The 72,089-nt window shown below is 34.4% G+C and overlaps 1 protein-coding gene and 1 long non-coding RNA gene across 2 annotated transcripts in view; both read right to left on the bottom strand.

Moving 5' to 3' along the window:
- Window positions 1–23,039, bottom strand: part of FAM174A (family with sequence similarity 174 member A) — a 23,548-nt gene extending 509 nt beyond the window's left edge. Inside the window, exons 1-3 of the mRNA XM_006184074.3 lie at window positions 22,452–23,039; window positions 10,290–10,424; window positions 1–62 (exon numbers count right to left, since the gene is read on the bottom strand). The exon at window positions 1–62 is cut by the window's left edge and continues 509 nt beyond it. Coding sequence (XP_006184136.3) covers window positions 59–62; window positions 10,290–10,424; window positions 22,452–22,894 — 582 coding nt within the window. The 5' untranslated portion in view covers window positions 22,895–23,039 and the 3' untranslated portion in view covers window positions 1–58. The remainder of the gene's footprint in view (window positions 63–10,289; window positions 10,425–22,451) is intronic.
- Window positions 23,040–45,929: 22,890 nt separating this feature from the next.
- LOC116662629 lies at window positions 45,930–67,356 on the bottom strand. The gene is made up of 3 exons (XR_004318601.1): window positions 67,121–67,356; window positions 58,124–58,205; window positions 45,930–46,061 (listed from the first exon to the last, which is right to left on the bottom strand). It is a non-coding gene; the product is annotated as an uncharacterized LOC116662629 (long non-coding RNA).
- Window positions 67,357–72,089: the final 4,733 nt, after the last annotated feature.

The following is a 72,089-nucleotide window of genomic DNA, read 5'->3' as shown; positions in this document are numbered from 1 at the left end:
ATAAAAATTCTGCTCTTCATTGTAGAAAGATGAAGTCCTCTCATCAAAAGGCACATTCTTATCTGCAAGAAAAAAAAAATACTATAAATGCTCCTGGAACAAATTTAAACACATTTTGAAATAGTCCCAAAGATTTGGAATGTCAGGAAGATAAAGTATTTAATCTATGGGAATTATAATGAATGGCTCCAATAAAATACATGATTACTTTGTCTATATTAATTATATCAGATACTATCCTTTAAATCATAATTCTAACTTTTTCAAAGGGATTTTATGTACAGTGAGTGTGGGCTGTTTATATACAATGAGCTGCTATTTCAGGTCACACTAAAGTAATATCCTTAGGCAATATTCACAAGTAACCTCAGTTAACTTAAGCGTACAACGTAGTTATTTGTTTATAGTTTCTGTAAAAACAATTCTTAACTGATACCATTTCTAAACCTTCAAAACTGAGGATTAATTGAAGCTGCAGGCCTGGAAGTATAATCTATGAAACAGAAAAAAAAATGCTTTTAATATTTATAATACAGTCATAAAATTTATCCATACAGAAGATAAGGTTTTCTATAAACGTTTGATATGGTAAGTTTGCCCATTTTCTTACCTTACTGACTAGTTTATAGTAATATGAGGTGACATTTTTAACACAAATATTTTTATAGACCTTAATTCTAATCATACATCAGGCTTTACTGTTACTTAATCCAAATCATGGCTTCCAAGAAACTTCAGCTAATAAGAGCCATTACAACCAAAAGCATTTACTACATCCGGAGTCAAAGGTGTGCAGATTGTACTAACTTAATAAATCGTCCTTTGTAATCATCATTAACATACAGAACTTCATTGGAGTTATCTATGAGAATAAGTAATACTCTCTTCCAACTTACTGTTTTGTCCAAATCTTCAGTAAACAATCTATAATAGATCTCCAACAATTAGATTATTATAAGCTAATGAGATTCTAATATATTTTAATTTGAGGGTAAATTTAAGCCTTTTAAAAAAAAGACATTGAAGGTTTTTAAAAAAACTTGCTACTCAGGAACAATAATTCTTCAGAATTATTGCCTTCATTCAGTGACCACCTCCTGCCAAACCCAACATTTCTCTTTTGCAGTTGCCAAATTTAACTTTCAGAAAATACTCTGAACAGTCAGAGTGACATATTATAAGCTATCTGCTCAATATTTCTTATCTCCTTTTCATATGCTAATAAAATATTTATTTGTTTGTTTATTTATTTATTTATTTATTTATTTATTTATTTATGTGAGCAAAATAGGGTGATAGTCTGTTGGGAGGAAGGGGAGAATTCTGAGAAATTCTGATTTCCTGATAAAGAGACAGAGGTGGTGTGGGTTCTTGCCTCCCACCCTCTTGTTTTCTGGAATACAAATGTAATGGCTGAAACTGCAGCATCCATATAACCAGGATAAAACGAGCGTCAGGAAAGATTTGAGAAAATTGCATAAATATAGCCACTGAATTGATGCCAGGAGCCAACTACTGCGGGCTTCTTATGATGTGAGAAAAACTTTGGAGTCTTTGTAATTCTAGGTTCTCTATTACTTGTAGTAAAAAATAGTCAAACTTACAGAAGCAGAGGGTAGAATGGTGATTACCAGTGATTGAAGGGAGAGGGAATGGAGAATTGCTATTCAAAAGGTATAAAGTTTCAGTTATGAAAGGTGAATTCATTCTAGAGACCTGCTATAGAACATTGTACCTATGGTAAGCAATGCTATATTATGCACCTAAAAATTTAAAAGGGTAGATCTCATGTTAAATATTCTTACCAAATAATTTTCTATGAGGTAAAGAATGTGTGTAGTATTAATACATTTTATGGAAACCTCAGTTTGAGTATTTTTCAAGCTTCAAGAATGTTGTCTCTATTCATTATACAATGATACAATAAAAAAGGGCATTATTTTCAAGGACAACCTAAGAGCTAACTTGGAAAATCTGTCCCAGCATAGTCAAGAGTATTGTTATCCTTTGTTCATTTAAATACATTTGCAAATATTAGATCCCTGGAGTCTTTTTCTCCTAGGTCCTTTTTCAGGAGATATAATGTCTGTGGATTTTAAAAAATTAACAATCTGAGAAGGCTGGAAAGGTTAATGCCTTAATAATTGTGTTTAGTACTTTTCCAGTCCATAAATTTGAGGTCCTTGTCCCTGTGTTGTCCTGCAACCCCATTCATATAAATCAACCCTACGGGAGGCTATCTTCCACCTCCCGTGCCCATCTATCCCACTATATGCCTTAGAGAGGCTGCAATCCAAATTATCACAGCAGAATATAAATCCTGGACCAAAGCAGTAAGTAAGCATTTTATTAAATAGATCAACTGCTCTATGAACAGACACTTGTGATTCAACTGTTCTATAAGGGTCTTCATTTGATAGAATTAGTTTAGACTAGATCAAACACTTTTGCTCTAGGTCTGTACTACTGTCTAACACAATAGCCACGAGCCACAATTAGCAATTTACATTCAAATTTCAACGAGTTAAAATCCAATAAAATTAAAAATTCAATTCTTCAGTCACACTAGTCATATTTTAAATGTTGGAGAGTCACAAATGGTTATGGTTATCAAATTAAACAGGACAACTCTAGACCATGCACTGAGATGAGAAAATGGCATTACCAAATGGAATTTAATGTTATATAACATTTGTTATAATAAGATACAACTTAGTTATCTCCTTAACCAATAAAGACATTGTGATGATGAATGGAGCAAGGCAAATTTTCTTCTAAAGCTCAATGTCCACCGAACAGTAAAACATACAACCCCCCCAATCTTACATGAAGGTTCTCTTCTATTACCTGTTTGAGGAATGGCAAGGACAGCATAGTTCCCTTTAAGTGGATAAAGTACAGACTATCCTATTAGTAACACACCACTGGACACCCTTAAATATCGATTTCTACCTAAAGTAAGCATTAGTACTTTGACACATATCTATACACATTCTGTTAACTTAGAATAGCCTTAGTGTTTATTCTGATAGAATGTTATTGCTCCACATTAAAGGTAGTGATTTAGAAATTAGGACTATTTTCAAACTGATAACTGTTTGAATAAGATCTTCTTAAGGAGAATTTCTGGTTAAACATTTACATCACATCTGCTTTCTGATTCTGATATGCTGATGTTAATAACCAGAAAATATTTCATGGCCAAGTAACACTGAGCACAATTGTAATGAACACATACAATACAATATTGAATTTAATGAAGCATGATAAAAGTAGCTAAAAAGCAAATTGAGGTTTTTTTTTTTTTAATTATATACTTGGCAGAAAGTACTGGTATAGCCTTGAAGTGATAGAAGTACTAGCTTTCAGCAGCTGCTACCAAGAATATCAGAATGTCCTTTAGTGTACATCATTATAAAATAATAATAATAAATTTACTTTTTAGCAGAAATAAAAGAGAAAGCAATAAGTATTATTTCCACTTGTTTCATGTTATAAAGCACTTTTCTAAACCATGTTTTTGAGACTGGGTATCAGTATTTGTTTCCGACATTTTTCTTTGAGAGAAATGAAGGTAATTTTTGGTCAATATATAGCTGTCTCTGATTTCCATCAGTTATTTTTTCTGAGTGCTGAAACGTCCTAGACGAGTGTTAAAGAATTGATATTTAGTTTTCAGCTTTGTAATTCCTTGTGCAAAATGTTTCAGTAACCAAATAAAGTAAATTATGCTAGTGTACAAAATTAGAATATCAATAGCAAATTCAAGAGAAGTTATATTAACTAAGCTGCTTGAGCTATTTTTTTCCGTATACCTACAAATTTTCCCCTTTTTGACTAGATTAATCTCAATGCTTAAATTACTGGATATAGTGGTAATTGGTGGTTAACTCCTTCCTCAACATCCATTCAATCCCAAATGATAATTCTTAACCAATTGTGGTACTTCTATTTTTCTTGCCAGGGTTTTTTGTTTAGCAATGATCACATAACCAATGATACAGAAAAGAAAAACAAAAATAAAACTCTTAAGAATTTGTGGCGAAACCTTTCTCATTCCTAAGAAAGAAACAAAATAGCTGGTCTCTAACTTCCACTGAAAATTACCATTCTGGGCATGATTATAGGAACTGCTGGCATCATCCTATTATTGGCCTATAAATGAAGCCCACACATGAAAATGGCAAGAACCAAGGGGATCTCAAATAACAGAAGCCATAGCCCTGATGTACTGTGCCTGGAGTTGTATCTGTTGTATCTTATTTTATAAAATAATAAATTTCCTTTAGGAAATTTATATTAAACCATATACTAACAGTTTCATATGGTTCAATCTAATGCAAAGAAACAGTGAAAATAATTATTTCAAATCCTGACCCTGACCACCGCTAACAATCATTATTAAAATTTTAACATATTAAAAGCCACATTAAAAAATACCTCTCTCACAAAGAGTTGACTACAAAAGGATAGCTTTATGCTGTGTTCAACTGTAAGCAATGAAACTAATTTACATCTCTGGAAATGACTTGCTTCCTGTTACTTTGTGGATAGTATTTGGAAAATGAAGAGGAACTAATTCTGGAAAGCACTTAAACAGTGAAGGGAGCATCAATAAGAGATGATCCAACAAGAATCACCAGAGCTATACTGTAGACTAGTATGATTCTGCACTGCAGTTGGCAAGGCAGGCAAATAATAACGTTTATATTCCTCATTTTGGGCTCCTCAGTTGACAAAAAAAGAACAATAGCAAGTGCTGGTATAGAAGACAGAATGAACTGGATTTAGAGTTATTCTCTTTATAAGTAAAAATCAAACAAATATTTAAAAAATGGAATGAGATTGCAGCAAGAAGAGAAGCCTAAATTAAAACTCTCTGAGCATCAGTTTTCCTATCTTTAAAGTGAGAGCAATAGGAACTACTTTGCAAGACAGTCTTGATGATTTCATTGTACAGGTTAGGAACCTAGCACAGGGTCTGGCATTCCTACACTAAGGTAGGTGTTCACTAATACGTGATTTTTAATAATCACACCTGTTACATTTCTGTTAGCCCACTCTGTCCAGGTTTCCCCTGGCTCAGCAACAGGACCTCTGCCTGATCTCATCCCTCTAAAGACATTCTCTCTACCACTATCATCCATTTGCTTGGTTTCTTCTACCATTTACATGACTGCTCTGGCAAGCCTGTAGTGAAAATCCTCTTTCAGGGCCTAAGAAGACCTTGTGATAACTCTCCATATAAATACTGATTTTTCCCTTTTATTGGGAGCAAAAAATAGCATTAACCATGATTATCATCTGTTATTAAAGTGAATCACATTCTATACAAATGGTCCCCAACTTATGATGGTTTGACTTAACAATTTCTTGACTCTATGATGGTGTGAAAGCAATAAGCATTCAGTTGCAACTAAACTTCATATTTTGAATTTTGATATCTTCTCAGGCTAGTGATATGCAGTATGATACTTTCTCGTGATTTTGGGCAGTGGCAGCGAGCCGCAGTTCCCAGTCGGCCATGGGATCACAAGAGTATGTTTTCCCTTTCAGTACAGTATTCAGTAAATTATATGAAATATTCAACAGGCTTTGTGTTAGGTGATTTTGTTCAACTATAGGCTAATGTAAGTGCTCTGAGCATGTTTTAAGTAGGCCAGGCTAAGCGATGATGTTCAGTAGCTTAGGTGTTTTAAATGCATTTTCAACGTAACAGTGTTTTCAATGTATGATGGATTTATCGAGACATATCCCCATCATAGGTCAAGGAAGATCTGTATACATCTTTTCTACAAGATGAATGTGAAATGGTAAGTAAATTGATGGCATAATGCATGTTTAATAACTAATGCCAACTTTAGAAGATCAGAGAAAGTCCTGCCCATTGAATCTACTTCAAATGAAGTAATAGAGTTTGGACTTGTATATCTCATCAGAAAACAATCTCTAAGTTACAAAAGCTAATAGGAGCAGAAACACAACTCTACCCATACTTCTTTGAAACTGCTGTCCATTAGTAGAAAAGAAGTGAGTCTAGTTTCCTCAAAGTGAGAGGAAAAGAAGTTCATGTGTGTATAGGCTTAGAAAAAAATCACAGTAGAGACCTAAAATCAGTATAGGTATTATTTTAAAGATGTTTACTACTGTTAGAAGAAAATACAAGGAAAATAGAAAAACTCGTCTTCTTTGCGTTCTGAAATATCCATCTTATTGCTCATTTTAAAAGGGGCAAAAGTAGGTTGGGCCTAGAGAAGAATGTTACCTCTGGTTTTGGCAAGGTCAAAAAACAGTAATTAGGAATCCAGTCCAGGTATAACTTCTTTGTTCTGTATTTCTGGCCTATGTATGTGTATCTACTAGATTTTTAATGACATGAGGCTGGATGTTTTGTCAATTTTTGTTCACCAATATGTCCCCAGAGTTTAGTAGACTGCCTGGGAATATATGACAGATAGTTTATCATTGCTTTTAATGAAAAAGTGTGTGTTTGTGTGTGTGTGTGTGTGTGTGTGTGTGTGTGTACATTTCATAGGCTTGTCTGCTGAAAGGGCCAAGAAGCAAGGATACCCAGTAGCAAGGAGCTCATCTTCCACCCAAAGGCTCCTTGGAGAAATGGCCAATTCCATGGCTGCAGCAGAGTAGATACAAAATGAGCATGGAACATCTTTTTAGGCCAGAATGTAAGGAAGTGCTTTAAAAAATGGGAGCAAGTCACAGGGGCACAGGAACCAGCTTTAAGAGGCTCTCACTGGCAAGTACCTTAATGAGTTATAAACTTTTGAAAAAAGAGAAAATCATGATTCCATACTGTCAATAAGTAGATAGATAGACAGACAGACAGACAAAGAAGAAATGAGGGTAAGCTCTTGCTAACAGTACAACATCAATGCTGACTGATAAATATGGAGGAAATGTTGAAGATGGAAAATCATTATTCTGCAACTATCATAGTGAAGATTAGATCAGGCAAGAATCACGACAAATAGGTATTAAAACTAGGGGGAAATTTTGATGAGAAGCAGAATATTTTCATGATTTAAAAATGTCTCTTTATTATTTAAAAAGGGGGGGGGGAGACAGCACATACTGTAGAAATCAGACAAAACCTTGAAGAGGTACACCACAATTACCACTGCTAATGAAGGAAAGATAGACACCATGTGTCTCCAGATATGATACAATAAAAAGCATATAGAAAGATCTATGTGGTACTTCTGCTCAGAACGCATACCCAGAATCTAATTATGAGGAAACATCAGAACATCACTTAAATATAAAGTGAGAGGGATGAATCCTTCTGTATCTATATTGTGAGAGGGAAAGAGAGAACACAGGTGAACAAATGAAGTAAAATGTTAAGGACAGGTGATTCTAGATAAAAAGTTTAGAATATTCTTTGTACTATTTTATTCTTGTAGCTTTTCTGTAGATTTGAAATTATTCTCAAACAAAAAGTTTTTTTTAAAGTAATGCATGAATATATGCACTTTGAAGAAAAACAAAATCAAGTAACACAGAAGTATACAGAAGAAAAGTGAAAATGAAAATGAACTGCCAACCTCCCAACCTCACCTTTTCCCCACTAGAAGTTAGGTTTCACAAAATCAGGATTTAAAAAAATTTTGTTTTGTTGCTTTAATGTATCCTAAGAACCGAGGCCAGTACCTGGCATTAAACAGTTGTTATATAAACTAGCTGCTCTATCATTTGTTTATTGGATGAATGAATGAATGAATGAATGAATGAATAGGTAAGCACAGTTAACAATTTACTGTTCTCTATCTAGACATATGTATGTTAAAAGTTTTTCCTGTTTTTCAAGTAAATGGTGTCTAAAAAACTCCAGATGGTTTAATTATCAATTATCATTGATAATTATCCATTATCATTACCCCTGAAACCTCTTCTCCATTATTATTACCATTTCGCTCTCTTTCACCCTCCAAACACAATACCTAAATCTTGTTCAGAATATCTTTCAAAGCCTCTTCAATAATTTACTCCTCTCTACTTCCCTTGCTACCACCTAGCACAGGCCACCCCATGGATGTGTACCATCTAACTGGTTTTCTTCCTGGTTGCCTTACTCTTTTCCAATGTATGCACAGTAATCTTCAAAACACAGCTTTGATTATGTTTCCCCTGTCTTAAAATTTTCCAAGTGGCTTTCTGTAACCTGTAGAAGAATTTCTAACTGATTAACATGGATCACAATCTGCCTTCTGATTCTTTGTTCTGCCTTACCCATCATTCTTTCTTTTGCATTCAAAGCTCAAAAATCATTCATTCACCCATTCTTGTATTTCACACATATTAATACAGTATCTATTTAAATTCTTTTATTTTCTGGAATACACTATCTTCTCTTTTGCTTCTGGTACCTTGTGCCTGCAGTTCTCTCTCCAACCCCTGCCCCTGTGTCCACCTTTCATTCTGCTAATTTTTACTCATTTCTCAAGTCTCAATTTACGTATCTCTTCCAAAAGGCTTTTCTGGACCATTCATTTTTGGTTCTGTGTTCTGAGCCCCCACTATATGATCTGATTATATACACTCCAGTCAAACAGCATCAATAGTTCTCCAGTGACAGCAGGGTAATACCAAACTCCTTAAAAAGTTACAAAACTCTTCATATTTCCCTCAAATAACAAACTAACACACCAAACCCTTGCACATCCCTGTAACCTGCCACAGCTGATCCTCATGTGAAATATCCTGCATATATAAACACACAGGTACACACAACAGGCTGCGTTCTAGACATTTTCTGTTCGCATGCCCTGAACAAACGACCGTCCTCCACAACTACCAAACTTTGGGTAGTTGCTGCTGACTATAACAACCTTTGTCTTTAGTCCAGTACGCTTGAAATAGATGAAATAGTATTTTGAAATACTTCAAATCCAGTTCCTCTTTGGAAACAACCTGGACTTCCTAAGTCAACAACTTCCTTTTTTGTCTTCCCTTTCTCTGTACGTAAGGAAGAGATACCTCATATGCACTTAGCTTTTTAAAATACTATAAATCCTACACTTTTTGAATACTATAAAAACTTTGCAGAAAATTAAAAGAAAGAAGTAATATAAAAAGTGAGACTCTACCCCCATCCTACTCGATAAGCACCTTCTGTAGGGTGAGCTCAAGGTGAGAGAAATGATGAGCTGTTCCCTCAGTCTCGGTTCCCAGCTGTATTTCACAATTATTCTTACTATGATTCTAGTATATAAAGGTAAGTATCTGTTACACACAATGGCTCCTAAACGCTTCAACTGGTTCATACCTAAAGAAGGAGGCAACAACGGGCAATATTAGATTTAATGGGAATTGGACAATACTTCATAGGCAATTTAAAGGCTTTTCGGGGGTTATATTTGAATGTTCTAAATAAATACATTCTTGTGTATTTTATTCATGTTTATTTTCACTAAAAGACTGAGTTCCTAATGGACAAATTCAGTTGTTTTGTTCATGTTTGTATATCTAGTCTCTAATACAATTTTGCATGTACATCTAGCATTTTATGACTGAATTACCAGTAACTAAAAGCTCATATATATATTTGATTTTATAGCCCAATTTTTGTTGAGTCTTGTCTTTTGATCCCCAGATTTCTGTTTCTCTCTGTGTTTGTACCTGCTTCTGGACTCTGGTTTTTTCTAACCCAAATAATTCCTCCTCTATTTCAACATGCCTTTTTCTATTGAGGGGGATCTTTATTGCCTCCTTTCGTCATTCTGTTTGCATTGGAACAAGTCTATGTCTATGTAATTTTGTTTATCCAAATCTCTCAGGAAAAATCTTAACACTCAGTGAGAATAGATCTGAGAATAGACAGCCACACTTTTCAGACCATAGACCATTAGTCCTACAACTTTGCCAGAAACACTGTTAACTAATAGAATAACCTAGACTAAAACCAAAATATTTTCAAAATGCAAAAAGAAAATCAAGTTTATTATTATTTCTCTCTCTCTCCCCCACCGCCCATACATACACAAAATTAATACATATTTTACCAGTTAACTATGTAGCAGTTAAAAGGACAAAGCTCTGCAAGGAGATCTACAGTAAAGATTTCTTTGGGGGATGATATTCTCTTGTTTATGTCTACTTTAGCAAAGCAATGAGAATGTGAGCTATTGGTTGGGTAGCACAAAGAACTTCATTAAACAGAACTGAGTATAACTGTTTAGGATAAAAACTGTTAAATGAGATTCTACTTTAGTTTTTCAATTTACTTTTTCAGTTGCCTCCTAATTTATGGAATTAAACTGCTTAACACTAACCTTCGAGGATGATTGGCATCAAACAGTGTGTTATCATCATCCTCATCATCTTGTTCCAAAGGTGTCAACTCCATATTTTCAATGTTAGTGTCCAGAACTCCGTATCTCCTAGTCTTTCGGTTTCTTCTTCTCATCCTATTAAATAGGACATATTAAAGAATAAAAATTATTTGAATGTAGCATAGATGATCTTTATATTTATTTGTAAACTAAAAACTATCCTTGTTTCAGACATGGGAGGCATTCAATATCAGAATGGTTGCATTTCAGAAATGCAAACAATTTACTACCTAGGATTATTCACTAAACAAAGCCTACTCATGTGTGTTTGTGTGTCATCACCATTTCTTCTGACATACTTTCTTCTCTGTCAGCTTGTAATGTTGAAAGACTTTTAACAGTAAATCAGAGAAAAACTAAGAACAGAAATGATTAAACTATTGACACTGGAAGTAGGAATAGAAAAGTACAGGGGAGTTATAGTTCGCTACTGGTCCTTTTGAACCACATGACTTAATGACATCTGCATGTATTGCTTTGACCTAAAAAAGCAAATACCCAAGTGTGAAACCAACTGGCAGAATAAGGTAAGGATATTCAGTTATAATTTATTCTCTTCCCTTTTGCCAGTCTGTTGCTCAGTTTTCTAAATCACATGGCTTTCCAAACATTCTGGCATTTTCAATCAACAAAGAAGAAATGAGTATCATGTGAAATTATTTTTGGAAATAAATCAGATTCTTGCAGTCATATATAATATATCAAACTGCCAATATATTAATAGCCAGGTCATTGCCAGTCACAGGATACCTTGGCAAGTCTTTAAAATGGAAATGATATGAACATGTAGAGCTTAAGGACTTTTGAAATTTATCTCAGCTGACTTCTCTCTTCTCCACTTTCAAGGTCATCATCATACCCTAGATGAATTCTCAGTCTTTCAAAGAGTGACTATTCTAATCTGCCTAATAATGCTATCTTCTCTATCTGTGTATAATGTAAATATTTGACTGCATTGGTGTGAGCACTTTATTAATTATTCTAGCTTATACTGTCCTTTAATCGTGTATACAACTACTACCTTCCAAATAGGAATCCAAACTCCTTAATAAGAACTTATTTCATAAGCAGAGACAGTGCACTCTTAGGCACCAAATCAATGGGGGAATGCAGTTCAATTAAAATGAATTTAGTATTTTAGTAAATGTTACTAATTCATATAAGTCAAATAGAAACCTGTATACTGTTCAAAAGAATGTAAACTTGAAATGTAACTTCCCTCAAAATATCTTTCCTAAGTCCAAAGATAGAAGCAGTGATGGCTGCATGATCATGACAGCTTTATGGACATAAAAACATCAAATATAATAAAACACCTATTTATAACCATGTGCAGTGAGTTTTCTCAGGGAAAGCCAGAAACACCTGTAAAGCTATACATTTATTGGTCTGATTCAGTGAAATATCTATGTAAAATACTAACAAACATTAAATATAAAACACAACACACATAAAAATATACTGAAATTTTAGGTAAAAAGGCTACTTTCATTTTTTAATATGCAGTCTCCATTATTTTTAAACAATAGAGTAAAGGAGGATTTAAACTTCATGCAATTTTAACATGTGTGGTTCTTTTCCTACAAATGAATCTTTTCATTAAGCTCATGATGCCCAAACTTGCCTATATATTTATTGATAATGACATACATATAATTACAGATATGTGTACTTTCCTATTAGATAAATTAAATACATACTGGAATCTGAAAATAAATTTTGTTGACTCTTAGTTAACAAAAAAAATTGAGACTTTATAAATGTGTAGAGAGGAAAATATGGAAGCCTAAGAAACACAAGAAAATAGCAATATGGTTTATTACACTGAATTATATTCATTCATTACATGGCATGGCCTGGTAAATGATCTTGAACAGATCCCTTCTAAGTATTCAAGTTATTATTCAAATAGCTGTCTAAAATAGATGCAGATTCCTCAATGTTCCATTACACTCAGGTTGGTGAGAATTATTTCTGTTTAAATAACATGTAAAAGCTACAGCTGAAAAATAAAACTAAACTACTAAAGTAAGGTTGATAAAATTTTATGTAAAAATGTATGATGCCACATAAACTAAACACAACAGAATAAAACTCCACTTCATTTTACTGCTCTATGAAGGGGAGAAAACCACTCCATGTAACCTGCTGTAACGTGCTATACAGACCTGATTTTCCTGTGTTAACTGAATGCCTGTAGGGTATTATTAAGTAAGGAATTATATAAGTAATATTATTCCTTAATTTCTTCTATTGCACACTCAAAACTAGACTGAGGAATATATTATTTAGTGTATATTTTATATACATACACTCTTCTATGTGATCAGGCATAATGATAAAGCAGAGGAAATCTTAATAAATGTAAAACTAATGATATAGAATGTTTGCCTTGACTATTTTTGGCAAAAAAGGTAAATTAGTGACCAAGAATTGTTTTGAAACTCATTTTTTTTGCACTGAGACAAATTGCAAATAAAGTATTGGTGAGCCACAATTTTAGTTGTCTATGATTTTTATGAAGAAATCCAATCCAGTATAAAACATAAAGTAAAAATGATTTTATCTGAAATCTCTCTCATCCCATCCTGAAACCTAATCCATCACTTGAAATGTCAAATTCTTCAAGAAGGAGACACTAATAAGAGATAAGTATGTTATGAGTTGAATTGTGTCCCCCTCAAATTCTTATGTTGAAATCCTAACCCCTAGTTACTCAGAATGTGGTCTTGTTTAAAGACAGGGTCTTCACAGAGTCATTCAAGTTAAAATGAAGTCATTAGAATGAGCCCTAATCCAACATGACCAGTGCCTTATAAAAAGATGAAATTTAGAGACAGACATGCATACAGAGAGAATACCAAGTGAACATGAAGATGGCCCATCTAAAAGCCAAGGAGAGAGACATGGAACAGAACCTTCTCTGTATTAGTCTGCTCAGTTTGTCATAAAAATACCAGTCTTGATGGCTTAAACAATAGAAATGTATTTATCTCCATTCCTGAGGCTGGGAAGTCCAAGATAAAGGCGCCTGCAAGGTAGGTTTTATTCTGTGGCTTCTTCCCTTGACTTGTAAGGCATTTCATTGTGTGCTCACATGACCTCTTTGTGTGCACGGGGGAGAGAGAGAGATCTGGTGTCTCTTCCTTTTCTTGTAAGGGACCAGCCCTGTTGGATGAAGACCCTTGGATGAAGACCCTTCCCTTAGGACCTCATTTAACCTTTATCACCTCCTCACAGGCTTTATCTTCATATGCAGTCACATGAATTTTGGGGGACACATAAACATTCAGCCCAGAACATCCCCTCATAACTCTCAGAAGGAACCAACTCTGCCAATACCTTGATTTTGAATGTCTAGCCTCCAAAACTTTGAGGTGACAAAGTTTTATTGTTTAAAGTCACCCAGTTTGTGGTACTTTGTTATAGCAGCACTGGCAAACTAATACAGTATGGAGGAGATTTATTAGGGGACTTTTATCCTCTGAAGGATAAAGAGGGAGGCAGCAGGAGATGAGGAAATCCTACAGAGGGTGATACAGGTCTGACATCTGTGAGGTAGAAAGGAAGGATGACAAGCGTAGGAAAAGCAGTACAGGGCAATGCAATTCTGAGAAAGTTTTGACCTGATATTTTAGGATGGCCTTAAGCAAAAGACGCCCATCAGAGAAGGGAGTCCTCTGTCAATCAGGATGGCCAGGTTTGGCTACACTCAATTACTGGCTGAAAACGGGTCATGGCCCCAGCATGGAGGCTGTGGTAGATCCAAAGCTGTGGAAGTTAGGGGCCATCCCCAGAGCAGGGTCTTGTAAAGGGAGGTTTGATCAGGGTACCTCCATGGCGGCTACAATCACAGAGTCCTATTGATTGTACTTCTGGAGGGTCATTGAAATTCACTCATAGTGCTCACCACAGCCTTGATTATTAAAATAGCTTCATAACTGTCTACCTCTACTCTGGTCACTCACCAACCTCCCCTCCATCCTCTGAAATTTTCAGTGGTTTCCTACTGCTCGGCAGTGAGTAATGATATAGCCTGTCAAGTTCAATGCAAGATGGCTCATACTTTTTTCTCCAGCTTCACCTTGCTCTTCACTCTACATTCTACTGTACTTTCTACAGTCCAGTGATAAAGCCTTCCCTTATTCCCTCATAATAGCCATGTTTCTCCATCACTGGCCACCACAATATTGCTATGTTACTGCCTATTCATTTTACAGGGAAGGCTAACCTACCCTAATCTACTTAACTAGGTCACACACACACACACACACACACACTGCCTATTGGCTTCCATATCACCCACATACATCTCTAAAGTACTTATCAAAGATGTACTTGCACATTTATTTGTGTAACTACTTGTCTTCCCTATTAGACCACTAATTTCCTGGGAGCAGGAAACAGATCTGTTCTTACTACTATGCCTACAACACACAAGGATTGGCATAAAGCAGATGGCTTATAAACATCTGCTAAATTATTCAACCGAAATATACAGATTCACATATATCTTGCATTTTCTCTGTATAACAAAGATACCTACAATTTTATATGCAAATCATCACCTCTAGTATAAGAGAAGCCTGAAAGAACATCATCTCCAGAACATACCACAGCAAAACCTAAGGGAGCTAGCCAATTTTAAAATTGTAATTTGGATAAAAGCCTTCTGGCTCAGGATACACACATGTACATAAAGTACTAGAATAATTAAGCATATTAAATATGCATTCACTCCAGGACCTTTAAGATACTCATTTAGGATGTTTTAGGATTAGCCTACCTGTTTTAGCCCAGGTGATTTTCATACACTGCCTTAATTAGAACCACCAATATTCATCTTGTATACTGTGCTGTGGAGTTTTATTTTTATCTTTTGGGTATGGACATTTACCATATTCTAACATGTAGTTATCCTTCATTTACACAGTAAATAATTGAAGTTTATCCTTTTAAAAGCCAAAATGCTGTTTTTCTTTTAAATCCTCAGCCTTCTCCATGGAGCCATATCCAATGCTACAGCTCTCCCTGCCTTAATATACAGGATAAAATGAGTTAACTTAACTCTTTTTGATCTCTTAGGATCATTATGATTATTCCACTTTAATGTAAAGCATGGTGCTGTCATGAGCTATTGATTCCAAGTTGACAGATTATACTATGCTTCTGAGTTCCTTTGGCTTCTTTTCACAGTTATGTGTGGGTCTTCTCTATCAGCCTATCAGTTACCAGCTCTGTCACTGTCACAACCTTGATCAAGTGTAGCACTAAATGGAACATTCCCCAACAGGGAATCTTTGTTTAGACTCCCCTCCTGCTCATCTCCAGTAAAATGTTCACTGCTAACACCTAAAAGTTAGGTTTTTTTAAATGCATAGTCATCTATGTTTAGGATATTGCAATTTTGTTTTCTCTGATAGACCCCTTTTCTCAACCAGCTCCTTGTAATTCAACATATATCATCAGCTCTTGTGTTTAGATTTTATCTCCCATTTGATGGTATTTTGGTGGGTACTCCCAAGTGAAGTAAACCCAAAGTAAATGTCATATATGACGTGTCCTGTATGAAAGTGCACAGCACATAGCTCCCTTGTCATCTCTCCTCTTTGTCTTTACATGCATGTCTTGGTACTTTCTTTTAGGCCCTAAAGCTAGGAATATGAAGTTTGATGATTCTCCTGACAGCCACTTCTAACCAGTTCAGCATGAGTTTATTTCCCAACAAACTTTAAAGTCTTATTTATAAACCAGTATTGCCAAGATTCATTCCACCTTCTCTTTGACCGGCTCTAACCAACACTCTAGCAGATTTCTCTTAGAATCTCCTTTTCCCCCCTTTCCCTTTGCTCCTCTCTAGCCTTGTCAGACCTAACCTCTTGCTGATTATACTTATAATTTCAGAGGTCAGACACCAGAATGTGGTATGGGAGAGGTATGAGAAAATACAGTAAAACTCCCAAAATATATTACAATGGTAATTCTAGATACAAACAAAACAAAACAAAACAAAACAAAACCCAAACACTCTAAGAATAGTAACTATTTACTGAGTGTGCACATATGTCAGGCATTGAGCTAAGCAGCTTACAAGCATTACCTGATGTAATCCTCACAACAATCCTGTAAGTATCCTCATTTTACCTACAGAAAGTCAGGGCTTAGAAAAAATTAAATTTGGGACGGTAAATGGTAGAGCTAGGATTCAAACACAAGCAATTTGATTCCCAGGTCTGGGTTCTTAAACGTTAAGTTATATTGTCTTCCTAATGATTCAAAGTAATTCTAACCAAGGTCACAAAATTAGCCACCAGTCTTATGATCCCTAACACAATGACCTTATATTATACCAGACTGGATATGTGTTTTAGTGAATTGCATTTTCTGGTTCATCCTTTCATGATTAAAAAGTAATAACTTGGTAGCTACTTGCAGTAACAAGTACAGTTATGTTCTTCTGGTTAGGGTATCTCAGTTTTGATCACTGTAACAGAATCTGCTTTTTGTTTATCCTAAAGGAAACTCTTTTTCTGCCTTAACAGAACCATGATTTTGTTGCAATTGAGCCCAGCCCTAAGAGATACATAGTGATCATAATTGGGGCAAATCAATCATGAAAATGTAATTTCTTTTTTTGTCAGTCATTGTTTAGGGCTAAGCAGATGAAGCTGTTCAAACAAATGAAATAGAGGGGATACCTCAAGTAGTGGGGTTTCTGGGAAAGATTTTCTCCCTGATAAAAAAAAGAACACAGGAAGAGAAGGCCTCTTTTCAGGCTCCCTTCTCTTCTTCCTGTTTGAGATTACTGTTGTGTGAAAACATAATGCTTAAAGCTGAGGTAGCCATCCCATGGTGACACAAGGATGGAAAAAGCCAGATTTCTTGATAATCTCACAAAGTCACTGACTCACGCCTGGGCCTGATCATATTCATGGTAAGAAATAACAAAGTCACATTTAATTGGATATTCTGTTACAGGTAAAAACCTCCTAACTGATAACGGCACTGAGCATCAGAGATTCTCTGAGTTAGGTTGTCAATCTACCATCACCCAAATGTGTGTGTGTTTCTGATTGTCTTTAAAGACTCTGGATTTAAAGGTGGCCCATATGATAACTTGTCCAACTACTTCTTTACATAGTCCACATTCTATAAACACTCCCCAACCATTGTGTCATACATGCAAATGGTTTACTGCCCTGCGAAACAAAGATCCCCTCAGTCCTTTGGAATAGCTAACAGGGTCCAAGGTAGATAGAGATAAGGACAAAGAGTCTCAAGCATTTACCCCACATGAATATCAATTTCTAGATATGGCATGACATGGAAAATGTTGGGAAGCATTGCCCTGGCCCCAATTCCTCAACAAATTAACCTCATTACTTTTATCTCTCAGAACTGTACACATGATAAATATTACTTAAAGACAGAAAATCCTGTTATCACACATAGAAGAACAGACTAAAGAGATAGTATTAGAAGCACAAAATCATCTGTGTGAAACTTTTGAAAATTGTTAAGTAGTACAGAATTTAAAGAATCTTTCATTCAATTAAATGAATAAATAGACAGCTAAATAAAAAGAAGCACTTTCAAAAGTCTAGATTATGTCCTTATAGAAGAAAAGGGGGGGATCAGTGGAAGAGATCAGAAATTCAGGGAGCAGTTATTATGTGCCAGAAACTGTGCTAAGTACGTTGTATAGATCCTTAAAACAATCCTTTCTAGTAATTACTACCATTTTCTGTATTTTACAAAACCTGAGCTGAACCTTAAAGCTGTCATGCAACTCATCCAGGAGTAACTACACAGCTCTTGGGATTAGTACTCAAGAGAGTCTGGCTTCCCGTAAGGCTATACTGAAACAGGATAAGGATAGTATAATGGAATAGAAGTCAATAGAGGAAAATTACTCAAGAATTAAATGACTGGTAACAAACTCAGTCCAACCATTCAGAATAAAGACACTTCCAGTAGAATAAAGAACATTTGATAATTTGGAGGTGATTAGGGACCTAGTCCAATTGCAGGACACTTTTGAGCCAGGCCTAGGGACTGGCATTTTAAACCACTGGGTTAAAAAATATCTAGCAAGGTGGGTATGAATAATTTATATTCCTCCTTGAAGCCTAGAGCAAAGATGGACTGGGGAGGTGTACATAAGTTGTTTTCAGTAACTGTATCCTTTTCCTTTTTGCACTCATATTCCTTTATTGGTAGTATCTCTACCACAAGACACAGTCTGGTGAGCTAATAGGTGGACCTAATATTTCTCCTTCCATGGAATTTGATTCCTGAGCTGAGGGACAAAGAGACTGAAAACTACTTCATACCCATTCAATGGAATGGTCCTACAAAGAAACCTCTATGGCATTTTGGTGTCTTGTCTCCTAAGCTGACTTAATTACTGCCTGCTCCCAGAACCTGATCCCCTAGTTTCTCTTTGACTTTCTGAGATCTCAGAATTCTTTCACTAAATGCCCATGCATTAGCCAGGGTTGTTTTATGTGTTTAACCAAAATAGTAACTGATATAAGCAGTAATCTCATCTTTCTTTAATATTAGACAGAAGTGTAAAAGGAAAAGTATACAGGAGGAAATAGAAGAGGGGTGTTATTTCTTTTGAAAAATCTGATAAAATAACTATTTTCACTACCTGAACATTTATTTTCTCAGTCTAATCAAACCTAGTTTATTCATTAAATGTCCGGGTGAAAAAACTTCTTAGTCCTAGATGAAAAATGATAATAGCCTCTGTTCTCAAGTTTTTGAGTCTTCCCCAGCAACTTAATTTCACACTGATCCCTTACGAGAATTAACTAAGAACGCTCATTTGTTAGGCAACTAGTTATTCAGAGCCTGTCAGTATTGAACATAGTGTTACCCACTGGTGATATAGTAGAGACTAAGACAGACAATGAGCTTTTTCTCATAAAGATTATATATTAATCTTAGGAAGCCTACGCTGTTCCTTCTATATATATTTCAATTTCTACAGAGAGAATCTAATTGTTCTTTGGAATATTTACAGACTCAGAGGGGAAGTTATTTCTAGTTACGTATTTATTATAACTAAATTAGATTAAAACAAAACAATATGGAAGTTCCATGGAGTTCAAGTATTTTACAAGTAAAATATTCTCAGTGTTTTTTCATACCAGTTAATGCCCCATTTTTCTCCCTTGGCACAAATAAATAATGCTGGTGTGCTGTCACATATATTCTGGAAGTGCGGGGTCAAAATGCGCACTTACCAAAATGAATGGTTTTCATCTCATAATCTGGAAGCAGAAAGTATGAGCTCTGAACATTGTCCAGACGTTAGCTTCAATCAAGCTTCAAATATCAGGTCGCCAATTAAATTTAGGACTTGGACTGAATGAATGTACTAGATGCTGGTTAACGAATGCAGTTTTTCTTAGCTATAGGTTCACAATTTGGCTGTTAGATCATCATATAATGGGCCCCCCATATAATGGGTCCATCCATAATGAGTCCATTATTTATATGTGTATGAAACATAATATTTAGGATGCTCTGGATCTTTATAGGAACTATACATTAAATAATAACTGTAGTGACAAAAATAATTACTGCTTCAATTTTTTTCTAATATTTCTTTATATCAGGAAAGTCTTAGTTTGTTGGTAATACGTCTATAACACCTTATGAACATTTTCTAATTTTCTCTTTGACAGAAAGTGGGCCTGCACTTGTGCGTTTTTGTGAACCAGCTGTATATACTTCAAATAATACTGTTTCCACCAGTGGTTTCCAAATATTTTGGTCTTAGGATTCCTTTATATTCTTAAAATTATTCAGGACCCCAAAGAGCTTATATTTATATGAATTACATATATATATATATATCTCAATACTTAATGTTAATTAAATGTAAGAAAACTTTTAAATATTATTTGCTTTTAAAAACTATAATAAATCATTACATGTTAACATAGTTTTAATGAAAAATACATTAAAAAGAAAAAAAAAGGTGAAAAATGGCATAGATTTAGATTTTTTCCAAATCCCTTTAATGTTTAAATTAAATTAAGCATTTAATTGGATGCTTAAATGGATAGAACTAGATAGAAAATGGAGAGAAAACAGAAAACAGCTAGATTTTCATATCTGCTTCTGCATTCAATCATTTGCAATGTGTTGTTTGGTTGAAGGATATGAAGAAAATCTAGGTTCACATAGATACGAGTTTGGAAAAGGGAGGTACATTTTAATATCCTTTCCAAATAGTGGTGTTTATTCTTTTTTGATACTACACCAAAATTCAACAAGAAGTAGTTTCTTAAAAGTTAGCTGCAATGTGGAATTTGAAACTGTATCAATGAACTTCTTATATCCTATAAACTTATAAGAGAATGTATTATTTTGAAAATAGTTTTGATCTTGCAGATCCTCTGAAGAGGTCTCAGAGAACCCTCCCACCCTCCAGGGTTCCCTGGACCACATGTCTAGAACCACTGGCTTACATCATACTTTTTTTCAATCAGTAGTTTAAGCCAAGGGATATTGGTTTTTCCATTCACAAATAATAGATTTATTTAAAAGGAAATTTTCAGTTTAAATAAATCCATTTAAATATATGAAATAGTAGAGGGCAGGCAGTTACAAGCAAAAATGTGAAACAGTTTGGAAAAGAATAAACCAGTGCATTCCTACAAACCTACCCTCTACTATATTTTATGCAGGAGGAAACTATGTAGACATTGTTACCTCAGCTCTTTTGGCTGGCTCCTTCTAACTGAGGTTTTGGCTCTGTATGTCAGCTATTCAGAGGTGGTCCCCAACTAACCCAGTTAAAGATATCAATCTTATTACATGGTTGGAATATTTTAATATCATGATTGATGCCATAAAATAACTTTACTTTAGTAACAAAGGAATGTATCAAATGGAGGTTATTTATAACAATAATATCACTGATTTGATTATATAATTACTTATACACTTGATAAGGCATTAAGTGGAGTAAAAAATAAGTGACAATCACCTACTTTTATTCATAACCTGGTAGTTATAAATAATGACCCAGTTTATTTATGCAAAAGGCTGATCATAGGTCAGGACACAGACATCACATTAATGGGAAAAAAATTCAAACAAAACAAATAATGGATTGTATAATCATAGATGATCATTAGACCCCATAGGACTCCAGATAAATCACTTTACTTGTCTGGGTTAGTTTCATCAGATGTAAAATGAAAGATGTCACTGAAGGGATCATACCTGTTACAAATCTGAAATTAAAATAATTCTATAATCTAACATTCTGTAATATGAGTAGGCTCAAGAAACTAAGTTTAAACTTTTAAATGACTTAGAATTACTACTTATAGATGAATTCACTTAAGGTTTTTTGTGGGTGAAATACCAAATTTATCCATTTACTAACTCAAATTTTTGTAAATTTAAAATCAGATATAGTTTTGTTAGGATATTAAACTTATGGTCCAATATTAAAACCGGATCACATTTACGACATTTTTTCCCCCTTTGCTGCATAGATACCAGTTTTCCATTTTATCATGCAACTGAAAACACTTTGCATTGAAATACTTTGTGCCATGCAAAATGAATGCTAGATGTTTCAGACTAATGGGAACTCTGACAAAGACTGAACCATACAAAACTGTCACGTTTCCAGGTCAAAAAAGGTGGACTGTGGGAAACTTAATATTACTTACGAAAATTACTTAGATAATTACTTAGGTGGCTGATTAAAAGCCAATACTAAGTACCTGCTGCTAAAAAATAACTTTTTCTCTTTTAAATTTTATAAAATAAAATACCCATAGTAAGGTCATTGTGTATTACTAACGATTTACTTAAATAAATACTGCTTTGGAGTTTGGGTACTAATTTATAATGTATAAATGAAAGGGAGCAACTACTTGGTGGCTTAACTTCTCTAAATGTTCCAGAGGCTTTTAAGACAGTTATCTTCACAACCTCACTCAGGCAGGTACCCCTGATACTGGGGGCGGGGAGAGGGCAACGCCAGGTCACAGAAATCTGCATTGCCAGGTCACCAGGCAGCCCATCTCAGGCCTGCGAGGGAGGCTCATCGAGGCTTCGCCTCACCTGACCGTCCTGACGACGAAGTACACCAGCACCGCGCCACTCACCACCATCAACACGGTCAGGGCCCGCTGGGTCATGGGCTTGTCGCCGGGGTTGGGGCTCACAGCGAGGCCGCCACCCACTGAGCCTTCTTCCCCTGCCTTCCCGCCTAGGTCGTCCGCTGCAAGCCCCGCCCCTGGAATGCTGCCATTGCCTCCCTCAGCGCCCCGCGGCCCCAAGGCTTCGGGCGGAGCGCGGGCCTGGGACTGGGCAGCTGTGGGCCTGGGTGGCAGGGGCGGCAGGGTCCGCGGCCCACGGTCGGGAGGCCCAGGATCCGGCGCAGCCGCGACCGCCTGCAGCAGCACTGGCAAGGGCCCTCTCAACTCTGGCAGCAGTAGCAACAGCAGGAGGGCGGAGGCCAGGAGGCGGCTGAGGCAGCAGCTACAGTGCTTCGCCTTCATCATCCCCCTACCGTCCTCTCACCACGTAGGAGCTGCAGGGCCCGCCGCCCGGGCTCCAGGTGGGACCATGGGCGCAGTGAAGAACGAAGAAAAGGTGGCCAGATCCCAGGCTAAGGCCCGGCCGCAGCAGGTGGCAGAGGCGGCAGCAGTCGGGAGAACCGGAAGTTCGTACATCTCAGCAGCCACTGCTACTACGGACGCTTTCGGTTGCTAACATGCAGAGGCTGGCGCGTTCAGTGACGTCAGACGCGCACGGCTGTCTGCCCAGGCGCCCGGCCACAGGCGAGGGGAAGAGCTCTGCGGTTGGCTCACGAATAAGAGCGTAAACGAAAGGACGTTGTGTACGGTGTGCAACAACTGTTTGCGTGAAGAAACCATGAAAGATTGGCAGCTCATAATTTGAGTTCATTGGTGCAAAACTGTAGAGACACAGCTAATCATTTATTGAGACCGCCTTGACGTTTCCCTCACCTCAGGTACTTCCTGCCTCTAGATCCGTGACCTCCCTTTCCTTGGAGCATTTACGTTAGAAAACTTGTAACCGTGCATTCATTCGCTGCATTTGTGAAATATAAGTCTTTTAAAAAGTTTTTGTCGGTTTTACAATACGGGACTGTCTTTCATAAGGACTTACGAACCCTCCTTTTGAAATGTCATCAACAAAAAAGCAGCGCTATCTCCCGGTCTCTGTGGAAGGGTAGGAGCCTAATCTAGGCAGGCATATTGTTCCAAGCTGTAAAACTACCTCCTGTCACGAAGTTAAGGGGGAAATTTACTTCCCTTTGGCTAAAACCAATTACTAAACAGAGTTGGCCTAAGAGGCTCCCTACTCTTAAAATCTCTTCAGCCTTTTGTTACTTCTGGGGAATTGAGCTCAGAGTTCTGGCTTCTTTCCTCTCTTGCGATAATGTTGAATAAAGTCTTTTTTGCCTGTTTAACTTTGACATCAGTAACATGGAACTTTGGTTTGAGCAAATACAAATAAACAAAACCCCTGACCAGAAGTCGAAGTTAGTTTTTGTTCTTTTAAAAACTTATTCACTTAGCAGTTTGTTTTAGACTTTCTGCTCCTTGCTTAGCACTGTGTCTAATTATGAGTATCCGATAATAGACATGTAAGATATGGTCATAGCACTTAGGTTCAAATGAAGATAACACAATAAACAGTTGCATTCATTCTGAATTCTGAAGTGTGTGTTGTAAATGATAAGTACACAATATACAGTAAGATTTTTGTAAAGGACTGTTTTTGGTAAGGTCTTCTAGCTTCTTGAGGGTAACAGAGTAATGCAGTTGCTCCTGCTGTGTAGAATTGCTAAGACTAGATATCTTAATGCTGGGTTCCAGTGTGAGGAAGACCATAGGTGACACCGTAATTTTAGCTTCCAACCTAGGCATCTATCAGTAATGAAGTGGCTCCTTAGGTGTCCTAACTCCCTTATTCACAACCTTATTCAGAGCTATACATGGAAGAGGGTTAGTATTTAATGCCACTCCCTTGCACTCCTCAAAAAAAGTCCAATATTCAGCATATAAAAAAACAAACAAACAAACAAAAAAACAAAACAAAGAAAGCCTGCATCATTTTTTCTTCCTTACAGTAGCTCATTTTACCACTGTGTTCCTCATCTAGATTAATGACATTATTCTTTACCCAGGTGTTCAGCATATAATCCTACAGTCATCCTTTACCCTTGGCTTCCCACCTGTACCAGTCCTTGCCAGTAACAGGCATGCAAAGTACTAAATAATTCTGAAAGAGCAGAATCAAACTAATGGTTCCAAAGGATTACAGCATATCATGTTCTAGTGTTTCTGCAAATGTTACTCTTAGCTACCTGAATCAGAATCAGAAATGGGATTTGTTAAAAATGGACACTATTCCAGAATTTCTAAGCCAGAATTTTTGGGAGTAGGGACATGAAGTGTGTGTACATTTTTATTACGCTCTCAAGATGATTTTTATTTATACTAAAGTTTAAGAATCTCCTTTCCCTCACCACCTGTGTCCAAATGTTGTCAAATTTTCTTCACTTCCCTAATGTCTCTGTCATTAACCAGCTCTTTTCTGTTCCCTGCTCCTGACAAGGAATTATTTTTATATTGGTAGGGATCTTAAAGAGGCAAAGCATCTGAAAATCACTCTGTTTTCTGCATATTCTTTGTAAAGTGTCATGAAACAATACTTTCAATGCCATCATGGGAACTAGGAGCAAGTTTCCTGGGAGAAAATATTGTATTTTGCTTGTGTAATATAAAATGAAAATTTGGGGCACACATATCTATTTAAAAGACAAGTTGTCAAACTAAGTATAATAGGTGTTTCTGAATTTTTTCTATTAATAGTAGTATTACTTGTTCATTTACTTGTTTTCAGTTGTCCTGCAAACAAGTTGTGCCAAGCACTAGAGATTTAAAAACATAGGGGGAAAATTAGAACAAGGAATTTATATCAATTTATTTAAATTAATCTGCAAACTGGAAAAAGACCACCATTAATCTAATTTATCAGGGAATACCTCAGCTAACAACAGAACATTAGTCTTCCATGGAAATATGTAAAATACGACTGGCCTGATAAGTAAAATCTAAGACCCCCCCAGTCTGGTATTGAATAATAGTTTTTAATATTAATTAAGCATCTGTTGTGTACCAGATATCATATTATATTATATCATATTATCATCAAATGTTAAACACTTACCTTTGTTTCATTCTTACAAAAAAAAACCCCAAACCCATTATTATTCTGTTTTACAAATAAAATTGCTGAAAATCAACATGAGTTAAAAACAGTAGAGCTGGGCAGTGAACTCAGGCAGTCTAGCATCAGAGGTGGGCTATTCCTGGCTACATTTTATCTTTTCCTAATTATAGGTTTCCCTAATTTGAGTCTAGCTTCTTGTATCAGTCAGCTGTTGCTAGGATAATGCTGTATAACCAATAACTAAAAAGGTATCAGTAGCATACTAAAAATAAGCATTTATTTCTCACATGTCTTTGGGCAAGATGGATTGACTCATTTAAGCTGATCTTGTATAGGCCTGGTTCCAGGCCGTAGGTTTAGTTCAGCTTTACTCTGGGTACCTCTCAGTCTTCTGGAGTCAGAAGGCCATATGACTCATATTATTCTCAACTCTAAGGTCAGAACTTCCTGAGACAAAGTGGGTAAGTGGAAGGGGCACGGGGAATAGGCGTAATGAGAAATAAGGAGTCATGCATGCTTTTTTTTTTTTTTTGAACAGTGAAACAACTGGTTACCCGGAAGCCCCACCTGATGCCCTTGACATCACTGGAGAGAGGTATGTCACATAGCCACTTCTAGCTTCTGAGAATCTGGGAATTTTAATTTAAATGGACATATTCTAGTCTTTAAAGAAATTTGTTTATGTTAGTAAGGAAAAAGAGAACACTTTATATTGATAAGCATTTCATTTTCAGTTCAATCTAGTAGAGAACAATCAGGTATAATAAGGCAGTAAAATATTTTTGAAAAATAATTGAAAAACTTTGACTTAACAGTTCTGAGAAGATCAGAGAGCAGTAAGCAAGATAAATACCAAGAAAACAGCATTTAGGCATATCAGAGTAACACGGAGAGTCACAAATATCAGAGTCCAAATTAGAACTTCTTGAAGGAGCCATAGAAAAAAGATGCATTACATACAGAAGAATAAAAACACATATGAAGGCATAGTTCTCATCAGACTATGGAGACCAGAAGCAGTAGCATCTTTAAGGTACTAAGAGAAATAAAAAAAAGCTATTAAACTTGAATTCTATATCCAGTAAAATTATCTTACAAAAATATGGCAAAATAAAGACTTTCAGGCAAGTGAAAGCTGAGGAAACTCATTTCAAGCAGACTGTACTACAGGGTGTTTTCAGGCTGAATGGAAGAGATACAAGATGGAAATTTTGATTTACAGGAAGGAGAGAATGGCAAGCAGAAATTGAAAATCAGTGTGTAAATACAAAAACCTATTTTGTAATTCTCCCAATTTTCTTAAAAAATAATTCAAGGCTTTGCAAAATAATATAGGGCCACATTTATGATGTGTGTACATATAAAAATCTGGCAGTAAAGCATAAAGGTAAAGGACAGGGGAGGTGAAGTAAATGCAAATATACTCTTTCCGATTTGTGAACTAAGACACGTGAAATGTGAAGTTTGAAATGTGAAGTGAGAAGTGGGATGTTTATGAATAGAAGCATGCTCTTGTAAGACCATTACCTTTGTGAAGTATGAGGTGGGAAATGTCAGGTGTGAAGTGGGATTTATGAAGTGGGAAGTTCATAAGATTCAGAGTGAAAATTGAAGTGGCACAATATTGATGCTAAAAAAGACATTTTAAAAAGAATAATGAGAATAATTAGGCTTACAGAAACCAGTAAAAAATAATGAATACAAGTATATTTATGGAATGATAATATAAGTAGCTACAAATAAAATTATATCTTTGTGAGGTATTTCTTAGAGTGGGTCATCCATATGGCTTTTTTCTAAAAATGAAAGTAATATGTTGATACTATTGAAGTTTAGAAATTTACAGTGTAAAGAAGCAATATTTCTACCATCCTGAGAATTTCCTTTCAATAGTCCTATATTATATATTTGCCTGCGTGTATTATATATACATATATCATTTTTAGTTATATATTTAGAACAATAGAGTATGTATAATTTACATTCTGTTTTTATATTTATATCGTAAATAATATTTTATTTGTCTAAAATCTCTTTGCAAACATGAATTTTAATGATTTATTATGTGTATTTAGTATGTTGGACAATTTCCCTTTAGCTGGAAAACTATTGTTAAAAATACTCCTATGGTATTATTTTATGTAAACATTTTCTGCATCTCTGCCAGTGAGTTATTTCTTACAGAAATATATGCCAGTGACCTCATTTTAGGGTGTTATGTATAAAGAGTCTCTCTGTTGTGAAGATTTGTAAAAAAAATCTGTTGTGTCAATTGTTTGAAAAGCAGAAGTGGGTAATGCCAAGGCAGTACTAAGTGGTGAGTGGTCTCGCTGGCTGTAGCTGAGCACCCAGCTCAGAGAATAATAACTGGGAAGTAAACCTGACTGTGGTCTAAGTGCAAGCAAGAACAAAGGAGAGCGGTGTTTGAGAGCAGAGCCAGTATAGTGTCTGGTGATAACACCTTAGCCTTCCATTCATCACCATCCTCACTTGGGAGGTTAGGCCACAAAGAGGAGGGTTATGTCAACATTTCAGCCCATGTAACAATTTAGTGTTCCTAAGGTGAGGGACAGCATATTGGCAGTGAACCTAAAAGGAGAAGTCAGTATCAGGTTTGAAGGGAAAATGGAAAGAGATTATTATTCTGCGAGACAGGGCAGTTATGACTGGCTCTATAAGTGCACTGCATAATCTTCCTTAGCATGAGTATCACCAAGTAGGTATAGAACTGTGTTTATTAGGCAATGGGAATTTACTGAGGCACTGAAGAGTCATTGGGATCAAAGGGCCATGAGGTTTATAACCTGTAACAGAGGTGTCTGCATCTGACTTCTATAGGACCTCTTTCAGTGCAGTTTGGGATCCAGTGATTGACACTGGCAGGGCAGGGGAGGGAGTGCAATATATATTTTAAAGCTGAGAAACAGGATGTGCACCTCAGAAAATAAAACCAAATTCACCAAGGCAATTAAATATGTTAACTTCTGTGAAAAGATCTTGCCATTCTTTAATAGAGCTGAGGCCAAATTTGGAATTTACTAGAGATGCTCTTCTTGTGTTTTTAATTCCAGAAACAGTGTATGATATTTGGATGGTAATTGTTATATTTTAAAATGGCTCATTAATTTGGAAGGATATACTTGATACCATATGAGAGAGAAAAGCTTCCTAATGATCAGTTGCTTCCATATGATGAAAACCTACTAGTTTTTAAATATTTTTAGTTAGTTTTTAAAAATTTTTTAATTTTTAAAAAATATTAATTTTTTTAATATTTAAAATAATATATTTAAAAATTATTTGTTAATATTAAAATTTTAAAATATTTTTATTTCAACAGATATTACATTTGTATGGCTCAAAATTCAAAATGTGTGAAAGGAAATTTACTGAAAAACTGTCTTCCATCCCTGTTTACCAGATAAATAGTCCCTCTCTCAAAGTCTAGTAATATTTTGTTTCTCATGCGTCTTCCAGAAAGAAACATAAATGTACAAGTTATATAAAAGTGTCTTTTTTAATACAAATGAAATGGTAGTATTCTTTATATACAAACTGGTACTTTGCTTTTTATTGTTATTTTTTTAAAATACCTTGGTGATCATTCCATATCAGTACATCATGATTTGTCGTATTGTTTTGCTCAAGGCCTAATTATGATTTTTGTGGGCCCTAGGCATGTTTGCCTTCTTTGGCCCCTTTCTTTAATAATAATAACAATAATAATAATAATAATAATAATAATAATAATAATAATAATAATAATAATAATAATAATAAAGTTCTGTTTTATGACTAGGTTGCTATAAAGATGACTATAATCAAGGCTGGATTCATTTTTATGTAGTATTATTATTATATTTCTTTCTTCTGATTTTAAAAGAAATTTAAATTAACACAGTTTCATGGGTCCCTAAAAGTAATGTGAGCCTCAAGGCACTATGTTTTCTGTGACTAATTGGAAGAGAAGTTGGCTCTGGTTTTATTATTACAGAGTTTTTCATACTGAGGATGTTACTTTAATCAACTCCTCATTGATGGACAGTTAGGTTGTTTCCAAACTTTCAGATTTTTTTTTTAATAGTAAATGGAGTTTAAAAACTAAGTTAAACAAAAAGATGCAACCAAATGTAATAAGTATTTACATACTCATTTGGATTGGTACCACCTTCTAAACTAAAATTGTTATTTTAGTTGATTTTCCTGCATTTTTTTTTTTTTTTTTTTAGCTAGTAGTAAATAAACCAAATAGCTGCCAAGTGTTAGTGGGGCATGTAAAGTAGCACTTACTGTTTCTCTATCAGGATTTTCCTTTTCTTTCTCTGCATACACGATCTCCTCCTCTTTCCCTCCTCCTTTCTTTCAGATAAGTATTGCTATTCTCTTTATACTTCTTCCTTCTCTTCTGTCAATTCTTTAAGTTTGTCCTAAAGGCTTATTTATATTTAAACACTTTGGTAGAATTCAAAGATGAAGAAATGGCCAGAATTTACCCCAATATTGTTAACATTTGAAACATGGCTGCATAGAATTTCCCTGGGCTCAATTCATAGATAAATAGCCTAACATAAAAATGAATTCACATGCTTGAAATGTCTTACAAACCAAATTATCAAATTGTCTTGTATCCTGGATTCTCACAAGCTCATCAACTGTTACGTCTTTCTCTTTATCCTATCCTTTATGCCTATCTCTTGACAAAATGATCTCTTAGGTATAGATGTTAGCTATCTTAGCATTAACATGAAACTCTCACAGCATGTTTAACTCAGTATGGCTTCTCCCAGTGGGATATTTTCCAAACTACCTTTATGTTTGTAGACCAGGGATTAACACTAAATGAAACTGGGGATGGGTAGGTAAATGCATATGTTCTTAACTAGAGAATGATGGTCTTACCTAAAAGTAGAAGTTGTTACCTTCAGTCAGTTGTCATCAGACTAGAAGGCATAAGTTGATTTTTTTTCTCAAAATAAACCAGAAATTCATATATTTATATGAAATCCCTTTTTAAGTAATAAAATAAGTAAAAACATCAAAATAACAAACACCATGCAGTCAATACTGCACACCAAATCAAATATATCTGTAAGCTGTAGAGCTCATTGGTAGCCTGTATAAAGCTTATGTGTAAATTCTTCGAGGGCAGGAATTTGTAACATCATTGGTATTTAACAAATGTTAAATGAGGTTGGTGTTCAGTAAATGTAGGTTAATATACAGAATGAATAAAAAAAGTAAGATTTCTCATTTTGCTTAATAGTAATGTTTCTTTTATTCATATATCATGATTCTATGAGGAATAAAAATGATGGAAAGATAGAATGCAAATTCTTCAGGTTAATCAAATTCCATTAGTTGAAGGAAAAAGATTGACACTAAATGGATCTTCATGTATTTGTAGCATCTTAGAATTCTTACATACTTACACAGAAGTAAATGTAATCTCCTAAATATTATAGAAGATACAAGGAATGTCTAGAGAGATTGTATAATTTTTTTAGTGGACAAAATTGCTGAAGGCTGGACTAAACTCAGATCTCCTGATTTTTAAAATTGGGCCCTTTTGCATTGCACAATGTTTTCTAATCTGTCACTAGTGCTATCCCTCAGCCAACAATTGGATAATAATGATTTACTCCCTTCATCTATAAAGGATTTAGGTCTTTTTTAAAGTTGGAACTTCTGTTAGTAAGAAAAAAAGTTTAAAATTAAATTAACTGATTTTGCTTATTCTAAATGGAGTTAATATGACTATTGGATATATGCAGCAAAGTTTAACTTTATGAGTATGATACCATTAAAAATAATTTAAGCTGTAATGAAATTTGTGACTGTGGTTTGAAGACCACTTTTGCCATGATTAATTAACAGCAGTGAATGAGTCTTCCTGTTACATCAAGTAAACCCATTTTTAAAATTGAAAATGATGTATTGTATCTATAACGTTTACCTGAAAGGAAGACAAAGGATGTCAAAGGATAACAAGAATCATTGGGCAAATGTGTAAATTTGCTGTTTAAAAAATTAAGATTTTTCCTTTAAAAATCAGCATCAAATATATTTGCTATGTAGATAGTTTCCTATGTAGATGGATTCCTTGTTAGGCTAATAAAGATACCCTATTAATTAGTTAATTATTGATTAACCTTATAATTAGATACTCTAATAAGAATATCCTCATCAAACTTCCATGCTCATGATCACCATCAGCAATCAGCATAGACATACCAAGAAGGGTAATCTGAGTAGATCATCAAAGAAATATTTCCCTCCCATGAACATTGTTGCAATTTCCTAATTTTGATTTTGTGTAAAGGGTACAGTAAAATAAAACTATGATAGCAACCTACCTGTAACCTCAGGAATGCCCCAGAATGTGTATAAATCTGTTGAGTGAGCCTTATAGGTGGATGGGGAGGAGATAGCTTGTGCCTAAAACTTCTAAATGAAGCCAGGTGGTACGTCCATGCACATCAGATAAGTGATCACAAGACACAAGCTCATACTGCCGTTTAGATATTAATACAGCATCACTTTGCTGTTCATGCGCTCTGCTTATTCATTTATTTCTTGGCTTGCTTCTTGGTTTGGTTTTACTTATGTTGCTATTGAAGATATTTACCCTATACATGGCCTGCATCCTGGCTTAGCACAGTGCAACCTCAAGAGAGGCCTTTGAAAAATTATAGAATATGTATAGAACTATTAATTGAAATTTTCATATATCTTATTTAGTCTGTGTGAGAAAGCATCACTAAGTTAGGTAAAGGCAGTTAAGGGAAGTAGAAAACAGGAATTCCATTATTTAATATCTGCACTGTTCCTGTGTGTTTTTTAACAAACAACTTTGTTCAACACAAATCACTGGAGGATACTGATGAATACAGCAGTTCTAAAAGCATACACTGAACATCCTGTCATGTGAAAACTACATATTCTCTCACAATAGAATAAACAGTTATGAAAAGCCAATTCTGTGCTTTAAAGTCAAGACAAATACAGCAGAGGGGAAAGGAAGGAAAACAAGTATCCAAGAACGATGTCAATCACAAGTTGTTGCTTTAATTGTTATCTTGTTTGTCACCAGGAGAATACTTTCCATTCCTAGAATGTATGAATCAAAGCTTGTTGATGAGAACTTTAAAAATAGATTTTGTGCTTTAGTGTGATTGACTCATTCATTCATCCTTTGAATCTCTCCAACCTACATGAGCCCTACATGAACATCTCCAGTACCCCCTCTTTGAGAGATGCTTCACACTTACACTCCAAGGTCATTGGGCAGTCTGACTCCACTTTTGAGCTCATCTGGCAAGCTCTGGGTGGGCACCTGACCCAAGGTAGGCTCTTCAGAATTCATTACAATGAATCTGGCACTGGCACTAAGATTGGACTCACATCTAGGAATGTTTATTGAGTGGTTAAAATGTAAAAAGCCAGCCAGTCTTTCCACTGTGTGAGCTCGGGTGTAGCCAAAGCTGATATGAGTATTGAAAAAAATGGCATGATAGAAAGAGAGACACAAACAAAAGAAAGATGAGTAGTGGATAGTGACTATAAGCTTGCTTTTGTTCATTTTGTTATTTTGTTGTTTTTAACAACAAACAGCATGTTAGTTTCCAGTTCTGGAATTTTCCAAGATACTGTCATACCATTATGTTTTCTGACATTATGCTCTTATATTTTCTTTTTAGTTGTTTTCTTACATTGATTTACTGTCCTTTATTTGCTCCTGAAACAATCTTAATGTTAGTTTTGAGGATGAGCTACTGTGTTAGACACTGATATTTTAAATGAGATATAGTCCCTATTTTTTAAGCCCTCACAGTGAAATGAAGGAACTAATGCCATAATGCAGTTTCAGTAAAGTTAAAATGGTAATGAATTTATAGAAAAGAGTTAGGAGGTACTGTAAGAATACAAAAGGGAGGTATGCTGCTGTACAACATTAAGTTAAAATTTTACAGATACTAAGTTAAAATAAACGATCACTCTTCAATAAAAAAATGCATTTTTGATCCCTTCATTCATATGACTAAATAACTAAAAAAACTATCCCTTATAATGTAACCTGCAGTATCTAACTTCATCTGTATTACTAAAATTTACTGGACTCAAATTGGCATACCTAACTTCTCTGCCAGACTCTGTAAAGAAAAACAGTTAAAAAACAAAACAAAAAAAAAAAAAACCAAAAAACAAACAAACAAACAAAAAATGTAAGGGGTTACATATAAGGGTGCAAAATCATCAATGTTATGATAATAAAAATAATAAAATAAGTTACTGTAGGAATACTTGCTCTTAATTTTATTTGGTTAAGTCTAAACTCTATGTGTCTAGTATAGATTTCTCATTAAAACATTTCTCCCAAACATGTAAAACAAGAATTCTTAATTTTGTGGAATGCTTCTGTATTATGTATTGACGAATCAGAGTGTTCTTAGATCATTTTACACAAATATATTGCCCTCACAGAATACTTCTAACAAAATGTGACAGTATTATATGAATGAGATTTTTCTAAAATTCTTTGCTCTTATGAGTTTAAAATTGAAAGATAAATTTCTTAAATAAGTTTCATACAAGAATGCCTCTGAGAATAAATGCAGCTTTAAGTTAAGCTAGGGTTTTAAAATATTTGAATCTGAGAAAACCACTAAAATTTTTTTTTTATAAAGCAGAATGGGTTAAAAGATCTTTAAACAAATAGTAATGAAAAATTGTGCCCATTAATACTATAGTATTGAAAAGTGGTAGTGAAGGAGGAAGTATTTTGGTCTGGGAAATTTAATCTCATTCTGGAAAACAATCTCACAGAATTATACTTCGGAGTGCTGGATCTTAAGTGTCTGCAAACTTCAGATTCTTGGCCTATTCAAATTAAAGCAACTGTTAGACATTTATCTGAGGTCACTAGAGAGAGGTCTTTTGTTAAAGGTAAAATTGTATGTCTAGTGGATACATTAGGGGAATTTTAGAATTAGAATTTAGCTTACTCTGTAGTGAAATCAAAATGCCTATGAAGAGAAGTGTTCATCAGAAAAGGATACAAGAAATGGTGAAAAAAAAATCAACTGATTTCAATTTTTAAATGTTCATTTAAAGAACTGATTTATTAAAGGACAAAGCAGATATATTAATTGAAGAAATATACTTTGTTTGTGCTGGTGTTCTATTTCTCTGATAAGCCGAAAAATCCTTTTCTGTAATAATATGGAAAGAAAATCTAGAGAAGACATTGGGACAGTAGTCTCTTTTGGGGCTCGAAAGCTTGGGAACAACCAGAGAGCCCCAAGCCACTCCCATTTCCCCTTTTGAGTCTGTAAGTCTGTCATACTCAGGGAACTCCTGTTTTGCTCTATCACCATCTCCCACCATATTTAGGAAAATAAAGGCTTTGATTTCAGGTGTAACATCACTGAAAGCTGGGTGGGAACACTAGGGAGTTAAATTGTTGGTAGCCAGTCTGAAAGAAACAGAGGTTTTATTTCTAGACCCCCTTCTCACTTCAGTATTCATTGTGTCAATCCTGATGTAGTCTTCCCTCTGCTTGCTCTCTAAAGAGAGCACACCATCTTTAAATTCTTCGTGGACCTCTTCCTCCTTTAGAATCCAATTTAAGACATTCTTCCTCTAGCATATCTTCTCTAATTAGTCTTTAGGCAGCTTATGTCTCTTGCTCAACTTCTATCAGTTTAACTCTGCAAATTAGTAAATATAAGCATACACTATCTGTGTCCTATGTAATTAATGTACTTAGATTTCCCGCATTTCTTCTGAAAATTTGTTTTGTGATGTTTAGAGTCAAATATACTATTAAAGTTTCTATCATTGAGGTAGGTGGCTCTATAGAAAAGCATTGATTGGATGAAAGCATTCAGTTACTATAAATAAAACTTTTTTCTCTTTTTGATTTTCAGAATAGAGAATCTTGATAAGCTTTTTGTGTGGGTAGGGGCAGAGGAAGGTGGGGAAACTCAAACATTCGAATTGGCTAGTTCTATAACACATACACTCTAATATATTTCTAAATAATTTTAAATTGTGCAAAAAGATCAGTTCATATATTTAAGAGCAACCACCTTTGAGCTTCAAACAGATTTATTTCAGAAAAATATTTCATTTAATGGAATCTAAAGGGCAGACTTTAAGGAAAAAACAATAATTAACTGCATTAAGAATTACATGCTCTGAGGCTAACATGATTTCTTTTACAAAACCAATATTACAGAGTGGTGAATAGGTCTTAGCTATAACTGGAAATTGGTCACTAGGAACCAAAACTGAGGACAGGGAGGCTTAAGTACCCTGTATTCTAGGGATTGCTGAGGACAAATGAAGACCAGATACTTCTTTGAGTGTATTTAAAGGACACTATCACTCCTGTCCTACTATCATTTCTGTCCTACTGTGGACTTAAAGATGTCCTTAAGGAGAAAAGTGGAGAAAGAAAGACTTGTTAGAGAATAGTTGAAGGCAAAGAGTAGGGGAAAAAAATATTTCAAGTTTCTAGCCCACTAAGTTTAGATTCGATAAAATAGTTTGCACTAGCTCAGCAGTTTCCACCATCGTTTTTGGACTGCCTTCTGTGAAGGATTCTCAGCAGTGTAATGCTATGTGCCTACGAGTTAGCTTCCATGTAAGAATGACCTCCATGCAGAATTTCTCTTTGGAAGATGAAAGTTGTATAGGTTGTAGCTTTGCAGTTTCTGCCTCACATAGGTTAAGAAACATAAAAAGTAAATCATTAGGCGATGGGACAGTAGTCACATCTAACATAATTACTGTTAGCATTTTTAACTTTTAGCTGTAAAATATAGTATGCAGTGTTAAAATACATCGCAAATCTGTATCATATGATCTGAAAATATCAATTACATAAATTAATTTATGGCTTAGCATTATTAGAATTATGTGATCTAAAAGAACAAAAAACTGTTATCCTATATCTCCAAGGTTTAATAAACTCTCAGTATATTTGTTCCAGGCATAATCATCATAAAAAATTCTCCAAAGCAATGATTTTATTTGGTTTATTTAATGCAGACAATTAAATCAAAATACAGTAGCTCAAACTCTACTTTGATTATTACAACATGTTTAAAATTATCTTTCACTGGGGCTTATTAAGAAATGATGTGTTCAGGTTTATATTTTTCAAGTACTAAGAAAATTAAGTTAATATTTATATAATAACTTTAAGATCACTAAAAGGTTACTAATTTTATTTATAATTTCCAAGTTTTCATGTCAGAACAGTAACTTCCAATGTGAGGTTTTCAGCATTCTAGGATTTTTCTGCTTAATTTGAGTACCCCAAAGTTTCAAGCAATTTTCTTTAAAAAAATCAATTATAATTCATTTAAATTGAAATATTTTTACTGAATGTTAATACTACACTTTCTGTTCAAATAATTGAATTTAAAAAGTGAAAAGACAATTACCAAAGATGTATTAATGTACTTTTTATAAATTGTATATCTATCTCTCTCTCTCTCTCTCTATCTATCTATCTATCTATCTATCTATCTATCTATCTATCTATCTATCGATATAGTAGGGCAGTTGTTTTCTTAGAGAATGAGACCCATAGCATAAGGATCACCTGGGGGCTTGTTAGAATTGAAAATTCTTAGGTACCAGTCCAGGCTATTGATTCAGAAACTTTGGGCTGGGCCCAGGAATCTGAGCTTTTACAAGCCCACTACATGATCTGGAAGCATGCTATGTTTTAAGAACCACTACAGTAGGGTATTGCTACTAGGAAAAGATTAAAACAGATTGATAATTGGTTCTTCTCTGTAAGTTGAATCTTGTAAGATTAGTTTCAGTCTTGGTTACTCATTAGAATCATCCGGGGAAAAATTCTAATGCCAGAGTCACAGCCGAAACCAAGTGAGATTCTCTGGGGCCTGGGACTTAGGTATATTTTGTAAATCACCCCATGTAATTATAATGTGCAGTCAAATTTGGGAATCTCTACTCTTATGGCGTGAGCTCTTGTAGGAGTAGTGCCCTGTGAGACTTATAAAGATATTTCTTAAATGTTAGGGCTGCCTTTTGAGGGGATAGCAAATGAAGGGGCTTGAAATCAGAGATATTACAGGTACCTTTTGCCTTGGGCATTCCACAGCCTTCAAACCATCTGGAATGGCCAGAGTTGATGCATTCCTAGATTTCTCTTTACTTTTCAGAATTTAGTGGGGAAAAAAACCCCCAGAAATGTGAAGAACATAAATATAAAAGAAAGATAACACAGTGTGTCCTAGACAAACCGGAATTAATAGAGAAGCTAGTTCAGTTAATTGAAAGTAAGCCTAATAAGTATCTGCAGAAAACAGAGAATATTGGTAATATGAAGGAGGAACAAGAAATTATAAAGAAGAATAAAGCGGAAATACTAAACATTAAAAAAGAATTCTTGCCTCATTCTACTCTTTTCCATCACTGCCTATGTTCCTCTGGAATGTTATAATGAATCAGGATTTAGCTCTGCTTTATTTAGAAATTCCTTTCCTTCCCCTCTTCCTTCTTTCCATTTCGAGTGTTTTTTGCTTGCTTGTAGACGTTAATGAATTTAAGTAAATTATTCACCCTTGCTTGTTGTATATCTGTCCAATGTAATGCAGAAAATAATAAAATAAAAGATAGTATCTAATAGGAATTATCTCTGCACTCTTTTCCTAAATGGCAGTAGCAATCCTTCCTTCAATAGTAACAACCAAGAATGTCTCTCAACATTGTCAAATGCCCTCTGGGAGACAAAAATCATGCCATTTGAGAACCACTGGTAAACACCATTCTGGTTTCTCTCACCATAGATTAATTTTGCCTATTACTGAGTTTCACATAATTGGAATTAGATGGTATGCAATTTTTCTCTCTTGTCTACTCAACTCATCATTGTCCTTGAGTATAGATCTATTCTTGCTGTTAAAGTAGATGTTTTAACCATTGTTACCAGATTGATCTCTATTGTTGTGTTTGGCTGAATTTCTTTTTTTTATGAATGTGGCATTCCATTGTATAAATGTAGTATAATTTATTTAATATATTCTCTTGCTGATAGACATTTGATTTCTAAATTTCACGAGTACAAATAAAGCTGATGTGATATTTTTGTACATATCATTCTGTGGCTATGCACTCTTCTGTCAATGTTGATACTCTTTTCACATTGGTGTTCATTTAATCTAAAAAGTTCTATTATGAAAAGATACCACTGAGAGAACAAAAAGGCAAGTTGCACTGAGAGAAGATATTTCAGTACAAAATTCTCATCAAGGAACTCATATCTAAATATATAGAGCTCCAATAAATCTGTAAGGAAAAGACAATCAAAGAAAAATGACAAAAACTTGAGCAGGCTCTTGACAAAAAAGAGTATATAAAATGACCAATAACCATATGAAAAGGTGCTCAATCCAACAGTCATAAAAGATATGTCAGCTAAAACAATAGTTAGATGACCCTGCTTAACCACCAAAATGGCTAAACTTAGAGACTGACATTACAAAGTATTGGAAATATGGTGAAGAAAACCTGGATCTTTCACATTGCTTACCCTGTGAAACATTCTCACTATAAAATAAAATGGTCTGACAGATGAACATTTGGGTTGTTTCTAATATTTTGTCATTAGAAACAATACAGTGATAAACGTTCTTATACTTTCATCTTTGTACTTCATGTGAGAATTGGTTCTAGATTTCTAAAACAGCCTGTTTCACTATGACTTACAGGACCCTTTAATAGATCATGGATATTAACTCTTTTATGTTATGTATGTTGAAAATAGTTTTTTCTTGTATCACTTCTTTTAATTTTGTTTATAAACTGGTAATATAAAGAACTTTAAAATTTTAATGTCATATCTTTCAGTTCTTTCTTTTATGGCTTCTTGTTCATATCTTGGTTAGAAAAGTCTTCTCTTATCTCAGGAATATTCAAAAATATTTTTCAAATATGTTTTACATAAAATTTATATTGTCAAATCATTTATAGTTTACTTTTCATTATGATACAGGGATAGTATCATCATATTATTTATTCCTTGTTGAAGTGAAATTTTCTCTTTGCCATATACTAATTCTACGTATATGTATGTGTCCTTTTCTAGACTCACTTGCTTCTTTTCATCTATTGTTCATTACTGCATCAATACTACATTTAAAACACTTCAGCTTTATTTTCCTTTTCTTCCTTTTCAAAAATGTCCTGGCTATTCTCGAATGTTTACTCATCCAGATAAGCTATAGAATAAATCTGTTGTTCTCTCCACCAAAAAAAATAACTTCTGATATCTGATTGAGTTTGGTGTTTACTGTTGAATCATTTTATGTTTTTATGATATGAAATCTTTTCATCTAAATGTATATTATGTATTTCCCTTAACTTTTATATACTTTGTAACATAAGATTTGCAGTTTATTTTAGAGATCTTACACATTTCTTATTTGATTTATTCTTATATGTTTCATAGTTTTTGCTGCTACTGTGGATTTGAAGTTATTTTCTCATTTTCAAAAAGATTTAGTTTATGAAAAAGATATTAAGTTCAGTATATTGATATTGGGCCTGGCACTAGTTACCACACTCTCCTAGAACATCTGATAATATTTTGTCTTAGTAAATTTTATTTTTCCAAGTAAGTGTTGTATTCTTGGAAGTAATGAAAATTTGTCTCATTATTTTAAAAGTTTTAATTCTGACTTATTTCAATTGATATATTGCTTCAATCATGACCTCAAGTACTATGCCAAATTCTGGAATTCTGGTAGTGTCAGTGACCATTATTGTTTCTACCTTTTCCTTTTTTTTTTTTTTTTTTGTTTCTTTCCCTACTTAAACGGTAGTGCTTACACCTAGGTATATAGGTACACAAGAGTCTGCATTTGTTTTCTAGATATGGTTTTATCATAAGTGAGTTTCCTTCAAGCGCAAAATAAATGCTGAATCTTAACTAGTATGGTCAATCCTTTCTGCCATTCTACTCAATGGCTCACTTCCTCTGAAATGAGCATAATGTAGGAAGACAGGAATCTGTCTATTCAGATGAACTTAGTTCCTGTTTGCCTCTCATTGTGAAAGACTTTTCTAAGATAACTTTTTATTCTGGTGTTTAAGTGTATGTAGTTTTCAACCAACAGGGCCACTAAATGCAAAGCAAATATTTAATCTGTTATAATCTGGTGTACCTACAGAGTAATATAGTATTGACCAGGTTTACAAACACAAAGCAGCATATTATGTTGTTATGAGCATTTTAAAGGGGTTTTTAGGGGTAATTTCAAATATTAAAAAACAGATTTTTACCATAGAGACTGATTTCAGAACCTAATCCTCTTGTAAAATGCAAATCCACTGCATCTTTATAAATGAAATGAGTCTGTGATTTTCTGTTTTTGTGCTATGTATGTTAGCATTAGGTGTCAGGGTTCAGTTAGATTTCTAAAATAAATTGGAGACCAATTATTTTTTATCTGTGCTCTTAAATATTTTAAATAGTATGGAATAAGGAAAAAGATCACTGATTAGCATTTCCGCTTATAGTTTAGTTTATTTAGGTTTCCAAATTTTTCAATCAGCTCTGGTAATTTATGGTACTATATATTTCTTATATAAACTACTATATATTTCTAAATTTAACATAATGTAATTTTGTTCCCATATAATTTTTAATCTTATGTGTCAGTATATTCCTGGTATAATTGATAATGTTGTTTACTTTTTATTTCTCTCTGATTTTTTTCTTTTTGAGGCTCACTATATGTTTGCCTGTTTTGTTGGTCATTTCAAAATTCCATCTCTTATTCTTACTAATCATGCTTTTAAAAAATGTGATAAGAATACTTAACTTGAGATTTATCACCTTAACAAATTTTTGGTATACAATACACTGTTGTTGACTATAGGTACAGTGTTGTATAGCAGCTCTCTAGAGTTTATCTTAGTTAACTGAAACTTTATACCTATCAATTACTTCCCACTTCCTACTCCTCCCAGCCTTGGGTAACCACCATTCTAGTTGTTGATTTTGTGCATTTGACTATTTTAGATACCTCATATAAGTAGAATCATGTAGTTATCTTTCTTTGACTGGCTTATTTCACTTAGCATAATTTCCTCAAAGTTCATCCATGTCATCACAGATTGCAGAATTTCCTGCTTCTTTTTTTTAAGACTGAATAGTTTCCCATTGTATGTATCATACCACATTTTCTTTATCCACTCATCTGTCCATGGACATTCAGGTTGTGTCTGGTTGTTTTGGTTGTGTCTGGTTGTTTTGGTTGTGTCCATGCCACACCTATTGTGAATAGTGCTACAATGAGTATTGGGGTGCTAATATTTCTTTGAGATTCTGATTTCAGTTCTTTCAGATACATATCCAGAGGTGGGTGTGCTAGATCATATGGTAGTTCTATTATTAAAATTTTAAGAATTTTAAGAACAAAGAATTCTTTGTTTTCCATAGTGGCTGAGCGATTTTGCATTCTCATCAACAGTGTACAAAGTTTCTACTTTCTCCATATCCTCACCAACACTTGTCTTATATTTTGATAATGGCCATCCTGACAGATGTAAGATGATATCTGATTTTGATTTTGATTGCATTTGCCTGATGATTTGTGACAATGAGCATTTTTTTGTATACCTATTGGCCATTTGTATATCTTCTTTGGAGAAATGTCTATTCAAGTCTTTGGCCCACTTTTTAATTGGGTTATTAGTTTTGTGGTTATTGAGTTATAGGGGTTCCTTATGTTATTTGGAGATTAACCTCTTTGGGGTATATGCTTTGAAAATATTTTCTCCCAGTCAGTAGATACCTTTTCACTCTGTTGATTGTTTCCTTTGCTGTGCAGAGATTTTTATGCTTGATGTAATTAAAGTCCAGAAGTCACTTTTTGCAGAATTAGGGGGAAAAAAAACCAGTTCTCCAGTTCATATGGAACCACAGAAGACTATGAATAACCAAATTAATCCTGAGAAAGAACAACGCTGTAGGTATTATACTTCCTGATTTCAAAATATATTATCAGGCTTCAGTAATCAAAACAGTATTGTACTGGCATAAATACAGTCATATAGACCAATGGAACAGAATAGAGATTCTAGAAATAAATCCATGCTTATATGGTCACTTGATCTTTGATAAGGGTGCCAGGAATACACAATGAGGGAAGTAGTCTCTTCAACAAATGATGTTGCTAAAACTGGATTTCACATATAAAAACATGAAATTGAACCCTTATTTTTCTCAATACACAAAAATCAACTCAAAGTGGATAAAATACTTAAATATAAAACCTGAAACTAACACTTCTAGGACAAAATGTAAGGGAAAATCTTCATGACAGTGGTCTTGGCAGTGATTTCATGGCTATGACATCAAAAGGACAGGCAACAAAAGCAAAAATAAACAAGTGAGACTACATGCTAACTTTTTTGAGGGGCTTACTTTTAAAATCCACCAAATATCATCCACCTAAATTCAATTAATATATTGTTCTTTATCTGCCTTCTTAAGTTAAATACATAAGTCATTTATTTTCTCTACCTTCTCTAATTAAAGGAGTTACAATGAATATTTTTTACTGCATAGAGCCTTGGCTGAATCCCATAGGTATTCCATATAATGTTTTTATTAGTATTAATTTCAAAAAGATTTTTTAAAAATTTAGTCTCCTCTTTTAAGAAAAATTATTTAGAGGATTGATTTTTTAAAATTCTGTTTTATATTAATGTTAAAAATGCTGTATTGCCTTGAAGTAAGGATATGTTGACTTTATAGTTACTATTTGGAAATTTTATTGAGAGTTATCTTTGTGACAAATGACAACTGATTTTATGAATAATATTTGTAAATTTTAAAAGAATATATCTGCAAGCTATGGTATAAAATTCTAGGATTGAGGATGATATTTAAATCTCTTGTATCATTTGTTTGTCTCCTCAGCCTGGTGAATTCTGAGGGAAATAAGTTATTGTCTCCTAATATGAGTTCTTTTAAGAGGGAGGGAGGATGAAAAAGGATCTTTGTTTCTAAAAGATACTTTACTTTATATATTTTGCTGCTACATTGAAGGAATGTTTGTTTATAAATACTCATAATATAGCTTTTCCCATTATGAAAGATTCACATTTGTTCCACAGAATAGATCTTTTTCTTGAGTAGTGTTATCTGATATAAAACTTCCATTTTACAATATTTGTTTATCTTTATCTCATATTTTTGCCTACGTATTTATTTACTCATTTTTACTTTTTATAGTATAAACTACATATACATAGATTTACTTTCCTCTTTTTTAATATATAAAAATTTTAAATCTTAATTTACTCTTGTTATACAAATCTTTTATTTGTCATATTTATCCTGGCTGATTTTATATTTCTTGTTTATTAGGCTTTCTTATATTAGGCTTATATATTCTTGTCTTTTATGACTTTTGTTGAAATAAGACTTACTCATTTCATTTTTCCCTTTCATGATTTGGAAGTTTTTGTGTCAAGTTTGTATTTTCCTTGAGGTGTGTTTAATTTTTAGAAAACATGAATAGGTATAAATTTTGAGTTAATGTGATGCTTTTCTGAGCTCTCATTCTTTTTACATGTTTTTTCTATTTCTAAAATTTTTGAAGATCAGTTTCATGTCAAGTGTTCTGAAATGTTACTGTATAATACAATGGTGGAATTTTTGTGTATGTGATTGTCACATTGTAATTTATTAAAAAGTTAGTTACTAGGATTTTTTTCACTTTTATAGTCTTCCCAGTGTCTCAAAACTTCATTTAGGAATGTTGAAGTTACAGTTATCCCACTGTAGCTGTGAAACAACAATTTCAGTCTGAGCTTTTATGTGCAAGAAGTTCTAGATGGTGGAGTCTCCAGGGGAAAAAGAGGAGGGTTGTGAAAATGAATACCTGACTCTTCCCTGAAAACCTGTCAGTTTATTTTGAGAGATAGATGCATAACTGACCTAGTCAAATCCAAATGTATCAGTGATGAACTGGATTTCTAGTCAGGGAAGAAAATAAGGGCCGAAGGAAGAACATGAGCAAAAGAATAAGAGAAGGTGTAAAAATGGCTGGCATGTTCACATACCAAACAATGATGGAATGAATCCAAAGCCAAAAAGACATGGGCTGAGTGGCGAGGGATACAACTAGAAGTAACAATAGGTATGTGAATGAGTGGATTGGATGTATGGACTTTATCCTGTTTGCAATTACAATAATTGAAAGATTTTTGTTCAAGGAAATAATATGTAAAGGTTTACAGTTAAGAATGATAACTCAGATAGTGAATGAAAGATGACTTAGAGAAAGCTGAGATTAGAAAGTGTTGAACACGTGGTGATGGAAGAGAAAATGGAAGCAGGGAGTTATTTAAACATGTTTTTGCCACCCATTTGTCAAAATTCATAAACAAATTGAGTGTGGGTATTACTGGAGTTGGAGTGGTCAGAGCTGTCTCTTAGATTTCAAGTATGAGTGACTGGTGGATGCAGAATTCATTAACTGAGCATAAACAAGGCAGAAAAGCAGGTTTTTTATATGTGAAATTTGGGTAAGTAGTGGAATTGAGCAGTCAGATAAACTTGAATTCAAATCACTGCACTTACCTTTAATATTTTTTGACATTGTGCATGTTACATGTTACTGGAAGGCATAAGCTTGATAAGCATGGGTGACAATTACTCTTGAGAGTCTCTGTCAGAAGCGGAGAGAAAATGGAAACTGAAATACATTACGTATTTTCTCCATTTTCTGAGTGGAGAGGACTGACTGTGTTTGAAGGCCAAGGTGAGGGTGTCAGTCATGAGGCAGGGTAGGGATTCAAGGAGAGCAGTCAACGTACAGTAAAACGACTAAGAAGAATGAGAAAGGAAGTCAATAAGCAAGTATTGACTTACCTCATTCATGTAAATGATTATGTAGTTATATACTCAAGCCAAAAAAGATAAAGGTCTATAACTGATAATTTGAATAAAATCTCAATGCCCGATTCTGCATCTTGTATTTCGTCTAGTTCCTACTAGTATGTCTTGTTATAAGATGTGTACATCTTTCTGGGGCCCTCACAAGTATGACAAAAATCATAGAATACACTTGGATTTTTAGATTTTGTTTAGCTTCCTCTCTCTTATCATTTCTTATGCCTAATCCATCCTATATCTGACTATTCATTTTTCCAAAGCATGCGTATTTCACAAAAGAATATATTTTTATTTTCTACTACAGGCACATATTCTGTAGAATATGTTATAATACAAATGCAATCTTTTGGAAAAAAGGAGTCAGTAACTCCTGTAGGTAATAGAAACAGATTGGAAAACAGTGGATGTAGTACTTAATTATCATCTGTTTTCTGCTGCTCACTCAGTACTGACAAAGTGGGCTAAATAACAATCACTGTCCTTGAGAACGCTGGGCTTGTCAGATGCAGTATCTAAAAAAGAAAAGAACATAAACAAAATCAGTGTTTTCTTTGGTTTGTTTATTCAGTGGCCGAATAGTTATGATACAGGATTAATTTTATTGTTGCAGTTCTATTACCAAGTAGAATAAAAATGCCAGTGAAAAAGCGTAGATATTCATTAACCACAGTGATGTTTGTGGGATCCTCACTTAATTCAAGATAAGCAAAATTATTGTACCATATAGTGTTAGGAGAGATCTAAACTGTGATTGTATTGTTGGACATTTTTATTATGATTTTTGTCCTCGTTGCTCCCTACATTTTTAATACTATCGGCAGAGTGAATTTGGAGGGTGTAAAACTGCATTTACCAATATTAAGGTATAATGATGTAAAAAGTTTTGATTCAGTAGTCATGTCATATTTGGTAAATAGTCAGCAATTGCCATTAGTGAGAAATGAAGCACCTATGTGAAGTGCCAAGTTGGTAAGAGAAACAAATCAAAGGAAGATGAAGTGATCCGTAATGGGCAGAGAAAAATCAATAAGATAAAAAAGAGCCTATCTCTTAAAATGAATGAAGAAGAGACTGGCTGATGTTTGAACTACATTTGTTCCATGTAAGTAGTCACTCTGAGCAGTAAAGCTCAGGACAAAAATACTTCTTCCTTGCTCTAATTCTCCCTGATAGCGAGCCTATTCTAAAACTATACATTCCTTGTATCTGGTAATACATGGGAAAAATGTATGTCTTATTAAAAAATCATGTTTAAAGAAGCAGACTTAAAGTATACAAAACCCTCTCTCTCCAATAGTAAGCCACACACCTGGTTGTCATTCTAGACATCACTCCTACCAGCCTAATTCAGATTGAATAAAGAACAGCATGTGAATAGTATATAGGCTGGCCTTTAAGCTAACTTAACACAGTGTTCTGTCTTGAAGCATATAGGAAACTTCTCAGGAAAACATCAAAGAGGTATTCATAAGTCCTTGAAGAGCTAAACTATTTCATGGATCCCACAGAGGATAAAATGGGAACTTTGACAAGAATGGAGAATGTGGCACCTCAGTGGTGTAGGTACAATTGCTCTGCTACTATGTTCAGCTTCTCCTGTTAAGAAAACTGTGTCAGCTTCTGATTAGCAATAGGCTTTTCTAGTAAATCCGTGTTTAACTGGAGAATACACACAACAGGTGATTCAGGATTTTAGGGGGCATTCAGTATGTCACTTCACTGCTCAAATACACTATTGCTTTGTTTCCCAAGGATGAGACAAAATCAGGAGGATATACAGTACCTCTAAAATTGAAAGGCAAGAGTCATCTTGTCTAATCATGGAGCTTTTGGGAAGCTTTTTAAAAATGAGGTCAAAAATTCTTTCACTTTACCAATAAAACTGATAGAGTGAAGCCACGCCTTTCAGTAACTTTGATCCTTTACATCCAAGAGATTTAACAGAAGAGAGATTCTATTCTGATTTTCAGAATTTTAGCAATCTTATTTATTTAGTTTGTGGCATCTAGGACACATGGCATCTAGGACACTAAAGTTAGGGACAATCTATATAAAAACTGTAAAGGTTTACATTCTGCAATTATGCATATTATTCTCCTAATAACTCTGGCTTCTTGGTCTATTCTATATAAGTTAAAGATAATAACAATACTGGGTTGTTGGAGAGATAAGATGAGTAAATGTAAAGTACTTCAAACAGTGCCTGAAATTTTGTAATTACCATACATGTGAACCTTCCTTTGTTATTTCCTTCTCTTCATCCTTACAAATAGGGATATTCTTAGAGAGATCTCAACCTGTCACCATGATCATCACTTCTAACCCAGAGTATATTATCCCAGAATGTATTTTCCTGAATTCTTGTCATGATCTTGTTTCTTAAGATACTCAGTTGAACACCCAAGGTTTGGGGCCTATCCCTTCATCAGGATCAATTTATTGGAAAATATTCCGATTTAAATATAGCCTACTAGCTAACATCATTTCAAAGCATTTTAACCACAACAAAGAAATGTCAATAATTGTTGACATTTTATGAGAAAAGGAAGCACTCGCTAATTTAAGGGCTATGTGTTAATTAACACAAGAAAGTGATAGAAAATAAACATTAGCAAAGTAAGTTTAAATGCAGTCTCTGCCATGTAAGCAAGAAATCCAGAATACACCTCCAGTACACATTTTGACTTAATATATATCCTTTTTTAAAAATAGATTTTTCTTATTGTAAAAATTGCTTTAATAATACTTTAACATTATAATAATTTAATCAGAGAGTATTAAGGAAGTAGAGTTATAAAGAAACTAAAAAGTCATACAAATCCCTATACTGAACTTGGAAGTAATCTTTCTAGTGCTTGGTCTATACATATGTTCTATTTCATCCAATCTAAATACCATCAATTGTAGAATGCTCCATTATGTTACGAATCATGAGAAAAGAAAAAAAAAATAGATGCTGCCAATTTAAACTATGATAAAATGCTTACCTATGACATACCATTTTTATTTTTGTACATTGAAAAGGCTTTTTTAGACATTAGCAAATACGTTAATCATAAATCACATTTGTATATGTAGAAAAAAAGAAAATATGAGCAAGACAAATTGGTTAAGAAACTGTCTTTACATGAAATTGAATCTTGTTTTGTCTCAGAGTAGTCAGTGTACATGTTTTTCCTCATAATATCTGCTGCAACCAAAGAGAATAGATTATGCAGTGTCTCTTAAAAGTTTTCTATTGTCTTCTCTGAGATTTTCCTTTAAGCAACTGACACCCATTATACAAAATTTGAGACACATATACAGGCAATTGCAAATAAGTCAGTTTTGCTGTCTCATCAAGAAATGACAAGATTCATTCCAATTTCAGAGATGTTAGGACATCAAAGCAATGTATCAGTTAATGTCCAGTCAGGAAACAGAACTAATGCCAGGAAATTCAATAGAAAGAATTTAATAGAGTACTGGTTGGGGAAATATTGGAGAGCTATAAAAGCAAATAGAGGATGGAAAGACATCTAAAATATTTAGTAAACTCTGTTCTTGACAATTAGTAATCTGAGCTTCTTATATCAACTTTTCTATTTGAATAATAGGCTAGCTTAAAGTATGATAATTTCATTAACAAACTGTGTATTATTCATCACCTTGTGGAAATATTTGTTAAGGATAATACTAGTTAATGTGGAGCTTTTGTTGACCTTATCTTGTCTTTTATCTCAGTGGCTTGGACTTAATTATGGCTACCTATGCCTGTACTATTTAAAGTGACCAAAACTCAAAATAGTTTAATTAAAAAGGAATTTATTGGCCCATGTAAATCAGAAGTCTATTTTTAGATACTATTCTTGACTGGATGGATGTAGATACTTAAAAATGTTACTGGAATATTCTCTAAATGTGTCTCACACTTTTACAATGCCTGAGAAGAGGGATTTTTGGACTCAGTGTAGATACCTCCTTATTGATTTTTATATAGTACTTACACTTTTAATACTTTTTGAAAAATTCAAGTTTGGAAAAATCTTGACTTGCTGCCACTCTTGCTTGAACTGGAAACATGTCCTTCATGAAAGGGGTAGAAAGATGCACATTCTTTTCTATGCAGTTGACAGAAATGTGTTTTCTTAAGTTTGGAACCAACTGAATTGATTATATAATCAGTGTCAGAAAGAATGACTTCATATCAGCTATTACAAAACCAAAGGCATATTTTGGCTTTTGGTCCATGTCTTCCAACAATTTACTGCATTGTATCCAGCAATTGACATGCATACTGGAACATGTACTATGATCTTTACTATTAAATAGTCATGGATGCTTTACTGGGGAGTACACACACACACACACACAGAGATACATCCTTTTTTAAAAAAATTCATGAAGTATTACTAAAATGAGCTGCACATATTTTCTAGACTGATAATCTTATTGTGATTATTTTTGCTACAAACCTTTAAAACTTTCACTAGCTATGCATTCATCTGATGGTATGATTTCCTAGGAAATCCCTGTGGAGACCCTAGGGCCTCCTTTCAAGAATTCTTCTACGTCCTGTCTCAGTGCAGAGGAAGAAAGACCTTCTATTAAATTAGACATTTGTGTGTGTGTATCATTTTTGCTCTCTCTCTCTCTCTGCCTTTTATAAAGGGCTGCCATTTCTCCCCCCTTCTTAATCTATAAACAAAAACTCCCATCTGGCTTTGGTTTAAGCCACAGCACAGAATACATGCACTTAGAGTCTCATCAGGGAGAATAACCTCAAACACTACTGTTTAATGTCTCAAAATCTTAGTGGAAATAAATAATATTTACAAAGGATTTCCTGAAAATTAGGCAATCCATCCATTTTTTTTCTTGGTCAGAGATTCTTAACCTTGGATAAGGGAGGATCTAAGAGCACCTTAAAATTGCACATAAATATTATGCATATGACTTTTAATTGACATCTGTTATTTCTACCAGGTATTCAAAGTGGTCAATAACTAAGAAATGTTTGAGAGTCATCTCACCTTGTATTTTCAAAGCTGTAGTTGGATTAATGCAAAAGACTGGAAGGCCATGTCTGGTGTACTTGGACTTCAGTATTGCAGAACTACTACATATATTTAATTATTCCTCAGTAGAGTGTTAAGATTGTATGTATTTTGACAACAGTAACAGAAACAAAACATATATCACTTTGTCTATGAAGATATTTATCTTTGGTGTCCATATAAGCAAAAAATGTGCTTCTTTGAGAAACTGGCTTATCTTCATATTTTAGAAGCGATGGCTCAAAGAACTGGTTGTGTTTCCCCTGGCTTTACTGTTATAGATAGGGCAGTGCCAAATTAGAGGCTCAACGTTAGCTCTTGTACTCCAGGGCATGCATTTTGTGTAACTCTTGAATTTATTCCATTGTGTCTACCCTTATTTACCTTTGCCACAAATTCTTCACTTCTTTTTTTCAAAGTATAGTTGATTTACAATGTTGTGTTAGTTTCTGGTGTATAGCATAGTGATTCAGTTATACATATATATATATATATTCTTTTTCATTATAGGTTATTTCAGGATATTGAATGCAGTTTTACTTCTTTTTGATATGCATGTTGTACTATGTATTTTTCTAAGTTGCCCTAAATCATTTCCAAAAGCGCTGAGTTTACAAATATAAATGAATAAATAAATAGTAATAGTGACTCAGGCAGCATATAAATCTTTTTGTTTGTTTTATGGATTTTTTTCACATGGTCCACAGTTTTAAAGTGCTTTCAGAAATGGTTTCTTTAATAACATACTTTTGTAGTTTTTGTGGTAAATATTTATTATTAATGTTTAAAAGCTACTAATGTGTACTTAATTTAGTAGGAAGAGCTAAGTGGTCAACATTGAAAAATGAATCCAAAGTACTTTTAACCCGAATAGTGAAGGAGGGAAGCTCTTTTTTCCCCCCTGAAGATGTAAAAACATTTTAGGCATCACTGCTTTTGGTAGATGTACTGTTTTGTAGTCGCTTGTTCAGAAAATCTAACAAAGTTGGATATATTCTCAGAAGGAGTTTACTCTGTCTTCTTATAAACATAATTATGAGTTTCTGCCTTGGAATGTATTTTAGTGCACACTATTGCACTTTTGTGTGTGTGTGTAACTAAACTTTGTCTTTTAGTAAAATGACATTTATATAGTCCCTATTCTGATTTCTTTTAGTTTCAAACTTGCATTTGTAAAAATTTAGCAATAGATACTGCTTTTTTGTTGCTGTTTGACAATGGGTTGCTGACTACTGTCTCACTGTACTGTGGTAGGATGTACTGATGAATGGAAAAAGAATAAAAAAGGGAATTGATTTGTTGTATTATGTCCTAAGTCGGACTTCTCAGTCTACAATGCCATCTATAGAATGATCATTTGAATGTACATTTAATGAGTAAGATAAAAGCCCAAATCTAAGGCATAGCATATCTAATTAAGCACACCCTAGAGAGCTGCTGGAAACCATTTCTCCCCAGCCACATACACAGCATTAATTGTGCTGTAATGGAAACACTGAGAGTTAGAGAAAAGAATAAGAATCCTATTCACATTATACAAAATGTCAGCAGTGACAGGTTAGGTAAATTTTTTTAAGCAGCATAAAACTATTATGCTATATATATATATATGTGTGTGTGTGTGTGTGTGTGTGTGTGTGTATGTATATATGTGTATATCTTAACCTCAACAAAAGCTACTACAACTCTCCTCTTTGGGTAGTCAGTATGCCCAAGCATATGCTATGTCCTCAGACAAACTGAAGAGGTTTCCCTCATCACATACCTCATCCCAACAGAGGCCTAGGCTCAGTTCTGTGCCCAGTACGTGGTTAAGTGCTCAATAAATATTTGTAATACTGAATATTTGATGACACTGTAAGGAACAAGAAAGACTGCACAGTGGACATGTGACTTAGAAACAGCTATCAAGGAAGAGAAATGAAGTGCCCAGGTTGCCAAAACCCAATTCTGCTGGAATAAAAAGAAATGGCTTTCTGGTAGCTTCTACTCCGAGAACTGACACACACTGCCACCTTTCACATCGTGGCTCATTTACTGCTGTACCAGAAGACGTGGTCATTGTTCTAATCAGCTTCTGCTAGAAGTACCAGAGCTAGGGTGACCCTTATGGAAGGAAAAGAAAATGTGGGCATCACTTCCTTCACAAGTTTTCAGTGAATTGCTAAACTATAAAGACTTCTCTCTTAATACACAGGAGAAAAATCTCTGATAAATTTTTAACACCTGTTAAAATAGCCTGAGGGACAGTCTGTCCAAGTAGTAATAAAGTAGGCAGGGAAAAGTGGGACTGAGACACTGCAGACTGAAGATGCTAGTTGGCTTGAGAGTGAATATTTGAAGGAGTAGCTACCAGGAGGTATATTCTTTCTACTTTTGGAGAAACTCAGTGTTATTGTGTAGCATAGTGTCTAAAATAAAATAAGGACTATAGTGGTCTGCACTCAGGGGTGTGGGATCAAATCGAAGAAGGTAGAAGTATGCTTCTAGGTTCTTCTAGTGACTCTTATTGAGAGTGTTTGGGCATTAATCCCTTTGATTAATTTCTTCATATCTGAATTACTACTTTATCTGTCAGGAATTGACTTGAAGTGGAATCTTTATGAGTGATGTAGAATAGAGATTTATTATAGAGGCTTTCACCTCAAACAGTTATAGCCAGGGAAGAAGTCTATACAGGACTGTTTTCTGTGCATCTTGCACTAGGCTTCAAGTCTCAAAAGGTCAGGTAGTCCAGCAGTCTGGAAGAAAAGCTGGATGTGCCATAGGGAAGAACTGAGAAAATTTGGAACATAAGAGGACAAACTCCCACCCATGAGCCCAAATAGAGATCCACTTCTAGATCTATAATGCACATAACCTATAAGAGAAGCTGGTGATGTTTGCCATAGAACTGAATACAAAATTTAAAGTTCATAGTTAGCCTGACTTTCCTTGGTAATAGCATTTTATCAGCTTACTTCCACCCTCCTCTGTACACACTCTTCAACTCTCTACAGAGCATTAAAAAATTCCCTAAAAGATTTTTTAAAGGCTACTAAATCATTTGAAATTGAGTCAGTTATCTTCAAGAAGTAGAATCCTTTCTGAAGGTACTTTCAGACTAAAAGTGGTTTTTCAAAAGGATAATTCTCAATACAATAAAATGGAATCTTTCATTTACATCTTTAAGATCTGTGTACAGCAGTGGTAATGTTAAAAGAAGATTCATTGGTCACATGAAAAAGATAACTCTTCTCATCCCTGCTCCTTCAGAATTGGTGCTGAATTGTGTAGTTACCTCTACAAAGGCCACGTCTACCAAATTAAACCCTGACCCATGAGACCACCCATTCGTAATCATCCAGACGACCTGTGTAGCAGTACTATGCTGTTCAGGAACTTAGTGCCAGCTAACACAATGACTGGTTAAGCAATGTAGTTGTGCATAGCAGTAATGCTATTTTTATACTTCCTCTGGGGAGAAATGCCAGAGGCTGGCTCTTTAAAAATAACAGTGTAGAATGAAGCAGCCATATGGCTTATTGCAGTGATGCTTTTCATTTTAGTTCAGTTTTGATTAAGGTAGAATCTGATACCATAAGTACTCTCTCATCTAACAACAGAAAAAAACCTAGGCATTTCAGTCTTAGCATTCATGTTTGTACATAAATGTTGAAATTCTAAAGATAATATGAAGGACCATGCATTATATACATTTTAAAACCTTAATGTTCAAATTTTTTTCATTTTACATAATGCCTTACCATAGTACTTAAATTTTTTCATATTTATATAATGCCTTACTGTACTATTTACTCCAAATGGTATCAATTTAGTGGGAAACTGCAGAAAAGAAATGGAAATGAGCATGTAAGAATTATTCCTTAAGAAAAGGATTTATAAGACACAGTTTACCTAATGTAGGTGAAGCTGGACTCAAGCAATATACGTGACTACATTGTCCCATAAATGACATTAAATAAAGAGATTCTTTGGTCCTATAAAAGAGATGATTTTCACTATCCTTTCTCTCCAAGAATCAATGTTGTCTTTTGTAGTAATTTATTGTCTTTTCTTTGTTAGTATCTTCTCATAAAATAAAAGATACAGAAATTAGAAAATAAGGGGGAAGTCAAAGGAATGTAAGATCTGTGTATATTGCTGCAATGATTTTTAATTTATCCAAATGTTTGGTTTATCTAATGATGTTTAATTTATCCAAGTGTGCAAAAAACATTTTTCTAAATCATGAATGCCAGAATAAAGTGCATCAACTTGCTACAGTGAGTTTTAGACAGAAAAGTTTGATATTATAAATTTTAAAGTTTGTATTGAAAAGTTGCCTTTTAAAAGGCATTGCATTATATCCAAGCCTTGAAATATAAATGCTGTACTATTTTTGTGAGTATTATATTATCCCAAGATTGTGTCTATTTGGTCTATCACATAATATCAGACGTTGATGTTGAATTACTCACTACATAATATCATTCTTAGACATTGAACATAATTTAATTTTTTAATTAGTATTTTTATATAAAACAAAAAATGATGGGATTAAGAAAAATTTTAAGAAATTTCAGTTATATTTAGAAAATATTTCCTTGAAAGCTATTCATTAACTTGGTACTCTAGATAGCAGGTTTGTCAATTATCTTTGACATTGGAAGTTTACTTGAGGAGCATGTAGAGGTGGTAACCTTGACCTTCCCTGGGAAGCCCTAGTCTGTCAGTCAACCAGTTAGTCTGTAAGTCAGTCAATCAGCCAGCCAGTCAGTCAGTCAGTCAACCAAATGATTTACATTTACTTGCTACAAGGTAGAATATTTTGGAATCTAAAAGAGTGCCAGCTTTCTCAGCCCAGCAATTACATGGTTCAGTCCTCCTTCTAGGCTGATATATTGGGGAGGGGGTGACAAAGAATCAGCTGTTAGCTGAGAAGTTTTAATTTGAGGATAAAATGCTGATCCATAATTTGCTTGATTCAAGTAAAGAAATTCAAGTACTGCTATTGTCCTTCTATCCATGCCATTTTGGGGAACCGCATGATCTTAGACAAAACACTTGGCTATGGCATACACAACACTGGGTCCAAACTTAATTCAGCTGCCAATTCATTTTATTATTTTCATCAAATCTAGTTTTTGGTACATGGCCTGTTTAATTAAAGTGTTGGCCTAAATAAGTCCTGTGTCTTATAATTCTAGGATTCTATGGTCTTTTCCTTTAATTGTAACTATCTATAGAATAGTGATTCTCAACAATTTCCCACAACTTTCTGGTGTACTCTGAGCTCTTTTCATGGTACCAACTCAAGTTGATATCATTGTATATCATTTCATTTTGTTACTGTCAACTTTATAAATTGTTTTAGTGATGTTCATCAAATAGATTATGAAGTTGAATGGATGGTGGTATAGAATTGGATACAACTTGCTACAAATAAACAGTAAGATAGGATAATGTTAATCCAGTGCAAAAGAAGAATAATTTCTTTGGGAAGGTGGGTATTAGTCCAGTCATATTAAGATAGTAAACAATTACTGAAAGAGCAGTACAATGCTAAGTGTGAAAATGTACATGGTAGAATAACTGTGAATAGTTTTCTAGATACTATGACAACTTGTTATAGTTCAGTAATGATTGCATTACAGTTATAATCACCTTTCAAAAAAGGTTACTTTGGGTCTTTAAAAATTTTCCAGTGTGCTACCAAAGAGTTCTGGTATTCATAGGGATTTCACACATATAAGAATTTTAAGTTTTGCTATAGAAGGTTAGATAATGAAGCTGATCCACAGTAAATTCAACTCAAATTACATGGAACTCCTTGAATCCAGTCTTGAAATTAAATAAGCTTATCTAGAGACAGACCACTTTAAGTCCCTTATAGACAGTGCAGACTGTTTTTCTGAATTTACTATAAATAGAAAATTTATAAAAGGGAAAGCATGTGTCTACTTTTTGTTATGGTATTTAACTTTGAGAAATGTACACTCCAAGTTGCTGTGCTGGATAAATATTCAACTTGCAGTCATATTCAAATTTTGAGGTTATTTTCTTGATAATTAAATATTTCCCCAACTTATGAAATTCTTAAAATAAAAACTGTTAGTCAGATGTTTTTTAAGACTTGTGAGGTGAATAATAAGTATGAAAAATACCATGGATCAGAAATGGAAAAATGAAAACCATGGCTCAAATTGTATAGCACCTCTTTGACAGTCTGACATGAGGCCAGAAGCAAGAGTTTTCACTAAATGTTGTTTTTAAAATGCAACCTTTAGGGTTATTTGATTTTCCCCCCAAGCAAACTAAGATGTGAAATTGAATAATCCCTTATGACAATTTTATAAAAATGGACTGCCATGCTTAATTGATGACAAGTCTCTTCATCTGCCACCTCCAGGCATTCGCTGTAAGTTATTGATACGGGGTTCACAGCCTCTATCCATCAGATCTTTGACTGCATCTGTGTTATTAACCTTTGAGTAGATCTGAGAGCGACATCTCCCCAGCTAACTGGCTGTCAAGTCAGCTTTGCATGTTCTCTTTCACTTTCACTTTGTCTCCCAAGATCATCTGAACAGTAGGGGCAAAGCAATGCAGCCAATTACCTTGTGATTTCTAGATTGTCCAGCTTTTCTCCTGAGATAGTGTCAGGAAGAAATAAAATTCTGAAAGATATGATTACTTGATGTTCTAGAAATATGAGTCAAAAGTCTTTGTGCCATAGAGACCCAGGTTCTGATTTCAGCTCCAAATCTATGTGACTTTTTGTGTTACTTAACTTCTCTGGGTCTCATTGATAAAATAAAGGAAATTATTTGAGGGCAGAGACTGTGAATTTTCCTCCAGAATTTATTCTCCTTGTATTTGTTTATAGATAGGCCCTACCTGTCAGGGGCAGATCTATCTTTTGGAAGTGCTTAGGACAAAAGGATATAAAATAAATAAATAACTATGTTGCTAGCTCCCCCTCCCTCAGAGCCCTGGAAGGAGAACATGTAAGTATGAGGCTCTAAAAGTAGCACCACATTAACTTCACGGTAACTCTATCCCGAACACCACATACTTTGAGGTTTTAGTAGGGCTCCTGCTCTCCCAGCTAGAGTCATTTCTTAGCTTGACTTATTCTTAATTGAGATCATCTGACCCAGCTCTGGCTAACAGGAGAACACAAATGGTACATGCAACTTTCAGATTCTATCCTTAAAATAACCCACTCATCCTTCTTTTTTTTTTTTTTTTTTCTTCCCTTTTTCTATTGGCTGTGAAAAGCAATACTAGGGGAATAGCTAGGCTTGGAAAATGGCACCATCTTGGACTCAAGAGGTGCAAGCTCTACCTTGTGTCTGGCAGAGTCCTCTTGGGCTAACTTATTCTGGATCACCCTATATATCTTTAAGAAAGAAATAAACCTGTATCTTTTTTTAAGTCAATGTGTATTTTGGACTCATTGCTAAAATAGCTCAGTCTATATCCTAACAAATATAAATACCTACATTCTAGTATTTTTTGAGAATTAAATGATAAAATGCATATAAAATGCTTACCTGTGGCACTGGGCAAATACTCTTTTTGCAGACAGAATTCTTTTTTTTAATTATCTGGTTTTGTCTGGAGAGAGAAGTAATCCTAAAATCAATAGAGATGTTAACCTTTAGTGTTAGTGGTTTAAAAATACCATTATTTCTTTATCTTAATAATAAATCTTTCACTGTTTCAGAATTTGCATGGCAAAGGTACTGCCCAGTATTCCACTTATCTTCATATTTTTTATCTTTTATGGATATTTAAGCAAGTTTATAATGTATATAAAGTTTATAGGACATGTAGTAGGAGCTCAACACATTTTCAATATATACTATTTCTCTCCTTTTATCACATTCTGCATTAGATATAAAATATAATGTCTTTAAAGCTCACAAATATTCACCCATTGGCCTTTCCATTCTTTTGAGGAACTGCACCTTCTATCCATGTGGCCTAAAGCGAATTGTTGGGATCTTGCCTCTTTCTTCACAATCCTTAATGGACTTGTGAATACTTCCCTGGGATTTCTGAAATAATGGTGAGAGAGAGGCACTCTTTTCCCTCTGGTTCCAGTGTTTTGGAAATGTGAAAATTAAAGCTTTCTGCAGCTCTGTCTGCTCTCACACAGGAGGAGTTGTGGTAGTATTTGATATTATTTGTTCTAAATGCACAAGGTAAATTTCACCCTAGCTTTTCTTGTGAATCATGTCCATGAAACAAAATATTTCTCCTTAATTAAGGTGAATTAATGTGGTCTTCCTTCACTTTCTGTGAAAATAATCCCTAAGTAGGGAGGAGTCTCTTGGCTACATTGCCATGTCTCCCATGGGCTGTCGTTGGAACAAAGAAGACCAGTATGTCTGAATTCTCTGCTAGTTGTTCTGCCTTCTACTGAGAATGTTCTACCTGCTTATAAGAGAGTTGATTTCTGGGATGTAGTCCTGTACTCAAGCAGTTTACCATTGAGAAGAAATGATATGAACAAATAAATAGTTAAATAACAACACAAGCTTTGAGTACCTCTGAAAAGCAGTAATGCAAAAAAGTTAGACAAGACAGTACAGTGGTATCACAAATAATTTCCTGTGGAACTTGAAGTTTGGGACAATAAGCAAAGCAAAACTTACCATAAATCATTAAGGGAATATTTGTTAACCCCTGGGAGATTGTGCCTGCAGGCATGCCTTCCCTTTTTCTGCAGCTTGAATAAGGTAATCAGAACCAGGTCTCCATAGCCAAACCATAGAACCTGCCAAGGTATGAAGCCTCTAAAGGCTGTTCTCCCTTCCTCCACACTCCCTTCCCTTGGCTCCCCTCCCCTCCCTGATGTTGGATATCGTGCCTTCTGCAGCTCTCCTCTGCAAGGACTCCCAGACATGGCTGTGTAGCTCTACACACTGGCCCAGCAGGATGTAGCAGTTTGTTCATCCCCAGAAGCAGGGATGTTCTAGTGTTTATTGAATTAACTGTGCTGCATAGTATTCAGTGAGATATAATTAAGCCTCACATTTTCTCTGACTCCTTGGTTGTAGTTTTTATTTCTCATTCCAGGCCTTACTGGGAATGTTGTGGAGATTCTCCTGAACCACAATACATTTGTTTGGGAAAAATAACTCTTTGCATTCCTGCTGAAAGCCCTTCCACAAGTTCTGAACTTTGTTTCCTACATATCAACTGCTCACAGAGTTTCCCTCATGGGTCACATCTTTTAGTCTCTCATAAATGAACTGGTCACCTAAAACCAAGACATTATCATCACCTCTTTGACTTAAGACTGTTTATCACTAAGATCCCCTTGATTCATTTGCAACCCAGAGGATTATGCTTTCTTGATTATCAACAGTGGTTCGAACAAGCAGGAAACTGCAACTTCCGTTGGCTGGTACTATGTAAACTGCTTGCCGTGTGGCCTGGGCACACATGACCTAATTAGAGAGTCAGAGTTCTGTGTTGGCAAAAAAGCAGAGACTTTGGAGCAGGAACTGTGTACTCAGACTGACATGGGTTTAAATGTGGGCCTACCGTTTTCTAGCTGTATCACCCTAATCAAGTTACTTACTTTAAGTTTCACCAGCTGTGAGGTAGGACTAGCAAACACAACATACGGAGTTGTGCAACTTAAGAATTCATAAAATGTTTACCAGGTGTGTAGTGAGCGCCCAACAAATGGTAACCATTAGCGGTGATTGAGGTGACAGTGAACACGAATAAACAAGAAAATGTATAAATATGATTCCATGCTACTTTTTATATTGTAAAATTTCAGCAAATTAAACTAACCATTTTGAGGGCTTAGTTTGAAAGTTTAGTATTACTCAATAAATGAGGACAAGATTCATCCTTGGATAATTATAAACTAAAACTAAAGTCATTCTAAAATTTAATCCAGTAAATAGCTATTGGGTATCATCTTTGTGCCAAGAAATACGCAAGCATCAGGAATACAAAATTAAGTACAGTTTAGTGAGATAAGCATACTGATTGAGCATGAATGTGAGATAGCCTGAATGCACAAGTAAAACATATTAGTTATTTAGACATGAAATCCTGAGATAAATGTGTGATACTTCTCTCTCTACATAACTGTGTGATTTATTTCATTTCTGCCTTCGTATTTTACTAGTTGTGGTTTTTCAATATATAATTGAATTTCTACAATAGGAAAGGGGAAGCATTTTTATTACCATCAGGATCTAGTATATGTATTTTTCACTGAAACAATCATGCTCTCACTATTAAACTAAGATAAATAATATGTAGAATTTATTGTTTGATCATGATTTCTTACCTAGCCAAATAAAAATGGGCAGAAATTCACTTGAGTGTAGATAATTTAACTTGCTCAGTTGCCCAAAAATAATATCTATATAGATTACTAATTATGAGACTTGCTTTCCTTATGAATTTTCTATACCTATAAATGTATATCTTTATCCAGCCTTTCCACAGTCTTTTTCCTGACTTCTATATAGTTGCCACCCTAGAGAACCCAACTACTCAGATATTGGGAGATGCCATTTTGTGATATTTTGTGTGTGCTATTTTGTGATAAAGAAAAAGGCAGCTAATTTTATGTAAATGTTTTAGTTCTTGATATGTAAGATGTAAGGGCGAATATAAATTTAAAATAAAGGTCTAATTCTCCCTGAGAAAATTAAGAGATATCCTACCCTCCCTTTCTTAGATATTTACTTTAGAAAACTTGTAATTGTAAAAAAACTCTGTCAGTCTCTTTGAAATGTATGTAAACCTTTATAAAGGCTAAATAAATCTCTTGTTAGGTTTATAATTCTGGAATATCTTTCTGTAGGACTTGAGAACTATCTCTTTGAAATGTGATCATCAGGGAAGATAGCACCTATATTTCCCAGTTTCCCTGGGAGCCCAACCATAGCCAAGATGCAAAATTACCTCTTGTTTTAAAGGTAAGAATTTAATTTGCCTTTGGGTAAATCTCACTGACTAACATGATAGGTCATCTCAATTACAGGTAAGTTTAGAGTGAACTATGTGTGACAGTGGTGCTATGAAGTCCTCTTACTTCAGCAATAGTTATTGTTTACTTTGAGAACATGTATAGAACGGGTTGTTTCTGCTTGGTGATGTAGAGTGAGGTTTCTTTCTGCCTTTGCAGTCTCTGTGGGTAACCTATAAGGCTCATCTCTGGCTTAATCCTTACTCAGAAATGAAATTGTGTTCTCTCACTTCTACCTGAGGCCTTCTGATTTTTTTTAACCCCCTCTATTAAGCCATTTGTTGTTTGAAATACTTGGAGTTATTTCTGTTTTCCTGACTGAACTCCCAACTGATACAGAGCCTCTGAAAGAAAAGGAATCCAGAATTAATCCCCTCCTTTTAAAGTCCTTTGGTGGTCCTGACTGAGTAAAGGAATCAAGAACCCCAAAGAGAGACTCACCAAAGGGAAGGAGAAATTTGGGTGATGATCCACACATAAATTCCAGGCTTGTCCATATGGGGAGAGTTTATTTGGGAATGTGTTAGGATGAAAAACTATCTGTCCCAGGCACTTGGGCACAATGCCTCTGCTTTACAATTAGTAGCTGGGCATGCAAATGGCCACTGAAAGTTGTAACCTTGAAAACATGTAAGATATCACTTCTCTTTGTGCGGATATTGGGTTCAGCGAGAGCCATTGCAGCATTAAAAATAGATGCATCACAGAGACAGAAAAGTCATCATCAGCCAGGATCCTCCCAATCCTCCAACAGATCTACAAATAGACCTGCCTCTGCAGCCTTTCCTTCTTTTCCCTTATAATAGACTCTACCATTTAGGAAATCAGGAAAGGCTCAAATTATAGGAAACCATTGCCATTGATTTCACTGCTCACTGCACTAAAGCAGGTGATTCTTTGGAGATCACTGGGAAGCTGCTAGGAAACTTTGATGCTGAAGCCTTAGTAATTGCCAGCCATAGCCATGAGAATAGCTTTTGCTTTTTCTGTCCTTTGAAATTTACACTAGTTCCTCTCATTGGTAGTGTCCACCCTGAGACCGTAATGACAGGAATTCTTGAAAATACAGTTCCCAGGCTTCTAGCTCCTATGATAAAAAGAGAACATAGAAGGGGAAAAAAATGGGCTGGGTGGCCACACAATTCCACACAGTCCAGAACATTTCTCATCCAAATTACCCATATCCTTTCCCAGAAAATAGTTCCCAGTTGACTACAGTAAGAGATGCTGAATATGTGCTCCCTTAGTAAGACAGTACTGATTCAGGGGAGACCATAGTAGAAACCTATCCCAGAAAGTTGAAGCTAGTCAAGCATTCAAGGGCTGGGTTGATTTGCCTCTAGCTGCCATTATCACGACTCTCTTAGCAGTAGCCCCAAGGGCATAGCAAATTAGTGTAGGAGTCATTTATAGCGTTGCCATGGAGAAACTCAGTAATATTTCTATGCTTCTGCTAACTCCCACCAAGTTGTTTGAAAGCTAAAACAGAAGAAAAGGGAAGTACCACTTTCAAAGTATCACTAAACAGTTGCATTCAGAATAAGTTACACTTCTCTATCTGTAAAGGTAGCTCTGTTTCATGTAATAATTTAGTACAGACAATTTGTAAGAAAGTTCAAGATTAAAATTTTATGATGAGATTGCTTTGAAGATTTTAACTTAAAGCAACCTTGTGAACTAACATTGGTAAAGAAAGTAGAAATTTAAGAAAGTTTGAGCTAGATGCAAACACTAAAATCATGGGCTGTTCACTCAGGTTATTACACTGAGTAGTCCAAAAGGAACCATTACAGTTAAACTTAGTAACAAGACTTTGGAAAAGCTGAGAATACTCTAATAAAATCAGTGAGTTTTATGAAACCATGATCAACTGCTTCAGTTTTATGAAATGTCAAGAATTTTTTATTTCTGGATTTAAATCTGAATGTCTTAGATACCCTGCCACTGACTTCTTCCACAAGAATATTGGCAAACATAATCAAACAACTATCTTGCTTTGTAGAAGCCTCATTTAATTTCTGTTTAGGGAAAAGTCCAGATTCTAAGAAGATATGTAGAAGTCCAGATTCTAAGGTTCTAATGGTCATAACAGGACCATTAGATGTTTAAATTGAGACTCATGGAATAAGAAATGGAAAACTTAAAATATATTCTTTAGTTATAGGAGAAACTGAAACTTAAAGGTCATGCTTGGCAGTGCTTGAATTTCAGTCATAGTTAAATACACAGTTTTAGACATCTGAAATACAACATATACAGCTTTTAAAACATGGGAATGGCAAAATAAAAGTACCTGAATTTCTCACTTCTTTTTTTCTCACAGTTGAATAAAGTTTCCTTTTTTTAATACACTGCAGTCTAAGAAATGTGAAAATCTGGTTTTTAATGAAGCGTCATTTATAAACTTACCAAAGTTAAAAGTACCTTCTCAAAAACTGAGAATTTCTTTACTAGTTAATTGTTCTAAAATATTCTCCCAGAGATTTTCTAATTTAAAATTGAGAGCAATATAGTCTGATATATGTATGATGTGATATGTATATATTATCATATGATAATATATAGATCATGCATATGTATGCATTGCCATTGCCCATTCTGTTTAAAACATTTAACAGTAGTAGTTACTATTTTAACTTAGTTGCTTTAGTAAAATATTTTAATTTTGTGCAAAATGCATAAATCAAAAGGAAATACATATTTTTTTCTCTCACATGATCATAAAAAAGACAAGCTGTGTAACCCAGAAGAGTACTTCTAGTTTCACCTAATGGCAGTACATACTTCTTCCAACAAATCTATGTAGAATTAAATGTTTTGACTGATAGGTTAGAAAATCTAAGTTAAAAAATTGAAATAAGATATTAAAATTTGATAAGATAGTGGGGCTTAAAAGTTCCTTACCAAGTGAAATGAACACAGTATTGAGAAGTATTTTAACATTTCATGGTTCAACAGAAGAGAGGAGGCTAATCTGGCTAGAGGAATGAGCTCTCACAGGAGAAGGTAGTGATTAAAGTACTCAGACATGTAAGGGCTTCCATATTGATCTTTTTTTTTTCTTTCAAGTCTTTCTAGCATTTGATGTTTGTGTCTTTCACTTAGTACTTGTTTTATATTACCCACCAACTTATTTGTTATTTTACAAGAAATTTCTATCTAAATAAAATACTCTTACATGCCATGAACTGTGTTTTATACTTGTCTGTAGTTCTCAATTGTGCATGGCATATTGCGTATTATAGGCATGCAGTAAACATTGCATGGCATGGTTGATGATGATGATGATGATGATGATGATGTGGTGATTATGTTGAATAAATAGATTAAAATATGATTGTGGAATTGCTTGGATGCCAATATGATTTTTTTTACCTACGGGCAGAAAAGACTAATGGAAGATTTAGTGATAAAGTCAAAATTTTAAGGAAGAATCTATAGTTGCAGGTATAATGAAATCAAGTATGATGGGGGAAAAAAAATCTGTGGACAGTAAATCCAGTTTAAAAATGTGGATTAGTTGTCTGAGGAAGAAGAAAATTAGTAATTCAGGCTTTTTAGAAAGTTAAAAATGAATTAATAAGAACTTGAACCTCACTGACATTGAAAATTAAGCAGTGAGTAATGCGAATTGTGACTGCTAATGTGAAATCAGAGTGTTTATATGACCAGAATCCCCAAATCCCTAATATATCAGTACTATTGTTACCTTTGCTATATTGCAAAGAATAGAGACTGTGTGTACTACTGCCTCCTAACCACTAATGGCTATCTCACCTTTAAATGTAGTGTAATGGATTGGAACATATGTGGTTTACAAATACATGTTCTTTTGTCGCGTCACCTTAATATCTAAGCTGGAGAGTGAAATGTGCTGAACAAACTGCTCTACAGCACTTTTATGCTAGACCTGCAGCCTTGGAATCTTAGCACATTCTGGCTAAGAGAGATACAGAAGAGAATAGAGGTGGGGAAAAGAATAGCTCCATTTCCCTACAGCCAATTGCCAAAACCAAAGATTCTGCTTGCTTCCTCTTTTGCCCCCAAATTCTTTCTGACTCTTTATGAATTTCAAGTGGATCATCAACTCCTAGTTAGGAGGCATTATGAAGGTCAGTGCAATCATATCAGTCACTGAAGAGGAGAAAGAATCTCAAAAAGCATCAAACAGATAAAAGAGTCAAAGAGAAAAGAAAGGAGTAAGAATTTTTGCCATATTCAAACTCCATTTGCAGTCTTTTTACTCTTCATACTTTGCCTCTTATTATTGCATCTTAACCGTATTTCTTTGGTGTCTCCATGTTGCCCTTTATGAGGTGTAGAATGTGGCAATATGAAAGGAATCAAAACCCTATGTTTTATGTAGTTTCTTAGCTCTTATTCTCTCATATGCAACCAACACAATTTTTGCAAATATTTGCACACTCCTTATACTATGTGCTACAATTTTTAAAATTAAGTAACTTTTAAAACTTTGGCAATTTTATTTCAAAAATTGATTTCATATCACTAAGGATGGGATTCAGGACATGCTACCCCCAAAGTATGACACCTGAGCATATTGAGTATTTTAAGCTGAAGGAGTCTGAGAAAGCTGCAGAAGCAGAAAGGTCTCTTTATCTTTCCCCTGCCCTTCTCCCCTGAAACAGGTGATAGAACCCTCATATGACACATGCCCTTCGTATATCCAGAAGAAAGGAGCATCCTTATCTCTGAAGACAAAGGGATGGCAAAAAGAATTCAAACAGGTCTTGCTATGTTTCCCCCAGTTTGCTGCACTTACTTCATACCCTCTGACCTATCATATTTTATTAAATATAGCATAAAAATATTTGGGTCTAACTGTTTCTTTGGGTCTTAATTTCTTTAGGTAGACTTCCATGTCACATAAAACTTATATTAAATAAATTTGCATTCTTTTCTTCTGTCAATATGTCTTTGTCAATTTAGCTTTCAGACCCAGTCAGGGACCCTGAGAGGGTCAAGGAAAACTTCTTCCTCCCCTATACTAGCATAAAAAATACACTGATATTATTTAGCATGAAAAGAATGGCAACCATAAAAGTATCTAAACTAAATAATATCTCAGTAATGACCTGAAATAAATTTGTGGATCACCAGAGGTACATGGACCACACTTTGGGAGCATGGCATTAGAGGCTAGAATTCATCATGAAAGAGTTTTAAAGGCAAAATTATCAAGGCATTTGGTGATTGATTCTAGGTAAGAAGGGCACAGTTGGCACAAGTAATAATTAACTCTAAGATGCGAGTAAACTTGTAACAATGGAAAAAATGAAAATATCAAGCATATCATTGAAGACTATAAACTGGTATTTGTGCAGATTGTAAGGAAGGAGATACAGATTTAGTATTCATTGTCCTCTAGTTGATACTTGATAATCCAGGAAAGGATGTTCTAGTTCTCCTTCATGAAAAGGATAAAGAAAGAAACAAAATACAAGCATCTCATAATGTCATATATGATTTCCTGTAAAATCTTACGTTTTGCAAAATTGTACACCACAATAAATTGGCCTACCTGAAAGATGAGACTGGTCAGACTTGTCAAACTGTTGGCAGCTTTGTAACCAGAGCTCTAACATAAACAGAAAAATCCTAACTTTAACAAACTGACAGATTTTTAAAAAGGCAAATTCCTAATACATTAATAAATTGTACCATGAAACTAAGATTTTAAAAAAAGGAAAAAAGCCTGATGGGAGGTGTACAGAGAAGAATGTAGAGTTACACAAACAGGAAGAAATTACAAAGATGGGGAGAAGTAGTTAATAAAGGCAAAGCAGGTGGCCAGACTGAGCCAAGACAAAGTACATGCGATGGTGAATGCTTCTCGGTGGCTGGCTGTGGCTGAGCCACGTGTGGTAGGCGGAGTGATGGGCCCTTGGGGATGCCCATGTCTAAATCCCTGGAACCTATAGTTACATTACCTCACATGGCAAAGGGAAGTCCTTACATGGAAAGATTTTGAGTTTGGGAGATCATCCTGGATTGTTTGGGTGGCCCCAATCTAATGACATGGGTGCTTAAAAGCAGAAAATATTTTCTGGTTGTGGTCAGAGGAACACTTGAATATGAAGAAAGATCAGAGAGATACAATGTTGCTGGTTTTGAAGATGGAGTAAGGGGACTCAGACAAGAAATGTGGGCAGCCTCTAGAAACTGGGAAGGACAAAGAAACAGATTCTTCTCTAGAGCCTCCAAAGGAAGAATACAGCTCTGCAGGCACTTTGATCTTAGCCTAGTGAGATGCAAGATCCCTGTCCGACTATTACTGCCACTAGCACTGCTACTACTGCTACTGTAGATCTGTAAGATGATAACGTTGTGTTGTTTTAAGCCACTAAGTTTGGTCATTTATTAAAGCAGGAATAGAAAACTAATATAACATGTCTATATTTTGCATTGTGTTTTCATATGATGTTAGTGGTGCCACAAAATATTTACATGCTAGAAAAAGTCATACATCATCCAATGTAAATTTCATGTCATACTATCTTGATACTAGTTTAGATTAATAGTATAAAGAGTCATTTGCATTATAGAAACATGTGACATAACAGAAGAGACTGCCCTTAAAACTGATCTTTGGCTCTCAGTTAAAAAGCAGCTAGAAAAAGTGAAGTAAGTATAAAAGGCAAGGCAAATGAAATGCAGAAGTAGGAGGAAATCAGCCAGAATGGCTTGTGGGGTAAGGGTTTTATGATAATATGAGTAGACAATTCTACTAATGTTGAGTGATCATGGAGAAATTTTTCAGGTATTTTTTCTTATCATTGGAATTGTCAGATAAAATACAGATTGTCCAGTTAAATTTAAATTTCAAGTAAGTGATGAATAATTTTTGTTTCAGTATGTCTTATACAGCATTTGGAACATATTTATACTAAAAAGTTATCCATCATTTATCTGAAATTCAAATCTGTATAGGTATCCTGTATTTTTATTTGCTTAATCTAGCAACCTTACTTGTTCTAAAAATTCATAAATCTAAGGCACTTTTTTTGTTAATGTATTTGAACTTGGAAGGAATGTTTCAGTTAAGGTATTTGATGTGTTTCACTGTATTTTTAAAATTCTCTTTAAATTTATGGTATATTTTACAATATACGACATCTTAAAATCATGGTAGATATAAACTTTTTTTGAAAAATGTCACCTCTTTTTTAAATGTTCTATGTTTGACATTTATATCTAATTGGTTAATTGATTTTTATATTTAATTGTCTGACAGTGCATTTCTTTCTTTTTTTTTTTATGAGCTGTTTCTGGCATAGTTAAAATTTAATCCATGATAGTGGAAAACATTAAGCAAGAAATTTCATCCTGTAATGTGTTATCATGTGAGGGTGAAACCAATGTATTTAACTTATGTTTGTGTGAGGCACCTGGTATTTGCAAATTAAATGAGCAGCTGAGCAGGTTCACATGTTCCTGTGTACAGTGTGTGGAAGCAGTAATGATTCCAAAGGAAGCCTGATGCTGAAAGGCTTTTCTGTCATAACTATATCTAATCTTCAATTTTCCAGTCACTTAACATCTTAAGTTTCCAAAGAATTTTACTCCAAAATTCTAAGTATTTGAATTTTTATCTTTTTGTTTTCTTATTTAAAGTTTTCATTTTTTCCTCTATACTTACTGCTTTTAGACTGTTAAATCTTTGTTCTACATGCTATATTTTGATTTAAATATGTTAGGGACTGTGTAGCTATTGAACTGGTTAGGTTTTAATCAGTTCCTTTATTGTTTGGCATACAGTCCCAATAAAATCAGAAAGAAGGTTATCACTGTTCCTTGGAATTTTTGTTTGCATTTATGCAGAAATTTTCTGGTCATAAAATTCTTCAAATAAACTAAACTTTCTGGTATGTCTGAATAAATTTATAGTGGTTTGTAGCATAGACTTGTAAGTGACAGTAAATGCAGTAATGTATAATGTGCCAGTAAATGTGCCAACATGACACAATAGATGAAAAAACTTATTCCAAAATAATACACATGGGAGCTTTTCTTTTATGTAAATGACCAAAAGAGTCATCAACTGGCAGCCACAATTTGTCTTCAAAACTGAGGATTAAAATTAGTGCAATCTTCTAAAAAGGACTACCAAAAAAAATACTTAAATTAGCAAGATGATTGATTTTAACCAACTGTATATGAAACTTATATGATCCATTCTGGCTATTTTTTTTTTAAAGGTGAAAAACTTGTGTATAATTCTGTGGCATTTCACTTGCATTCTTCTTTTTCCTTCTTCAAAATTTGTAGTTTTATTATTTTATAGTTTGTCATACTTTTCAGTTAAAGAGGATGCATAAATAGTGTTTATTATTTTAAAAATTTTCTCCATAGTTATCTTAGGAAATACTTTCATATAATATTTGACATTAAGTTGAACAACAATAATCCTCTTTGACTTATAAAAACAGTGACGGTGAAGTTCAGACTGAATTACCAAGGGCAAAATCTCCCAGAAAGTAAGAAGGATTAAAAATATCTCAGTTTGTGGCATTTTATTTGGCATTCTACTACTCTGAATTGCCCATGGTTTCTTTTGGAAAAAAAATTTTTTAATCTTTTATTTCACGACCATCAATATCTGTGGGAGTTGCTGTACTAAATGGCAATGGCAAACATATTTAAAGGTTGAAATATGGTGTTGAGTTTGTGTATTTTATATGTAGTGACAGTTTTTTCAACAAAAAGTCCCTTTGTACTTATATCTTGTAAATAGAGGTATTTGCTTCACAGTCTAAGGTATTCTCTCAGGTCATATTTAAGGTAGCAAAGGATTCTAGCTATAAACAAGTACAGCTTTAAAATAGATGTTTTTCAGAGTTCACTTATAGTTTGGTTAGTTGCTACCAGGAATACATTTTCACATGTATTTATTATTAGAAATCATGATTAGCTTCCAAGTAGAGTTTGAAAAAGAACTAAAGATATCAAGTACAACTTGAACTATATTTTTAATGGTAAAATATTTTGGAATTATAATTTAGGATTTGTGAATCTATTTATTTCCTTTGCCCTACCCTTTGCCACGTGTTACAAAAGGTTGTAACAAGAAGTGGTATCATCCATGAAAGAAAGTTTTCAAATCAAAAACTTCTAGGTTTCATCTGGGGTTTACTTTTTTTTTGTATTTTTTAAAAGTGAAGTATAGTCAGTTACAATGTGTCAATTTCTGGTGTACAGCATAATATCTCAGTCATGCATATATATTCATTTTCATATTCTTTTTCATTACAGGTTATTATAAGATATTGAATATAGTTCCCTTTGCTATACAGAAGAAATGTGTTTTTTAATCTATTTTTTATGGTGGTTAATATTTGCAGATCTCAAACTCCTAAATTTATCCCGTCCCACCCCCTTTCCTCCAGTAACCATAAGATTGTTTACTATGTCTGTGAGTCTGTTTCTGTTTTGTATATGAATTTATTAGTGTCCTCTTTTTTTTTTAGATTCCAGATATGAGTGGGATATCATATGGTATTTTTCTTTCTCTTTCTGGCTTATTTCACTTAGACTGATAATCTCCAGGTCCATCCATGTTGCTACAAATAGTATTATTTTATTCTTTTTATGGCTGAGTAGTATTCCATTGTATCAGTATACTACAGTTTCTTTATCCAGTCATCCGTTGGTGAACATTAAACTTACTTCCATGTCTTAGCTATTGTATATGGTGCTGCTGTGAACATTGGGGTGCATGTATCTTTTTGAGTTAGAGTTCTCTGTGGATATATGCCCAGGAGTAGGATTGCTGGATCATATGGTAAGTCTATTTTTAGTTTCTTGAGGAATCTCCATATTGTTTCTCATAATGGCTGCACCAAACTACATTCCCACCAGCAGAGTAGGAGGGTTCTCTTTTCTCCACATCACCTCTAGCACTTATCATTTGTGGATTTTTGAATAGAGGTCATTCTGACTGGTGTGAGGTGATATCTCATTGTAGTTTTGATGTGTATTTCTCTGATAATTAATGATATGGAGCATTTTTTCTTATGCCTATTGGCCATTGTATGTCTTCATTGGAGAATTGCTTGTTTAGGTCTTCTGCCCTTTTTTGGAATGGGTTGTTGTTTTTGTTATTGTTAAGTTGTATGAGATGTTTCTATATTCTGGAAATTAAGCCTTTGTCAGTTGCATCATTTGCAAATATTTTCTTCCATTCCGTAGGTTGCCTTTTTTTTTTTTTTCACTTATGGTTTCTTCTGCTGAGCAAAAGCTTATCTTTAATTAGGTCCCATTTGTTAATTTTTGCATTTATTTCTATTGGCTTGGTAGACTGCCCTAGGAGATGTTTTAACTTTACAACTTCCAAGTCTCCCAAACTCTTAGTTCTTTCTCTGTGATGCAACCCCACTATAAGTGCAGAATAACATCAAGCTCTCACCATGTTGCCCAGTGGAGATTGGAGTTTGGGGAACCAGTGCTGAAATGCTCTGTGCATAATGAAGATCTGTCCTCTAATCCAGAGA

Source organism: Camelus ferus, chromosome 3 (assembly GCF_009834535.1).
Source record: "Camelus ferus isolate YT-003-E chromosome 3, BCGSAC_Cfer_1.0, whole genome shotgun sequence".
NCBI classification, from domain to species: domain Eukaryota; kingdom Metazoa; phylum Chordata; class Mammalia; order Artiodactyla; family Camelidae; genus Camelus; species Camelus ferus.
Note: the sequence above shows the minus strand (reverse complement) of the source record. Positions and strands in the feature narration are given on the sequence as shown.